Source organism: Ostrinia furnacalis, unplaced genomic scaffold, assembly GCF_004193835.3.
Source record: "Ostrinia furnacalis isolate ACB-3 unplaced genomic scaffold, ASM419383v2 OfSCF1246, whole genome shotgun sequence".
NCBI classification, from domain to species: Eukaryota; Metazoa; Arthropoda; class Insecta; order Lepidoptera; family Crambidae; genus Ostrinia; species Ostrinia furnacalis.
The window spans coordinates 365,473-437,561 of record NW_021131485.1 but is presented as its reverse complement, the minus strand read 5'-3'; the positions used below and the strand labels follow the sequence as shown (position 1 = coordinate 437,561).

At 35.5% G+C, this 72,089-nt stretch overlaps 1 protein-coding gene across 1 annotated transcript; it reads left to right on the top strand.

Annotated features, from left to right (window-relative positions):
• Window positions 1-15,115: 15,115 nt before the first annotated feature.
• LOC114352092 (carbonic anhydrase-related protein 10) lies at window positions 15,116-49,742 on the top strand. Its single transcript, XM_028303552.1, has 11 exons — window positions 15,116-15,319; window positions 19,730-19,954; window positions 32,529-32,579; window positions 38,548-38,684; window positions 39,941-40,132; window positions 41,622-41,717; window positions 42,273-42,339; window positions 43,073-43,227; window positions 48,620-48,751; window positions 48,840-48,888; window positions 49,204-49,742. Exons 2-11 carry the CDS (start codon window positions 19,891-19,893, stop codon window positions 49,224-49,226), a joined length of 966 nt encoding a protein of 321 aa, XP_028159353.1. The 5' UTR covers window positions 15,116-15,319; window positions 19,730-19,890; the 3' UTR covers window positions 49,227-49,742.
• Window positions 49,743-72,089: the final 22,347 nt, after the last annotated feature.

Here is a 72,089-nt window from a genome sequence, read left to right as displayed (position 1 = left end):
TATAATAGGAAGTAAGTACCCACTTTTGAAATCTTGAAAGGTAAAATTACGGTTTTGTGATAAACGCTTTATTTTAATTGAGTAAGAAATATTCTACTAATTTATTGTTATAGCTTTATTTAATATTATACGCTATACGAGTACATACAATGTAGGTACTGCTTTTTATTTTTGGGAATGTAGAGTATGAAGTTGAAAGCGATTCCATTTCAACATTGATTATTGACAGACTAATTTATTTTTTTCATAATTTTTTTTAGGCAATATTACCTAATTATAATTTAAAAAGCTTTACACACGTGGAATCGCTTGGACCTTTGAATTACAGGTCCTATTACCCTTGTCATATTCCTACAGAAAATGTATGGGCATGGACATTTGTTAATATTAATAAGATACTAGAAAATGAGGGCTCGTAATAAAAATGTTGGTAATATTGCACCTGCCGCTACATTTGACATGGGTCGACTTGCATGTATCACCGTGACAGCTCGAGTAAATTTCCGACGCTTGAATAAATAATCACGTCATTTTTGTCGCAAGAATTTGTTATATTCTCCGGTGGCTTGTGGATATTACGCTTTTTACGGACTAGGTTTCTAGTATTAATTCTACTGCTCTACGTCTTTAAGTTTTAAAAGTATCTGGAATACAATTCGTTTTTACAAGCTTTATATTGACTTCACTTGTTAGTAGGTATGTGTGGGACAAATCTTGCAACTGAATTTAAGACCAGTTCTCCTCAACCGATTAAGCTGAAATTTGGTATACTTATGTAAGTACGATGACAATGCAATGTTATGGTACCATTGAGCTGATCTGATGATGGAGTCAGGAGGTGGCTATAAGAACGAACTCCTTAACGAAAAGGCGGAATCGCATCGAATTTGGGTTCGTTGGATTTGTCGTTTTGAGCACTTTAGTGCTAGATAATGTCCAGGGTCCTGATGATGGATGCGGAAGGTGGCCATAGGAACTCCTAAACGAAACGGTGGAAATATTTTAAACTATTATGTTGCATTTTTTACTATAAAATTACCGTCTATTTACTATAAAGAAACGTCGGGAGGGTAAATATTATTTACCGTTAAAATAGATATTGAAACGGTGGAAACTCATCGAGTTTGGGTTCGTTGGATTTGTCTTTTCGAGCAGTTTAGTGCTAGATGATGACCAGGGCCCAGAGATTGAGATACAACTAAAAAGTGTAAAATAAAATTATAATTAAAAAAAAAACTTTTTTAAAAACAAGCTTTATTCTGAAATGCCGTTGTACTAAAACGAAAAAAAAATTGTATGCAAGGGTCAAATAATTTCGAAAGCTTGTATCGCAAACAGATAAAAATTCTTTAAACAGATAAGACTTTCGAAATTATTTGAACCTTGCATACAATTTTTTTTCGTTTTAGTACAACGGCATTTCAGAATAAAGCTTGTTTTTAAAAAAGTTTTTTTTTTAATTATATTTGTTAGTACTATCATCGAAAGCAACGATTATGGGAATGACTAATGGGACTAATGGATGACTAATTTTGGTAAATGGGAAGTTAACCTTGAACTTATTGTCAATTGACATACTCGTACCTACTTTTTATGCGATGATCAAAAAATACACCCCCTTGATATAACGAGTAGTGTAGCAATAGAGAACTATGACATCAGTCTTATTTGCTAAGTAACTTAACGGACTATCAAATCTAACTCTAAAGTTAATTGGATACTTAAGGTTTTTAGGGTTAAATAATGTGGGTTCTGTTCCCCAGTTCATGAAGCACATGATGTCGTGCTCTGAGTGCCCGAGCAACTGCACGCAGGAGGATTTAATGAATGCTGCTGACAACGCCACTCTTGTGGCCGAGTTTTGGGCTGACACTGTGTAGGTTTGTTGTCGACACGATAAGAAGAAGAATAATGTGGGTAATAGATTGCGAATTAGATACTACTAATACTCGTAAATAAGAGTGCAATAGCGTCAAGCTACGACTTTTGTTCGGCCTTGTAGATTTACTTTACTGTACTCGTAGGTTACTTACTAGATACAAAATTTAAAATGCCTTGAAAACCTTTGTTAGTAAACAGAGCGTTAGCGGCAAACAGAGACGTTTTGGTTAAGGCATTCTAATATATTAGGTGCTAGCACGCGACTCGGCAATAAGTTTGCCTCGCCTAGTTCGCCGCTAGATAACAATTATAAATCTTGCTAATACTTCTTACTGTCCGCGCTCGGCTATTGTACTGTACTTGTGATTTTGTAATAAGCACCTAACGAACAAGGACTTAACGCATAATGTAGAGATGCCGTCTAGTTTCATTTTGATGACGCGTGAAAGAGTTATCTTTTGTTTCAGTGTAAGGCTCTCAAAAGGCAGGTTATCCTGGTAAAGAATTCACTATAGAGTTTTTAAAAGTTTAGGTACCTACTCTATCTACATATAAATGACTTAGTTGACTCTGTGAACTTCGTTCATCTGCCTATGTTTATCAGTCAGAAAATAATGTAGAATACTGATAGTGAAAGAATTTTGCAAATTGGTCCAGTACCTAGTTTCGGAGCCTATTCAATACAAACAAAGAAACAATCTACTCTTTATAGCATTAGTGTAGATTAATTGATATTTCCGTTAATCCCTCCATGTAGGTAAGCTAAATTTATTTATTTTCCGAGGATTCCGAGTGAAGCTCGCTTCGACCTTCGGCCTGATCATCACTTACCATCAGGTGAGATTCAGGCTAAGAGCTTCCTCGTTGTGGATAAAAAAAAAAAAAAAAAAAATTTATTTATTTATTAGGTACACCAACAAAGTCACATACATAATATTCATACATTTTAACATGGTTTAACACATGATACGTATATATATGACCTCAATTACAGGTATACACAGCATTTCTTTTTGCAATGTTAGGGTAATTATACACTAGTAAAAATAAAAATCAATTGAATAGAGTTTAGAGTTTAAGCACCAGTTAAATAATGTCTAATTATGCTTATTTTGTGAGTGGGTTCATTAAGGTTTCAGTTGTCGATAGGGATTACAATAGCATTCTTCATGTTATAGCAACGTCGCAGTATACTTTTTTTACAAAGCAATTTTTATTTGTTGCGTGTACTTTGTAATATCATTCTGAAGTCGGGTAGCTGACTGTCTGTTCCGTGTCGAGTGCAGGAAGCGAGGGCCGGCCCTCGGGACCGCGGTGGAATATCAGCTCGAGACGCGGATCCTGCGACCGCGATGTTCCAGGAATTCCACGAATATATTCCAGGATAACCAGCCTTTTGAGTGGTTGATATGTTTTTTTTGAGTTTATTTACTCTAATATAATTTGTCGTTTGGGTATGAATGTTAATTGAGGTTTTTTCAGTTTATTGATTAAATATTAAAATAAATATTTTCAGCGTTTGTTTTGTAAAATACTAATTAGTTCTAAAATTGTAATGAAGCCTATCTTAGACAAAATACTCTTTAGCTCTACTTTGTATTTTTAAAAGATATAATGAGAACTAAATAATACTTACAGTACTTATTTAAGTAACAAAGAAAATGCCTGAAATCAAGCTAGTCAGACACTTGCCGTCTGCTAGCAGCGGAAGCGTGCCCGGGCACCCTTAGGGAACCAGATGTTTATATCAGTTTTCGAGCTCAAGCGCCTCTACCGATGGCTCGTTCCTCAGCAAAAGGAATTTCAAGAAATAACGGCTGCATTTGAATGCTGGATGTTTATTTGAAAACGATTTTGTAGACGAAGGTTGTATGGTAGGTAACTCTTTGAGTGCGGTTTCAGTTTTGTAATGTGGCGCATTCGTCCGATAATACATTGTAACGTTGCAAACACCTTCGGAAAATGTATTTTGTGAAGCGTTAGCGGCAGTTTCAGTCACGTGGAATTTGAGCTTTCACACAAAGAATGATACTGCGTCATTAAAAAGAATACATGTCTTTTCTATTTAAAGTAAGATAAAAGAATAAGTACGAAAAACGTGTTCATTTTAGAATTAATTTTTGTGAAAGTTTTAGTCATGGAACTACAAGTATAAAAAAAGTTTATCTAATGAAGACCGGTTGCTTATTAGCGCTTGTTAGCGCCCAGCGCTTATTAGCAATCGTTCTATCTAAATAACATCCAGTTGCTAGGTCTTCATTAGGGCAACCTGGTCATTGAATGGAATAAATTTATTCTTCATTAAACTATCTAAATTGAAGTTATTCCGTATAAGATGGTCCATTTTCTTACGAGAACCCTTCAAGACCCTTTTGGAAATAATTGTAAAATTATTTCAAGGATCTAATAAACACAAGGATGTGTCATATTTTCCTTTTCTCAACCACAACTATGTATGGATATACATCTCAGGCAAATGGCTAAAAATACAAAGGACGTCTTATGGGAACAACCTGTTACTGCTGATGGCTTCTTGATGCCTTTATGATGTCATGTCCGCGCGCGAATACTTTGTGACATTAGGCACGTGATATTTTTTGTCCCCGCACTATTCAATCTTATTCAGGCAGAAGGGTTGGATAAGGCTCACACAAGGTACCTACTATACCTTTTAAATTCAAAATATTTGATATTATTTTTCACTTTACTTTTTTAAACCAATTTTAATTACCTACTGTATCCAATTTAACTAAAGATTTAACACGATATTATGTCGTAATGGAAATAAATAATATTATGTATCAGATGGCACTGGACTGGCGTCGTTCCAAAAAATACAAAACCACTTTTTGTTTAAATGGATTTACGTCGCGGTAAATCTCAAAGAATACAAACTGTTTTTTGTTCGCGGATTAAGAATAACTAGTGTAGAACTTTGGGTTTCCTTCGAATAGAAAGTTTAACATATTCTAAGATTTCTAAGTACCTAAGCAATGCATTGATTTCAATAGATGTGTATTATGCTTACTTCAATATTTGAAAGAACGATTTTTTTAAATTAAGACCCTTTTTATGTTTTTTTGTTTAGTAAGCATGTCTTATCGCAATTTCTTTACCAAAAACACCTGTCATATCACCGTGAAAAATTGGAGTATTTGCTTATTAATTTTAATGATATGACCAAGATCTGCTGAGCGCGCCTCTCGAGCGAAGGGCTTCTTAAAAGGGCCAAGGGGCGCCCTAACATCGCGTCATCCTCTTCAACTCGCGCGCAAGATAAACGGGATGCTCTTACTTTTTGTCGAGCCAGGTGAAGTCTAAATCTAAATCAAATCGCCTTGGTGAAACATTACAAAAATTTTAGATAGAATCGTGAAGGTTATTAGGAAGGGCACTGTCAAAAATGGGTGCCTGCTTGAACTTATTATTTCAAAATTAGCTCTACGTTGCTGTAAGAGAATATATTTTGTTAAATAGATGATACCTACCCATTTTGCATTTCCAATTTTCTTTGCAACCCATTAACGCCCGCCGTACAATAAATAGTACACAACTTTAAGTTACGATAAATCTGGTTTAGTGGGTATTTTTACTCTGGAAATAATTACAATCGGTAAACAAAGCTCTATGCATTATATCCTGAGATGAAACAGACCATAATTATACAATCTTAAGGGGGTATTTTGCGATTTCGTTTCAGTGATTTTTTCGTGTCTTCTAGTGGGTACTTGATAATTTTTTATGCAAGGTTTAAGTTACACAAAATACCAAATAAGTTGTTTGTGTATTAGCTAACAACATATCCTAATAAAAAATACATAGAAAAGTTCATTTAATGGAAAGTTTTTCATGCTATAACTCCCAAAGTGATGCTGTACTAACTTTAGTACAATGGGCGCTTGACATGTTACGTGAAATAGTACAGTAACGACATTATTATTAGAATGTTTACCTATTTCTTCATAGTTTTTATATGTAATCATTGTTTTCTTTTTCCAATGACATGGCTCTTTATTTATGGGGTTACAGACAACAAAAAGAAACATTTTGTTTTCCCAATTATGACCTGTTTGTCGACCTAAAGAGACTTAGTTACATAGTTTTTGGAACCACACGTGAAAACAGAACCAAATGGTATCCTTTGATTACTTATAAAGATTTTCACAAAAAGCATAGAGACTTATTCGATAAGCCAAACATAATTTTATTAGTATTGATTGAAAGATAATAATGTGGGTACTTTTGGAACAAATTTTGATGCTTTAGAACCATTGGGAAAGGTCATTATTGGGGTCTTTTGATAAAAAAAATAGAGTTAGGCACCACAAGGTGTCCAGCTACAGTATAATAAGAATATCAGTGGGTTAGATTAGATGGCTAGTCTATAGAACTTTACCAAATTGAGGTAAAAGGAAAAAAAGCGGTGGATGGGTCTTGTTCGCTTATGTGGTGGACATGACAATTTCAAATGCATGCAGACTGCACTGCATAGTAAACCTATATAGTCGCTTAGATCAGCTAATATTCCGCAAATATATAGTACGCACATATTTGACCTATAAAAGATAAATAAAAGTAGGTAGTCTTGCTCTAGTTGATAGAGAAAAAATATGAAATAATGGTTATAATCGAAATAAACCAGCAAACAAGCTGACTTGACAGCTTAAAATTACTGTGTGTTTCAATAGAGTCAAAAAAGGCTTATAGCGAGTGCCTGAAAATACTGTGCCAGGATGGAGAAAGCTTTGCTCAATATGACTCATAAGCGCCCATTGTACAAAACTTAGTACACCCCTGAAAATCTAACTTCTAATTTTGTTTTTGGTTTTCTTTCTGTTTAGTATTATTTCTGAAGTATTTTTATAAAGAAAATGAACATTGGCTATGTGAAATTGACCGTAGTTTTCATTTGGGCGTTAATGGGTTAAAACGTCAAAACTGCGCCCAATCCGCGGTGGGTGGTTCGCACACATAGGCCCGTCGCACAGTGGTCCCGATTTAATAAAACATGGACATTGATGCTAGAGGCACGAAAATTTTTTTGATGGTTACTGCTATGATAACTAATAAGGCAAAAAAATATTACAATCCTACGACGTCTATTTCGTAGTAAAAAAAAATATATAGATATTTTTTGTATGGAAGAAATTACGTTTCTGTCAATTTTTCGAAATTCTTTAACGATGTCAAGATGCCGATCACACATGTTATAAAACAAGTGATTCTGAGTATTTTATGCGAAGATACTTGTCACTTATCTCTGCGTACTTTTGAGTTATCGAGGATTGAAAAATCGATTTTTTTATATTAAATATTTCCACGAAAAATTGCCAGAATTACAATATGGTGTATAAGGGACTCTTTTGATGACACATAACAACGACTCGCACTCGCGCGCGCTCGTATGCATTAACTTTTATTAAAATAAAAAAAAATTAAGGGAAATACATAATACAACGTTGTATGTATAGGTCCGCTGGCCGTCAAAAAGTAGCTTATACGAGAGGTTTCCCAATTTACAATATCTCCATCATTGATAACTCACACAAATATCGTCTCTCTCTGAAGGATAACAAGTTTTTTTTGTTTCCAGAAGCTCTTGATAGGATGGAAGCCCATAAATACTCTCTGAAGCGAGAATGAATCTCAAATTGCGATATTGCCATTTTGACAAATTACATGATGTAACTAGCGCTAACGTTTATCTTCAGGTAGACACAGTTTTAAGTTAAAAGATTGTCTACTATTTCACACTGTTCTTCGTTTTGGAACAGTTCTTTGATTATAGGTAGTCGCTAATTTCGTTTTGTTAGACTCTTTCAGTTTAGCACATAAAGCGTAAACTAATTCCTCCTCAGAATGATCTAAAAGTGTTAGAGAGCGCCTCTTCTTCTGCAGAAGAAGAATTTTGCATAAATCTTCAAAAGGTTTTTTATTTATACCAGAAGTCGATGGTTGCACATCTACTTCCGCAGTCTCATCAACTGGAGCGTCTTCCTCAGTATTAACGTTGTCTATGCGTTGTGTTAACTCGGTAAAAAACATTGTTTAAATCTATATTTTTACAATTCGGCCAGACAATTTCAGAGTCTAGCCAATGCGAATTCTGGTGCAAAAATGTCTTTTGGGCTCTGCTGGAAGCAGACCATATCTTCTTTGATATATTTCTTGTAAAATTACGACTTAATGATTTGATAATTACTCAAATCTTCGGAAGACAATTCAATGCCAATACGTTCGTCATTTTAGTCTGAAATGGTCTGGCCGAAATGTAAAAATATAGATTTAAAAAATGTTTTTTTACCGAATTAACACAACGCATAGACAACGTTAACACCGAGGAAGACGCTCCAGTTGATGAGACTGCGGAAGTAGATGTGCAACCATCGATTTCTGGTATAAATAAAAAACCTTTTGAAGATTTATGCAAAATTCTTCTTCTGCAGAAGAAGAGGCGCTCTCTAACACTTTTAGATCATTCTGAGGAGGAATTAGTTTACGCTTAATGTGCTATACCGAAAGAGTCTAACAAAACGAAATTAGCGACTACCTATAATCAAAGAACTGTTCCAAAACGAAAAACAGTGTGAAATAATAGACAATCTTTTAACTTATAATTGTGTCTACCTGAAGATAAACGTTAGCGCTAGTTACATCATGTAATTTGTCAAAATGGCAATATCGCAATTTGAGATTCATTCTCACTTCAGAGAGTATTTATGAGCTTCCATCCTATCAAAAGCTTCTGGAAACAAAAAAAAACTTGTTATCCTTCACAGAGAGATGATATTTGTGTGAGTTATCAATGATGGACATATTGTAAATTGGGCAACCTCTCGTATAAGCTACTTTTTGACGGTCAGCGGACCTATACATACAACGTTGTATTAAGTAGGTATTTCCCTTAATTTTTTATTTTATTTTATTAAAAGCTGATGCATACGAGCGCGCGCGAGTGCGAGTCGTTATTATGTGTCATCAAAGGTGTCCCTTATACACCATATTGTAATTTTGGCAATTTTTCGTGGAAATATTTAAAATAAAAAAATCGATTTTTCAACCCTCGATAACTCAAAAGTACGCAGAGATAAGTGACAAGTATCTTCGCATGAAATACTCAGAATTACTTGTTTTATAACATGTGTGATCGGCATCTTGACATCGTTAAAGAATTTCGAAAAATTGACAGAAACGTAATTTCTTCCATACAAAAAATATCTATATATTTTTTTTTACTACGAAATAGACGTTGTAGGATTGTAATATTTTTTTGCCTTATTAGTTATCATAGCAGTAACCATCAAAAAAAATTTCGTGCTTCTAGCATCAATGTCCATGTTTTATTAAATCGGGACCACCGTGCGTCGTATTGCGCCGTTTCGATTGTTTTTGATCAAAAGTCCGAGATCGAAATGGCCAGCGCATCGGCGATCGCTGTATCGTACGTAGCGGACGCACTTTTACAAGCTAATCCCTTCGATACGTAATATACACGTCAGAGTCGAGTCTGTGGACTTTAACATCAAGAGTTTTATTAAAAGGTTACTTAAAAAAATAAGTCAAAGTCAAAATGTGTTTATTGCATTTCATGAATGTTTACAAGATGTGGTTATCATATAATCCAGTACATCATGTTACCCATTTGGGCTTAGCAATTAAATGATTGATTTAGTAATCAACGTGTAACGGATACAATTATATTTTTAATTTAAGTTTAAGTCACTGAAGTACTCGTTTAGGCTGTAGTAGCATTTATTTATTAGTAGGTCCTTTAGATCTCTGAGGAATATTTTTTTATTTGTATCTTTTCTTAATACTATTGGTAGTTTATTGAATATTCTTATTGCAGTGCAATATGGGATTGTCTCTATACATTGTTGTGCGACATTGAGGTATTTTAATTTTGTATTTATTGATAGTTCTAGGGGGACGCAAGATAGGATTCGAATTTTCAAATAGTTTCAGTATGTTAATAATACTCCTATCAGATGACCTGTACGTATTCAAACAAAGAAAATTGATACAAAAAGTTCTTTACCCGATTTCCCACTCCATTGCCAAAACAGGTGATTCGTATCAAGACAAAACACCGTTGCATTAGAGAACAAAATTCACAAGCGCTGCAATCGAATTTGATACGCGATACTATTTCCCGGCCAAATCGCTTCGAACGGAAAACACAACCGGGCCAATATTGAATTATTTATAAACACTCACTGAATGGTAACCGAGGAGTGTTTTGACACCCGCCATTGAGTGCATACTTATGACTTCTGACTGATGGCTCCCTTTGTGCGCGCGGCTTTTGTTACGCTTTATAAATGAATCCTATCATTTCTCAAGTGCCGTAATACCCGTATTTATAAATCATTCATCGCTTATTGATTTGATTTATTTTTTGTGGAAATCCGTCGCAGGAGGTCTTTTCATGAAAATGTGTCAATATTCGTAGTTCAAGAAAGCATCATGCACAATATACCATAAGAATTGATAGGTACTTAGTATGAATAGTAGAGAAACTTCCTATAGAATTCAAATAGCACACTGTTTACTCCACCAATTAATTATGATTTGATGACAATTATGTTTTTTAGTTTAGTTATTAATTACTCATTATCTAGTAATCAATGTAGATGAACAGCAACTTGTAACATTATTTGTAAATGCTTATAAAAACGCAAGAACATGACTCTCAGACAGAAAGTGTGAATGCGTGATATTACGAGTACTCATATGGGAGTGTTGTACGAAGGTTTCAACGATTTAAATATTTATAACGCTCAAGTAGCTTTATTTCCTTACAAATCTTCTCGTTGTTCTCTTACAACTTGTAATAAATATTATGTGAGTTGAGCTGCACAGTACAGAACGTATGATTTTAATGTGATTGCTTTTGAGATTTCCACTTCATTGATTTGATTTAAATAAAGGAAAGATCTAGTTTCTAAATACTGCATTAGCTGAAATACTTTCAGGTTCTTTGTAAGCCGATAATATAGACAAAGGCACAACAAATATTACCACTACTCATGATACAACAGTGGGTAGCTTATGCAAAAAAAATACATTTCAAAGCAAGAAACATACCAACTTCACAAGTTAGAAAATCCCTCGAAAACAGTAACACTAGTACCGCGACCGGGCTTATCTCTCTTGATACGGAGTGCGGCGAATCGCAATCGAAGCAAACGCAAAATCTACTTTCAAATATTTGCATACCTATGCCGTAAACAATCTAGTGCGCGAACCGAGGCTGTATGATCGGGCGGACCACAAAATTCAATTACGTGGCAGACAAAATAAAAACGTCCCGGCCTGTACGGAACCGTATAGTCGATTTGTTTTAACTTTGTTGCGTCGCGTGCCACCAAATAGTGTTGTAAAGGGTAGATAGAGTACCTATCGATGTTAGCAGGGCTACAGTTCCATATTTCAAATACATAATATGTTTTTTAGTTATTCCTCAGTAATCATGGAAGACTACTTATGTTTGTTTTGTATAATTAAAGCGTCTTAAATATTACTTAGGTACTAAGATAATTATGGAAAGCACATAGATATTATCTATTGTATTAAGTTGATTTGATTTCTGATCGAAACTATTAAAAAACGACTGCTCTACATGAGTTCACATTTAATAAGTTTTTAATCTGGGTCTGCGGGTGTCTATGGGCGACGGTAATCACTTACCATCAGGTGATCCGTCTGCTCGTTTGACTCCTGTCCATTAAAAAAAAAACACTACACAAGTGTAATTGAATGTACGAGTATCTTTCAAATACAATATAATGATTAATAAATTCTTTACTAGAATTGTTTAGCATTATCGGTTAAAAATTTCGTCTATCGGTGTAATCATTGGTATAATCGACACCATTACAACACTCAGACGGACGTTTATGTATCCATACTGTCACCAGCCAGCTTAGATCCGTCAGCAAAGTTACTTTCCATAACAAAACAGGGGAAACCACAGCTCATTAACTCTGGTCATATTTTGGGTCAAAATGGTCCTCTTCAAGCGTCACCTTTATTCAGATTTTGCTAACTTTAATTGAACGCGAGTGTCATTTGAAAACGTCACAAAACAATTTGTGTTTCGCGAAATGATTGACTGAAGGGAAATTGGCAAAGTAATAACATCTTGTCTGTGATTTATGACGTTTTGTTTCCGGTTTTTAAGATGAGATGACAAGCGTCCATATAAAAGCTTGGAGAGAAAAGTCCTTCTGCAATTAAAATATAATATTGCTATGATTGTTGGTTTTTAAATGAAGGTTAGGATAGAGCTAAAATTGCACGTAGTTAAAAGAATATTATCGCGGCGAATGTTAAAGGTTTCATCAAAATCGGCTTAGTACTTTTTGCCTGAAAGATCCGTTCTCACTCACATTTATAATAATTTTTAGTGGGTAAGATAAGGATAAGATGCTACTTACAATGTTTCGTCCGTATTATAAAATAGAGCGATGCATTTCAGTAAGCGTTTAGACTCTTAGTAGAGGTATCGCGAGTTTGATGTGGACAGCCGCTATTCCCGTACTTTGCTACTCGTATTGTGAAACATGTCAAGGAAATAATGGCGCGAGTGGGGCCTCCAAGATACTGTCTGAGATGAACGTTGAAATTGTTCTTGTCTGCGAACGAGTCTGCAGGAATTCAATGCGTTATGAATTCTCGTTTACAGTAACACAATTACATGAGCATTGTAGTCTTAGACACAATGAGTATGTTTGGTAATTATTATTACTCTTTCCCTCAATGAGTTTTGGTAATTACTAAAATTATTAAGAGAGTAGTTCACACTGAATTATAAAACCAATAAATTGTCATGGGTACTTTTTATTGGCCGTTAAAAATCTATTTTTGAAGATCTGGCTCTAGAATAGAAAAATAAGCTGAACTTATGATTTTTTCAATTATTCTCTATTAGATTAGAGTGGTTGAACATTTTTTAATAAAAATTAAAAAAAACTTTGTTTAATTTTAATTTATGAGCGACTCCATTTATTTCGGCAAGTTTCAGACGTTGCTACAGTTACCTGTGGTAGAGCAAAAAAAACGGATTAATTGTACTTTACACTAGAGTGCACTAAAGGCGTTTTCTTCCAGTAGGAGAAATACCCCGTGAAATTAGCTTTGGATCCCGTTCGCAGTGGACACCGTTCAGGTACGAAAGACAAATGGCTCGGGCACGACTTATACAAAGTACTCACATGACCTGAATTTAAAAGAACACCTTTTATTACTGACTGAATCTTTGCGGATGAACTCTGGGAATGCCTGAAGTTATGGATACTTATTGTTTTATCTCAGACTCGGATTAGATGGTTGTCTACTGGTAGCGACCATTTTCGCCCGTATTTACAAACGATGTTTGCTTATGTGAAGCAGCAAATCGAACGCACAGCGTTAAATAGAGCTCTGTGATTGGTTATTGTGCCACCCTGTGCGTTCACGCGCACTGTGAGACCTCATAGTAATGTTTGTGCAGACAGCTTAGATCTAAAAAAAATTTTTTTTTCGTATATAAGAAATGTCAACTACTCGTAGTAGAGGTGTGCTTATCGTAGCAATACTTAGCTGGACTCATGAATGTTTGTATCACGTAGCTATTGTTGAATTACGGGTCTACTTACCTAAAGCAGACTTCCATCGGATACAGGTTTCCAGTACCTAGTTCATGTTCAAACCAATTTTCTAAACTGCAGAGAAACATTCTCTTTGAATTGAACTAATATAATTAAGTAATTGAGAGCAAATAAAACAGCAATTCGAATTTTTAAAATTTGAACTTTTTTGTGTTATTTTAAATCTTCAAATTAATTTTGGATGGCGTCTTGACTTTTCCGAAAAAGCTAAGCCTTCTAAAAATTAAAAAGTATTCATCGTAAGAGGCGCCATCTTGCCCTCCACGTGAATGCTTTACGTCGTCGCCGGCGTTCATAAAAAAGACAATTTCCCTTATTGCCGCAATCTGTTACACATGCTCCGGGGTTATGTCTCGCCCTCATAAACGACAAAGTAAACCATAATTTATTGTACAAATTTAGGGTCAAATACAACCCATAAATAGCGCTAGTGAATTATTTCGACTAACCTTTGGCGCTTTAGTTAATATTTATTTGGTCGTTCTGCAAATTACTTTTCTACTCGGTGTTAAAGTGAGCGATTAAGTTACTCTTTGTATTACCTATAAATTACACGATTTTTGTTGAAATTGACGAAAAATCGATGTCTTATTATGTTACCTAAAAATATTTTTACTAAAGTGATAAAAAATGTGCCTAATCTATTATTTCATTGCAATATGCATTTGATTTGACTTGTTGTCCTGTGACTGAAAATAAATATTTTAATAGGTTTTGTTTTATTAGGAACGATAGGAAGTGGATAAATATTATTGAGTCAACTTCACGTTAACGACCGACTTACATCATGAGAAATGTTGATATCGCTTTGAAAAATTCTAGCTGAAACTTTTGAAAGTCTGAAGCATAGCTGTTGTTTTATTCATGTTCTGACATGTGGCGTTTCTCCGTTGTATACAAGCTTTCTTTCCTAACAAAATAAACAACATTTGCTTCGAGTTAGGTCCTTTGAGAGCCTGCTCCCAGTACTAATGTATTATGAATGAGACTATGCAGTTATGTTTAATACGTGTATGTATTTTAATACAGCTGCCGTTTAAATTTTGTCTGCTTCGGCAAATGTTTGCGAACGGTCCACATCGACTAGTGTACAAGTACATCTACATCAATGCCTGTTTTGGCAAAACACTTTTCCATCCTCGCTGATTCTAAGAACATTTTAAGATCATCCCCTCCACTGAGATCACGTAGGCCGTACCCTTTGTCGCGAAAAACTGTAGCTGTCCCTGTCGCGCACGGAAAAATTCACGCGTTTTCAGGCTGCTCGTCCACATCCTTTTTGACACAAAAATGACCTTGAACCCTCTACTAGTGAGTTCAGAGTCGTGGAGCAATCCGGCTTTCACATAATGCCTTTTATAATAAGCAGAAAGCACCTTGAGGATAGCGTACAGGACATAGAAGTAAGTCCTTCTAGCCAAAATTTGTTGAGAACCTTATTGAAGAGAACATAGAACTGAATTTCGTTTGTATAACTGTGTGTTTAGAACGTTTTGGCATGGAATGATCGCGGAAAACTTGAAAGGTAGGCAGTAGGAGCGTGTAGATCGGCGTTCGGAGGCTTCAGTCGCGCAGCGCTGATGCTGGCGAGAGCACGAGTCCCGAGCTCAGGCTAGCGCGGTCTGGCGCGAACTTTCCGACAACTTTCGTAACTCGATACGTAACAGACAGAACGTTGATTCAGCCTTATAAAAAGTTATTTCTAGTTAATACTGAAACTGTTTTAGTTAGTAACATGTTTGAGTGACAAGATTTTTGAGAAAGCGACTTTTCAACTGCAGTTTCAAGTATGTACCAACAAGTTTTGTTATCTTTCCTAGATGTTTTAAATCAGAAAATTACTGAACTAGATCTAGTTATGTTTTAAAAAATAATTTCTTTCACTGTATAAGTACTTAGAAATCTACATTCTAAAATATTTATGGGTAGGTACACTGAACTTTGTATCCTTGGTCTACTTTGTATTTTTAATAAGTACCTAAATCTTGAAACAAAGTAGATAAAGATAGAGTATACCTTCAGCTTGAGCCATTTATAAACGTAGGAATTTATAAATGGCTACATTTCTAAAGGTTTTTTATTGCAAATAGAAATGAACTAAAGATTTGATAAGTCCAAAAATAAAATTATACCTACTTAGGTACTTTAAACTTTTTTCCCTCTTCCAACTTTATGTAGAACTTAGGTAAATCTGGTTAATTCATATTTTTGAAGAAAAAAATACTCAAATATTGTAAGTAGGTAAGTAATTCGTCTTTAAAAAATAATGTTAATAATTTAAACATTGTGTCTAGTCATGAGAAAAAAGTGTAATAATATTAAAATTGATTAATCAAAGTTATTTATTATCTTCGTTACTCGTTTATATTTTTTTTAAATGTTGAAAATGTAGAGCATTCCTTTTATTTTCTCTTCTACATGTAAATTATTAATATTTTTTCATTGCAATATAATTTGGTACTTACAAAAATATATTTTGGCTGGGCTTAAAATATAACATGTTTAATTTAATTATTTACTACAATTAATTAAAATAAAGTGTTTTATTAAATAAAAGCTTTTTGAGTTGTTATGATTCTATACAAAATAATTGTATTTCAAAGAGTAATTATGTTTAAAATATTTAATTATTATTTGATTATTAAGCACAACAAAATACGAATATAATGACGCATAATACGTTAAAACCGCCAAACCGAAAACGGTTTTGCTCTAGATCTAAGCTGTACTTAGTAGTTAAAAAAAAACAATTCCTTGACCAGGTTATAAGCCAAAGGAGCTTACGGACAATATAAATAAAAAAAATGAAAAGTAATATAGGTAACTACAATTTTAGAATCTTTGAACTGTTATATCAATCCAAACTAATATGTGTACAACTGTACAACCCATCGCCAAATTCCAATAACTATACACTAAAGTTATTAAAAAACTTTTTAGAGTCCAACATTCCAAACCATTCAAATCACTAAAACAAATGGATCGAACGCACATATTTGCTTACAAAGTAAACGCTGGTGAAATCTTCGCCGAAAATAATATTCGGACAAATGAAAATTCCGACCGATGCATTTGGGAGCGAGGCACGGGTGGGTTTTAATTCCCTTGACTGTTGCGAATCGGCGCATGTTTTTTCATTAAAACGCATTCAATACGACGACGACGTAGCTTTGAAAAAGCGGACCTTTTCAAAAAAATATTTCCCTGACATTCCATTCCGCAATGGCGGAGCCGCTCCATTCATCTTTTTGTATAGTTTTAAAAATCGACGCTTTTAATGTCTCTGTAATAGACACCGTGCGGATATTATGGTATACGTTCGTAGTTTATTAATATGCGTATTTAAGTTATAAAAATGCAAGGAATAAAACGAGTGAGCTTCTACGTTCGAGCCCCGGCTTGTATTGTTGTAGTTACTGCAATAGATAATTTCAACTGAGTTTAGTTTTTTATAAAAATAGTAATATTCTTAATGATGATCGCGACAAATAGAAGAAAGATACAACAATAATAATTAACATATTAAACCAAACGTAAAAATTAAATGTAAGCCTTATAATGGTTTAATCTAACCTTGACCATAAACGACTGGATCACAGCCCCGCCCACCTAATGGCTAGCCTCGTTAGAAAAAAAGATTAGATAACTAAGGGTGGATTCGACCAAACAAGAGTAAATATTAATCTCAGCATAAATCGTCAGTTTTGACATATTTTCAATACTGAAAATGCGTCGTGATATACTTTATCGATGCCAAAATGTATGGGCGAAAACGAAAAATGCCGTGATTACCGCTTATCGCGGCGCGCATCCTAGGCCTACAGGAGTTATTCTTGGATAAATGTTTGGTCAAATCGGGTCTTAGTCGTTATTATCATCAAAGATTTGATACTCAAGGTAAAGCTATATCAATTGAAAAGCTAAAGTTTAAAACGAAAGAAGTAAAATTACATTTTGATTTCGCCTTTAAAAAATATTTATAAAAGGAAAATTACCCCTGATTACATTGAACACTCAGCCATAATAACGTTATTTACTTTTATCGCCAACATTTGCACACGAGTTTACGTTTTGCAAGTTATTTTTATGCGACCGTATCATTAATTAACGGGCTTAACAAGCTATAAGTGCTATAACTGGTGCTATAACTGCTTTTGTATAACTGAAAGTTTCTACCGCGCTGTGCAAATGCGTCCCGTAATTCACTTTTGCTGCGTTGCTTCACGCTTTATTTTGTTTTCGGACTAATGAACGTTCGGCATTATATTCATTAAGGTTAAATAAATAACTTTTGTACAGTGTCAATCCCATTATGAACTCTAAGTTCTCAGAATTAACTCGTCACATAGTTCCTGCATTGTTTCCTAGCGAAGTCTAAAATATTGTAAATCCATTCATATGTACAATGTACATTAACTAACTAAAATAAAACGTACTTACGAATAAATAAAAACCTGTCATAAGTATTTAAGGAGACATAAGAGGTGACAAAAATTCTTAAAACAATGTTAGTATAGAAAATTCGATGTCAATTACAGCACATTTTAACGTGGTTCTACGAAAGTCTAATAAGATACAAAGCTATTATGTATAACCATATCAAAATTTACACACTTAAATAATTATCTTCTAAAAATAATTTAATAGAGTACGCCCGGGGTTGAGTATCGATGGATGTAATAAATGTATCTTATTCTCACTTAATTATTCTGTAACATTAGATACAAATAATTCGAGTAAATAACGATACTGAGGTAGCAGGCCTTTAAAATATGAGTGCTCCAATTAAAGTTTCAACACCTTAAAGACCCTGAATTTACAATTACTTTATTAATCATTTATTAGCATATTCAAATACGAATAGAGTGGATGAAGTGTAACTTGGGTGCTACGATATAGAAGTTTATCCGCGTTAATGATAGTTTCCCTGACATTCGTGGTGCCGAAGTGTTCGGTCGCGGTCGCAATGACACCCACTCCTCCATTACCACACCGTGAGCAGGGTTAATGACCGGTTCGCGTGATACCTCACCACTTTACGCTTATTTATACGATGAGGCGAACAAACCAGACCGACATTCGAATGTTACATCGGCCGCGACATATCAAATTTCCATTATCAGTGAACCAGCAGCGCAAACACTGTTAATGCCTCAAAAGTTTCAATTGTTTCAAGCTGGCTATCTTTCAGATCTTATCTTAACGGTTTTATTTTATTTTAACGGCGCTATAACGTGTCTTACGCAATTGTGAGGTAGGGTTAACCAAAACAACCCTAATTAATAAGCAACAGACAGTAGACAAAAGAGAATCAGATTATATTCATGAATACAAATTAACGCGGATTCCAACGTTCTAAACGCAACGCGGCTTATGGCTAATTTGATAATTTGGCAATTTTAATAATACGAGTATGAAAGCTTTATTTAATGAAGCTTTATTCTCTACAGTTAATATAAAATTGTACAAATTAAGAAATAAAAAAGTAACTATATTTAAATAAGTACTTACAAGAAAAAACCATAAGGGGCCTCAACCAAAGAAAAATTCCGAAGAAATTTTTTTACTTCAAATGAAATTGCGAGTTTTACTTTTTTCTAGAATATTCAAATCTACTTCGAACATTTCCAGTGCTTAGTGTAAGGACATCGGTTTGACATCTACAAGGTGCCGTCGATAAAAGACGAAGCCAGATCAAGCTCTCTATTCACAAACATCGGAAAGCCAGTTGCCGATGCATCGAGTGTTAGCTCGAATCCGATTCGAGAGTGACTTTCCACGTATTTGTGAAGCAGACACATGTTTATGCAATCGCATCTTAGAATTCTATCGAGAAATAAGATTGGATTGTAGATCCTTGAATGAAACTCTAAGAATTTAAGTCGGCCTTAATTATGTCAAGAGTTTTAACGAGCGTTTCAATTATTATGATAGAATGTCAAGTTGCCTCTCAACACAGTGCTTGTGAAGTACTTTTTCTTTAGGATTGGCAGAGATTATGAATATTTAATTAATGCAGTACCTATTACATTTTTTCGTCAATGATCAGTTTAGTTTGTGAGATGTTATAAAGTTAATGATTTTTTGGGGAACTGGATACTCGTTTTTTTATTTAATTCAATCTGTTATTGCATCGAACTTTGTGTGTTTATGATAAATAGCATATCTTAATCATTATAATTACTTTCTTTTTTCAGGTAAAATGAGAACGAAGAAGACTAGAAGAGGGCACAAAATAAGTCACCATTCATTATAAGTTATTTTTTACAATGAAAAAGCTAAAGAAAGGGGTATCTGTGAGCGCGAAAGTGTCATAGACGAATATCCAATGTCGGGGCGAGAGAGCGTGTCATAGACAATGCACAGCCTCCTCGGAGCGGCTATAGCGTCGGCACTGTTGCAGATATTATTCTCCTTCGCAGGTATTCAGTGAAATTCAATTTCCCATACATTTCTGATAATTTTAGAACCACAAATCTGATTTTTTTTTAAATTTTGTGGGTAGATTGAAACAAAATTAATCTATTATATAAGAAAAATGTTTGAAAATTTACACCTGTAAATAGATATTCATACTTTTGTTATTGACTAGCTATTGAAGAAAAAAACGGCAATTTCATACTTTACTCCCTATTATGAATCAAATAAATTTGCCCTTTGATTCAGCATTAAACTCACTTGCGTAGTTTTAGTGTGGCCTTGTAAGCAAAACTAATCATTAATTCCTTGTAGGTACGCCTTGAGCGTGAGCGCAAATATACTCGCGATTTTGTAGTAATTTGACAGTTAAGTGATTATTAGGTTATGCCAGAATTTTCGAAGCTTGTTTACTTCCCTGTAATTGCGGGATTGTAGCGATCTGTAAAACGTTAATACGATATTGTAATTTGGATAGCCCTTTATGTTTCGAAGATCGACAGAATAACAATTTTCAGCTTCTCATACGATCAGTGAACTCATAACAGTAATATTTGTATTTAAAATTTAGACAAATAGACCCCATAGTTATTATAAAAACTTTCAAAGAACTAAATATAAAAAAGACAGAGGATATATGGGGCATATCAACAGACATAATAAAACCCATCATTCCTCTTATAGCTCCCCATTTAGCTCATATCTTTAATGAATGTATTAACGAAGGTCAGTTCCCTACCCTGATGAAACATAGTAAATCATACCATTATTTAAAGCAGGAGACAAAAGTGACCCATCCAACTTTAGACCTATATCGATACTACCTGCGCTCAGTAAAATATTTGAAAAAATTATTTTCAATCAACTACTGTTTCATTTTAACTTAAATAAACTGTTTCATGAAAAACAATATGGGTTCACAAAAGGGAAAAGTACGACCGATGCAGGGGTTGCTCTTATCAAACACATTTTCGATGCTTGGCAGGAGAAAAAAGATGCTATTGGTGTATTTTGTGACTTATCGAAGGCGTTTGACTGTGTTGATCATCAAACTCTGTTATTTAAGCTAGAACATTATGGCGTATCAGGCAAGGCCTTAAGCCTATTACACTCTTACCTCTCAGACAGATTACAAAAAGTAAATATTCACGGAACTAACTCTTCGGGCGCCCCCCTAAAAATGGGAGTGCCCCAAGGCTCAATACTGGGACCATTGCTCTTTCTGATTTATATAAATGATCTACCTTTTTATTCAAAGGACCTTTGTGAGATAGTATTATTTGCTGATGACNTTTAGGTTGCATAAGATAGGTAATTCATTCTTGGGGAAATGTATTACCATATTTAACAAAATACCACACAACCTTGTCGAATTGCCAATAAACAAATTTAAGATACATATAAAAAATACCCTTATGTCCAAAGGGTACTACAAGGTTCGAGACTATATTGATGACAAGGATGCGTGGTCAGTTCAGTCTGCACATATTTGATGTACTTAAATTTGACTATTCTTACCGTTAGATAATTCCTGGCAATAAGTGGTGACTGAGTTTGTTCCGGCGTTTCTTCTCAGCACTTGCCATATGTTTGTCTCGAAGCGCTGGTAGGGCCCAAAAGATAAGGAGACATGTAAAGTGCCCCATAAGGGCTACCTTTTTCTTTTTTTATTATTTTCTATTGACGTTCATAAGTGCCACTTGTGGTCTAAACTGAATATATATTTTTGATTTTGATTTTACATTTTTATGAAATTACCTACTACTACTTGCTTAAATAGCAACTTTCAGACATTTCAAATCACACCCGTAGCAAAGCAATTATAATTTGTAACTTTTCCTATATTGACAAACTCATCTTTTTTGCGCCCGAATCAATCAATACCTCCAAACTAAGTAACAAAGTAACAATGTTTGCTCACAACACGGCATTAGGCGCGAGACAGGCGTCCGCGCGCGGCGCCGCTCGCCGGAAGCAGCTGCGTAGCTCGCGTGCTGTTTGCCAATTTATCACTAAGCTGATTATATATAGGGCACTGTGACGTGCTTTACGGCCATGTTTGCTCTCCCATTGTTTCACACTCCTTTATTTACACGCCGTTAATCTAAGACGGCTGCCGATACCATTTTTTGGGGGAAATATTTCAGTTCATAGACACGATTTTCAGTAGTAAGACCTTATAAGACAAACACAAGGCCATGGGTGGACCTAAATGTAGAGTTTAATGTAAAGGCTGTAAATGATTAATTACCTACTTAGCTGTCAACATTAGCTACCTAGTCAACATTATATTATTAGGTTTATTTGTGTTACAAAATACACAAATGCCTTATTTTACATTACTTGAGATTTTAAATTAGTTTCATAGCATTTACATAAATGTTACTGAAGATGACACGTATACCTAATTTTACGCTCAAAAACGTTATTTATTTATTTATTTTATTTATTTATTTTATTGGGCTATCAACATGAGATACAGTATTATACACAATTAAAAAAATTAAGCCAAAGGTCTCTAGCTAACTGCTCCCACACAAACGATAACCACAGCATGCATAATATTATAATGTAAGCAACCCGTGAACTTTACACAATACAATAACATAATATAGTACCTAATTACAACTTTGAATTTAAACAACAAAAAGAAAGCAACAAAAAAATAAAAAATAAAATAATAAGAGGCCTCCTAGATGCATGCCACCAGGGGCACGTCACCCGTCTTAATTGTTTTTAAGANTATATCAAGTTCTGGCAACTTTTTGCTGAGATCATTGTACAAACGAGATACACGAACAATTGGTGAATTGCGACCCATCCTCGTCCTACAAAATCTATTTCTGAACAATCCACAAGGGTAACGTGGTATTCTCAAGGGCACGTTATAGGCAAGCTGACCCAGCAAGACAGGACTATCAATGTGGTTGTTCACCAATTTATGGAGGTAGGTCATATCCATATATACACGTCTCACAGAAAGCGGATCCAAACCAAAATACTTTGCTTTATCTGGGTAGGCCTTAATTGTTCTCGGCATCCTGAAACGATAAGACAGACTGCGGATCAGTTTCTTTTGAATTCTTTCAATCCTATTGATATGCACATTATATCCTGGACACCAAACCGTGCTGCAGTATTCAAGCTTACTCCTAACGTAGCTATTATAGAGCAGGATGACTGTAGAACGCCTTCTAAAACCCTTTGTACTTCTTAGTATGAAGCCGAGAGATTTATTTGCTTCCTTAATTATTTTGTCAATGTGTTCCGTGAATCGCAACTGGCTATCCATTACAACTCCAAGATCCCTAATAGTTTTAACTTCTTCGAGCTTATCACCTGCAATTGGGTACTCAGTGGATAGCTTATTGCGTTTTCTGGTGAATTTGATGTGGTGACATTTTGAGTTAGGTACTTTTACAAACATGTACCTACCTCAAATCAACGTTACTCAACTCTTACACAAGATTGAAAGCACGCACACTCATCTCAGTAAACGTCACCCAAATGAATTTAGACGACTGGGCTCGGAGTGTTTTTATGGAATTACTTACATTGCATAATGTATACAGGGCACAAAGGCGGCCACAAATTGTGTTTTCAGTGGCGCAGGTGGCGGCCGGCCTAAGCTCACCGGCCAGCCAAATCCACCCGCGACTTTAATTTAACTTTGCCCCACCGAATATTGTCCTTAGCAGCACTAAAATTTGAATTACGATTTCACCCCAACCTATGCACTTCATTTAAACAATAACCCCCTCTAGTGCAGCCGGGATAAGTACAAGGAACTTTATTAATACTTCGTCGCTCCTGTTTTATAAAGTTTAACATTGTAGAGACGGTTTTGAATCTTACTAAACACTATTTTAATAAACGTCCTTTACATTTTTGAATGAGATTCAAAATAATTACGCTTTAAGATGTAACTTAGGTGAGCGGACGCTCATATTAAATAGGTTCTTACCTCTACAACTCAAAAATACAAGCAATTCAAGCTTTAGCAGGATTTTGCAGTTGGTTACCGATTAATTTTGTTCATAGCATTTTAACACGCTGGTGCCATGATAAATTATCACGGACTGTCATATCACCTATCATCATTAAAATGCTATGACGTGGTTATTACGATAGCGATATTGTTCGTTTCGTAGTTAAGGTGAATTTAACATTTTCACAGGCGACATTTTTCCAGGACTATGGGTGGACTTTCTTCTAGATCGAATAGCATCTTGAAAGGGTCGTGTCTTATTCAATTTCAAATAATAACTAAAAGAATATCTATAGTACGACAACCGCTTAAAGATACTCGTAGAGCTCAAATGCAATAGCTCGAAATTTGCATAGGTAGGGGTTCGCTTGCGCCCGTACGGAGTACGAGTGGAATACGTAACTTGACTGCGTCGTCTTACAGGCGGCAAAGTGCGCATTTACATTGCAAAAACTTATTTTCTAAACCGTAAAGCTCAAAATCGAACGGGAACGTAATGGTTGACCGTATCATACGAAAACGCTGTTTCATAAGCTACAAGCCATATTTCTTTGTGCAACTGTTATCTGGAATGAAATAAAGGAAGTTACTCAAAACACAAAATTATGATTTAAACAGCAGCGTTATGATTTAAGCGCAGCTGTAAAACTTCTGTAGGTAAGTTACTTTGTGGAGGGTTTTGTATTTGATCTTATCTGTATCTAATACCTATTAAATAATAGGGTAAATTTTTACAAACTTAAAAAAAATCTAAAGAAAAATGCATGTAAGTAATTAGCGCTCTATCTGTTTCGTGATAATAATTATGTATATTACGTAGTAACTCCAATATCCTCTTTTTGTCTTTAAGATTACTTATGCATAAACATTGATTTAAATATAAAATGTTATCTTTAACAAATATAGCCTAAAAGTCAAAAGTTACTTAACCTAACACCTGTTACAATTAAGATTTGTAGACTGTGGAATAACAAAACAATCATAACCACAATCAAAGACAATAACGCCGCAAAAGTTAAATTATTACATTCATTGATGTTACAAACTAAGTATTGTTCTATTTTTAGGAAAAGGACTCCCACATTGGATTCGGGAAAGGTTATATTGCCTGCTCATTTTAATTGCAAAACACTTTGAGTTTCAGTTGCTTGTAAAACATAAAGTTTTACTTGTATTAATTATTCATTGTATCATTGAAATATGCTTTGGTGTTTAAAAGTTTGGCAATAATCTGAAGGTATCATTCATTCAGATATCCATTTAAAGAAAAATAGAATATAAATCTATTCTAAACAACTATTCTCAAGGTTGTCTGGAAGAGATTGCGATAAGACCACCTAAAATATGCCGAATCTTTTGTATAATTCTTTCTGTTTGTTTTCTTGTATTGTGTGGTATTAATCTATTTTATTTATGTAGAATTTTTACTAACACGCGTACGAGTAGGTACGAAAAGTCGAAAGTAATGTAATATTAGTATGCTTCCAATAGTAATTACTTAGCAAAATCCAGTAACCATGTTTTATTTATCTGTTACATGTTTCATTATAATAGGCACCACGTTAATTCAGATTAGTTAATTGATGCTATCAATAGTAATTTGTATTAATTGTGTTGTACAAATTGCGATGCCTTTTTCCGACAATTCGGTTGGGCCTGAAACTGCATACGTTATTTACGATGCGTGTCGCTTTAGGCCACGTCAATACTGATTGTAGTTAACAGTAATTGGTAATGCGCTTATCAAGTGGTCGGATCGCGCAGAAATGCCTTAATTATCGCTAGCGTGAACGCTTGACGTTAGCAGAGATTGAGCTATTATAATATTGTGTGATTTCAAAACACATTCGAAGTTTTTGGTATTTGTTAATCAGCACTTCATTGTGGAATTATTATGATTTTATAGTTTTAGTTCGGAGATTGATCTCAAACTTATCTTTATGTTTAAAGGAACTTGTCAGACAACACAGCTTTAATTTACCTAAAGTCGTAAATATTAAATTTTGAAGCGGTGTAACTAAACCTTTACCCCTATTATTTACTATACCTATACTACTGAGTACTTATTATGTAAGCAGTAATAACCCTGGCTAGTTTACGAGATTCCCTAAGTATAATAGGTATTTAACACTCATGCCATTATGGGATTAAATGTCATTTATTTTACCCGACTTGACTGATTTACTAACATCATAATTTATACCTAAATCATAAAACAATTTCTACAAAGAGTATTCAAATCTTCAACAGAAATAATAAAGTAATTGGGCCGTGAAAATATAGGCAGAAATTGACTGCAATTCTCGATATGTCGCGGCATATCAGAGTTCTGAAAAAGCAGAAGTGCTCACGATTAAAATTATTCGCGCCAGCGAAGCTTTTGTGATGCGGGCACCGAGCCACCGAGCACTGCACACTTGCACACGCCACGCAAAGAACATCCAATGCACCGTGAAATTGCCTATTTTCCACGTGATTTTATTTATTCCATACGATGACATTTCCATTTGTTTCACAACTTATACCTCACTCCAAAGCAGTTCACCGCACTTAGACACGTCTCACAGAATTCAATTGAAACACTTATTCTTCTACTACGACTACTACAGACTTACTAGTACTTAAAACGAAAGGTACAACGTGTCACCACAAGTAGTGCTTCCTGTTTAAATTTCACCAAACACAGCGTATTGAACACTATTCCACCAGCAGCAGAGTCCCGTTTACGATGCACCCCATCAGACAGATATATCATTTGACTCACTCAAAACGGAAACTGATTCATTTCCGATGCATGGTTGAAGCTCTTTGTGGAGTTCGCCGGCAGCGAATTGCTCGCGTTTTCAACATTTTGATTGCGACATCAATACCTTTGAAGTGATAACGCTACACGTTGATTTAATTCTGATTTCTTGATGCGTTAATTGTTCTGTTGTGAGAGACGAGAGAGGAGAGCGGGTGTCTGAGGTGAACCTACGGAACAGACACTGATGTGACGCGAGCACTTTCGGGCCCCACGTACGAACCGCGTCTGCAGAATGCAACAATGCATAAAAATTCAATCTTACGTTTATTTCATATACACGTTTTATGCACCGTCATGTTGCTAGACTCCGGCGGTTCAAGAAAGGCATTTCAGCTTTATCTGCAGATTTCACGTTGGAATGTTTTGGGGTTTGCGGAAATGAGCACACACATTTATTGTTGAACTTGGTGGTTTTGGGTAGGAATTTGATTCTACTAATTTTTAGTTGATTTATTTGTATTTACCTGTAAGTAAAATCATCTTTTGTTTGTTAAGTTTTTACGCTTAAGCAGCTAATATGAATTTTTTGGAATAATAGTTAGGTAGGTTAAGTTCAGTTAGGAGAAGAAAATAATTATGTTACGGCGAAATACGAGTAAGACAATGCATTTAATACGAGTAGCCAATGGATTTTTCATCGTTTTATATCATGGAAGACATCATAAAAACTTTGTAACAGATAGGAATCAGTAGGTATTTGAACATGGACGTAGACCTTGTCACCTGAAATGACAAATTGTATCACAGCGACAACGAAAGTTCTAAAACAATTCAAACCAATAACCTTGTTTTGATAAAGGTATTACCCACACATATACTCGATTGTTGAGTATCGCTATTGTCACGTGTATTTGTGAATCAATAAACTTCGTCAACTTCTAATAGATTTCTTCAAATATATCACACACCTTCGCTTTGGTAGAGAAACCATTCCCTAATATCACCAGTTAAAAGTATTTAGCGAAACTTTATTCATTAACCTGATTGACATAATGATGCTTTGATATTTTTTAATATAAAATATTCCGTAAGAGCTCTAAATATAGTATGCACCTAAATAGTACCTACTCTTTCGATAAAGGCCATTATGTATGTAGTTTGGAAAGGTCCATTTTCCCCTTTTTTGACATTTTGGAACAATTACCCGGAATTGAATACACGGTTTTAATTTTACCCAAGTAAAATGACCTAGGCGCACCTCATTCTGGTGTTTAGTAGACTTAAAGGATAACTGTAGCGCAGGTGGTGCAGTGTAGGTCTGCAAGGGTTCCGTTAGCCATTTAGAGATTTGCTCGTAGCTGATTAATTAGTTCATTTTTGAATTGAGGCTTTATTGGATATTTGCGCAACGTGAAGCAGAGACTACATTAAACGTTTTTTTTAAGACAACAAAGTGAAACATTATGGCAACGTATTATAGAGTTTTTTTTATACACGTAGGAACAGCAGTTTTTTATATACGTAGGTATAAGATGATTTTGACAATTTTAAGAGAGAGAACCTCTTAAGTCCTATAAAGAAAATGGATCAAGATCCAACCATCCAAGCCAAACTCTGCTTGCCTAAAGGTTAGACCAGACCAACGCGTGCAGCCGGCGTGCACGATGACGATGGCGATGGCGACCAGACAGCGTGTATGAATTTGTAGCGATGAGTTCACATCAACGCGTCCTGTCATTGGTCGCGGCGATCTATGCAGCGTCTGCACGCAGCGATCAGCGATCATCGCGACATTTGTCACTGTGACGTTTCTGTTTTTTTAAATCGATGTAATAAATAGTAAGTAGGATCTGTTAAAAAGTTTTTACACAATTAAAAATGAATTATTCATAACATACCACTAGTCTGACCTACTTGAATAATAAAAAGGTTTTAGAATAAAGTATCAATGTCAGAATTTATTTTTTGGAAATAAACAAATTATTCTAGTTTTCTCGAGAACCTGCTTCTTCAACTTCATAAATAAAATTGGGATATTATCTGCAGAACAAAATAATTGATAATGTACATGTCTGCAGCTTTCTCAAAGGCCCTAGAGCAATTCTAAGTACCTATGCCATAAATAAAAACCTAATTAAAGTCATCAAACGTCTCAGTCATTAATTTAGTGCCACTAGAAACACCTATTTGATCANCCCTGAACGAACGTGCACCTTAAGCACTCTACACCGACGGCACATTGGACTGGACACATTGAATTGTGTACATTATGTAAATCTTGATATAGCAATAGCATAACAGTAATAAACCAGATATCAACCGTCCGCGTTGTGTTTCATTTCCCCCACTGAGGCCAAGAAAGCCTTAGTGCAGTCCTCCTTCCTATCAAACCTTTCTTTAAATCTAATTAAAAGGTATTGTTAGGGCTCTAGGGACTACAAACGAAGCCAGAAATATAGCTTGGTTATGAATAACCAATACCTACTACCTATACCGCATGTAATCCTGTCTCATTCTATAAATGCCGCCTGAATAAACTTGAGTGAAAACGTGTTTCCACTGTCTCAATTGCATCAAAAGCTCCAAACAAATCATTTAATTCAGTTTCCATTTTGCCGAATAGGCGTGAATGACAATATGCGTGACAGTGACAACCTGCACGCGCAGTGATCGCCATCGCGGTCGCGGCAGTGTGAAACAACTTTTGCACGCGCAGTGGTCGCCATCGCCATCGCCATCGCTGCACGCGTTGGTTTGTCCGAACTTTAGAGCTATTGTAGACGTACGTTTTTTTGACCGGACAACGGCCCGATTTTTTCACCGGATTTAGCGGTGGCGTATGGTTTATAATGAACGTGTGCACATGTATCGGACATAGGTCCGGCGAGAAAATTGACAGCAAACAAAGGATATCCGTTTTTTGACGGTCCGTCGTCCGGTGAAAAAACGGACGTCTACAAGCGCTGTAATACTCGAATACTCTGCAGTCCAAGCACAGGTTTAATCCTTATGACGTAGGGCATCTATTCCAAAGTCCAGTAACTCATAGATTGAGCAGGTGTGGCGCGCGCCGGTTAAGTTGCCGTAGGGCGCACTGAGCTCTGCTTAGTGCTTACTGCTTACTACTGTCTATGCTTCCGACGTTATCCTACTCACGAACGTGTATTCAGTGATACAGTTCTGTATTTCTGTAGCGTTATTAGAAAATGCTAGAAATGTCAGCCTGCGATGGCGAAGTCATTATGTTTTTATGTTGACTGATATTATTGACATTAAATGTTTCGTTTCACTGAATTAAAAAAAAAAACATAATAATGTACTGATTTACAAACTTTACGATTTACTAAAAAGCCTAGGACAATAGTATATGGCCTGAAATCGGTTTAAGCTGATAACATCCAAAAAATACAGCCTCACGTCATTTCTCCAATCCACAAAAGCCAGTTAGGCTCTTTTCAATTGGGACTTAAAAAATCGGCACTGTTTCACGTGGCTCGATATTTTAAATAAGCGGAAGCGTGCCCCGTCGTTGAAGTTCGTTGAGTAGCATTAAAAGATTAAAAGTCGACAGTTCGTTCAAGCCGTATCGAATGGCACTGTAGCCGAACGCTCTGGTGCAAGGGCTAGTTAACTAACTAGTTGTTTAGCTTTGTTGTCATTTGTATTTGTGAAATTAAATGTGAAATATGAAAGAAAAGGCGTTAAAACTAGCAGCGTAGTGTTGATTTTCCTATAAGCTCTCCCATGACTTTTAAACAAGTAAGGTAGACAATAATGTTTAGGTGAGCCAAATTCGCTTTCAAGTGATTTCATCAAACATCAAGATTGTACTACGGACGATAATGATCTAGCTATTCTCTTGAAGTCAGCTCTCATCTTATCAACTTAGCCCTCACAAACTTGCAGGCCTCAGAACAACAGAATTGCTTGACAAATAATGTCATGTACAGTGCTGGCCCCTGGCCTAGTGTAACGTATATTTGTGATGCAGGCGGCGCGTCCGCGGCGAACTTCGCCTGGCGGATGCAAAAATTTAAATTAAAAACATAAATCAGGCGTGTATCGAGTAAGTTTCGAGATCGGTAGCTGTATTTCGACTGCACTTCGGTTAATGTTGTGTCGCTACAGTTTTCCGCTGTGACTTTCTATTGTTTCAGTTAGGTTTTTGTTGTTGTGGAAATTTTGAGAAACTGGAAGAATTGACTGTCGTTTAGTTCGATCTTGCACATGAATATATGAAAAGCACATCGCAGTTTTTTATTATGTTGCCTTTGATAGTTTTTAACGAGATTTAATTAAGAACAAGACTTCATTTTTACTTTGAGATGAAATTTTTTCTTTGGAGTAATTTGCGAATTTACCGGATCACGTTAACATTTTATTAACTTTATCAATTTCATAACTATCGATGTTGGGCAATTTTCATTTTAAAATATCGTCCGAATCACAGTATACTCGTAAAATAAAACTTATATGTACCGTGTTGTATAATTCAGAATTGTAAAATGGGAGCTGGTAAATTTTGGAATTGTAATTACCTTCGATATTGCATAGATTGAATCGATATCTTGTTAGGAAAAAAATCCTGCACTAACATCCATGATGAATGAGTTTGAAGTAGCTTTCATCTTGGGCTCCAATAATTATGCCCTTAGAACCCCGACTGAGTGCTTTATCTTATAATTATACTGAAATTTCAGTGAAATCATTACATGGCTTATTTTTTAAATTGTTTGTTCAACGAACGCTATATGCAAATTAGTTTGACGAATAACGTATCGTGTTTTGTAACAATTACTCATGAGGCAATTAGTTACAGTATAATTAACAATTTATAGCCACGAATAGTCAGCAATTTAATAAAGTGTTTGGTTGAGTGTTTAAGTCAATTTGTGCGATAAAATTTTTATTGAAATCAGGCATAACAATTTAATAGTCTATGTTACTGTTTTACAATTTTTACTTTTGTTTTTACTTTTTAGGCCTTATTATTCGAAACCTAAATAACGTATCAATAGTATCGGTAATTTGTTACGCATCATTTTATATCTCGCTCTAGTCAATTAATCTTAACGATGAACAAATTTTACTTCGGAAATCATTAGTAGGTATCCTTGAGAAATATGAATTGCTTTCTGAAAGCTATATTTACCGTTTGTCCAGTAAATTTCTTGCTGAAAAGTGACGTTGTCGGAGCTCTTTTCAAGGAACGTTTTGTTTCTAAAGAATAGCGATCTTCCGACTCATTGGCCCATTGATTTCATTTTCATTGAGTTGGCAAATGTAAAAAGATAAAACTGAAGTCAAGAACAATAAATGGCACTTCGATTGATCGTTTGATTCGAGTATTATTTTAAAAGTAAAAATAAGTCTTTGTGCTGGAAAACAATACTGGCACAAAATCTTACTACATAGATGGCGAAAATCTTTCAGACTGAACAATTAGTATCTTTGCTTTAAGGGAATTAAATAGGTACTTACTTCGACTTCGAAATGTTTAAAGCTGTACAAAATACTTATACAAAACGAATACGTAAACTTCATATTTCTCATAATAATTATGTTCGTTTACTTAACACTCATTTCGAAAGTTACTGGCATAACCTGCTTCATTTACTTAACTGTTTGTCTTTATGTGAAACACGATAAGCTTCACTGCAGAAAATGTAGGTATTCCTACAATCTGTATAGCATTGTAAATTTTTACGTAACTTCATTTCCAAATACATTCCCATGTTTCATTATCTTTTACCCAAAATTAATACGTGGCCACGAGTAAAAGTGACGAGTGCTAATGTTCATAATGAGAATTGTGCAGACTTAATTAGATTTGGTTTGATTGCAGCCGTGAGTGGCGTCAGCTGGGAGGAATGGTGGACCTACGACGGGATTTCAGGTGAGCGCTATACAGCCACTGCTCTCTATGCAGCTTATGTATGGCTGCAATAATGCAGTTTGAACGTAATTGCTCAACTCAGCACCAATTTGTGGTTGACCCAGCTGACTGTGTAATACGTGGTCTTAGATGGGCTAAGTGATTGTCAGATCAAGATTACCTGCCCTCATTAGGTCGGTATTGCTACCAAATGTGAAAGCAATCAAGCAATAATTACCTACACCAAATTATTAAACCGAAATTATAAAATCCCAGTGTTAATAACTGTAATGAGAATTTTCATGTTCAAAGGCCCATGTTATTTGCCCGTCATATTGACAGAGACGGTATTTATATATTTTAGTGACATTAATATAACAGGCTGTCCCAAAAAATGGCACGTCGTCGCGGCGTCACAGGCTGAATCTGAAAATAGCTTAGCTATTGACCTTTCAGATAAACTAACATGGGTCTGGTAGAAGGTAGTTTAGGATACAGATTATCCGAGTCTCATTTCATTTGCTACTAATACTGGTTATAAATAAGAACAGGCAAGATTATTCATATTTTAGAGTGTACCTAACTGATAAATAAATCATATAATTAAATCACACATCTCCTATTTAATACAACTTTCAATTGAAACATGTTATGATTTTCTGAAAGTTTGGTAGTAAATCTCAAATACACTGTTGTGCCATTATAGGGACGCCCTGTATAAACGTTTATAAGAATGTGAATAAAAATTCATTGCATCAATGTGGCGGGCCGCAGAACATTCGTTTGTGAGCGTATCAATTTCTCTGGCCGATAACATTTTGCCAGTTTTACGTGACGTGGAATTTATACGGGCGATTTATCATGCATCGTATTACCTTTACTAGCAAATTTGAGTTGCGTTATCGTGTCATCCGGCTTACTTATACATATCTTTTCTTGAATTCTTGAGGTTTTTTTGTGTAATATTTTTATATAAATAGTTACAACGGTTATGTGAACTATTTTCGTGAGAAACGATAAAAATATTACTGAAAAGCAGTAGGTTTTGCAATCAGACGTATTATTAAACTTACTAGATTTTTGAATTGTCTAGATAACCGATTCAGTAAAGGTCAAAGTAAGTCAAAGTAAAGATGAAAGTTATTCAGGTGTATATTTTTTCTAATATCCCTAGTTGGTGCTGACTGAGGTTTCACTTTCACATAATTTACTTCGACTTTGAACTATTTCACCTGTGTTCGATCATACATAATGTTTATTGCCCGATATGTTAGGAAACTTTGAAATGCTGAATGTTCACTAGACTGAAAAAACCGAAACGTAAAAGTTAGAGGTATCAAAAAAGTTTTAAATCTATGAGCACTTTACGAATAATTTGCAAGCGCAGGTAGAAATTTGACTTCATATCACATTATTTTAACAAGCGCGTCGTATATAGTCATACTGCCAGATAAAATAATTAAAATAATTATAATCACAGGTGTGATAATAACCTTTATTTATTTATGAATTTCAAGGCGAGAGTGAATAGGCACTTACAGGGCAGATATTATGTACCATCGTAGACTGCAACCCACTTAACAAATAAATAAATAAATAAACATACCTAACCTTTTAGAGAGTGAGCGATACATAGGTTTAGATACTACTTAAATAAACTAGTGAGTTAACTTTTCTCGGAAGTTTTACTAAAATAAACAAACACAAGAAAACTCACTAAAACTATATAAAATCAAAGAAAAAGAAAACTTACCTTGTCCAATCACGTGTAGCGCAGAGTTCTGGCGAGTGACGTGCGCTTGCGTGCGGTCGCGTTCGCTGAAATATTCACGGGCATTAGTGATCTCATTAGGGCTCACGTTATGCGACAAGTCGAATCGTTGAAGCATTTTTAGGACATACCTAGGGGAGTCCGAGGAGAGTTACGCCCGTACTCACTAACGATGCTTGTTTAAGTGAAGCTTTGTGATTTGTTCATGTGTCACCCGGTGGGTCCACGCGCACTGTAAGACCTCATAGTAACGTTTGTGAATACGGGCGTTAGTAACAGAGGTAGGTTGTAATAAAGAAAAAATTTCTAAACATTACGCTATTTATGGAGCCAGCAACATCGCAAATTCGTTGTTCTTTTGACACTCCACAGTTTGCGTAAAACTGTCAGCTCGCTAACTGTCACAGGCGCAGAGAAATCGGTTTTGTGATAATTCACTTCTGTTACAACTCTCCTCAGCCTCCCCCTACTTATTACAAACGAATCTTTAATTCATAAAATATTTTTTCAATTTTAATAATTACTAATTAGTCTAAAAAAGATGTCATTGCCTTAAAAGTAGAGTAGGTTACATCAAAGTAACATTTTTAATGTAATGAACACGAAAGTTAAGGAAGACGGATGAAAATTTGTTATTCTTGACGTCAACTACTGGATGGATCTTTTTGGATATTTATAATGAGAAATTTTGTATTTATAAGCACTAATTTAAGATCTGATTAGCACAAGAGCTACCATTTGTTTAAATATACGAGGGCTTAACCGCAAGAAAAAGCTAGTGTCTAAGTTGATGTTCATTTCTTTGTTTGATAAAAATAATGTGTAATGGTATTGCGAGTTCGTAGAAGTACAATACAACGCGCAAAACATTTAAATTTCACCTTAAACCTAATCCCGAGCAGCTGTAAGTTTTTAGAAATGTATGCTAATAGTTCCGCTGTTTTCTACAAACTGTAGAGCACCATAATAAATCTACTCAACAAAGAGTTTAAAGGAACTCGTTTAAGCCGCTACTTATTTCTACTTTTGCGTATAAAACAAAAGAAGAGACAATTTCACCTAATTCCCTCCTAAAGTAGTGCCAAAAGCAAAAAAAGCGCTTTGCAATAATGGTAATGGTAAGTTCGCTTAACGCGTGGCCATAAAGTGGGCGTGACCGCAACCGCTGCGCCGGCTTACTCATGCAATTTTCAAGGTCATAAATAATAAAACCATGAAGCACTTTGGCTACTTTCGCGCGGCCCTATATTGAAATACCTCGAACGAACGTTGCGGGCAAACTTGCCCCGTCGCCGGTAACGAAAACGGCCAATACATGATTCAGGTCGTACTTTTACGTGGATTTTAAGAACAAAACGCATTAATTTAGGTAGCAATATCTCTTGTATTCGTACGAGTAGAGTGTGTTGCTTAAACAGGCACTGCCAAAACAAAAAATATTAAAAAGCAAAGTTATATTATTTTACACCGCTTAATTAGTACCTTAACTGTAAAATCGCGTAATTAACAATGTGGAATGTTAACCAAATAAGCTGAAATAAGGTTATTGTCAGAACTATAAACATGTTCATATTCTGTTCCATCTGATATAATGAACATGAGCAGCGTTCACAGCATAATCCTGTGTATTGACAGTCTGCGCAAAACAGTGTAAGTGCAAAATGGCCAATTTTGGGCGGATATTATTTTACAAACACCACATCATTTGATCAATACTATGGAATACGAGTAAATAGAAAACAATGAAAAAGTGAGGATTTCATCAACACCAATGGTACTATATTGATTTTCAAATAACTTTTCACCTAAATAGAGTTATAGTTATAGAGGTCCTTAATAGAGGCTAATAGAAAAAAGCCTTTTTGCACTTACGTCACTTCACGTAGAGCCCACTGTTACACGATGGCCGGCGAAACTTTCATGTTTTAAGTTAGTACAAATTAATACTGCTGTTCGGGATGGCATTTGAAAATGTACGATTTATTATTATTTGTTTTATATAATGTATTCATTGGGTAGAAATGAAAATAATGAAGTATGAAAGGCGACTGATGGATGAACGATGGCCGCTCGTAATTAACGCGCGGTGGTTTTAACTATCAAGTTAATAAGTGTAAGTTCATTAGGCTGGAATGTTGGATTTGTTTTTTGTTTTGTATTGATTTTACGGTGGTGAATTAGGTACCAATATTAATGTTCGAACATAAAGGGATGTTTTGTCTATTTACTGCTTTCTTCTTTGATCAATATGTAGAGATTTCCTAGACAAAGACTTTATGGTTCTGATCTTCTGGGATTTTCTTGTGGTTGCAGCAATTAATTAGCATTTTTTTTAATAAGGTGCATTGCTTAGGCTACGAGACTTACTACTTAGGCCAAAAACAAGAAACACTTAATCCGCACGTAAATCGAGATCATCGATCTAAAAACACGGTTTATTTGTATAACTTTTATCCAACAAGGGACATCTCTACCCCTGTACGAGTCTATGAAAACAATATTATAGATATGTAGGAGGTATACGTACTAAGTACTAATGAATGTGTCCGCCCCAACCAATAACATCTTGAAGCTAAGATGAGAAGACATAAGTACACTTCTCATTCGGATTATTACGTGTCCCAGGGCGGCGCGATAAAGTCATTCTGCGGCCGAATGACAGATCAAATTCAGCGCTGTAAGCCTCGGGCAGACGCTAGTTATGGCTTTAAATTATTCATTACAATCGAAATGTGCTGTGGTATATTACAGCCTAAGACCTAGGTGTTTCGATGGTAGATTAGTTTGCAGTTGGTAAAGATGGATGAACAAGAAGTAACTTCAAAATAAGAATATTATATTAAGCTTTGTCAAAAATTGGGATAATGCCAAGAGACTGCGAATAAGAACAGTTAACACGTTGAGTGCGAAACCAGGTCTATAGACCTTGTGTACGTCTCGCTTACCGTGCGGCTAAGAAAATTATAGTCTTCCTTGTCGTGCGAAAGGCATAACTTCAATTGGGTCCGGTGTAGGAAAGTGATGAATATATATCTATGATGTATTCTTAAAATAGAATCCAATGATGTACCTACCTTAATACCAGGTTTTTAGACCTGGTACCGCACGGAAGTAATAAAATGTCTTCACAATGCGAAACCAGGTCGAAGCACCTTGTACCCTGCGCACCTGGTACCGCACCCCACGCTAGCTTCGTGCAGCCAGTGTTGCCTCGCATTCGTAAGAAACGCACATGTCGACATGGCGTCAAGAGAAACAAACAAAATCAAAACTGCAAATTGATTATAATTTAATTTTCTACACGATTTATTGCTAATTTAAATAGTTTTTCGTGACAAACATTTGAAGTTGTAACTAAATGTTATTAAATAATATGTTTTGTTTAAATATAGCTTATTTAAGTATTTATGCACGTATGTCTTATTTGTAAAATATTTAGACTAAATTATTAAAACATCTTTGTTTGTAACTTTTTTAAATTTTTATTAAAACTTAATTAAAACTATCGATATTTGTATTTCACATCCCTAGAATACTCACCAGACTTTCCTACTTCAGTGCGGCACAGGGTGCATAAGCCTTGTATTTTGAATATAGCTATAATTTATATACTAAACAAGTTATTCACGAACGCCTTCAGGTGTATGTCAATAAATGCATTATTATTAATATTCAAAGAAAAAAAACACAATATCTATTAACATGAAGCCAAAAATAAAATTAATATATCTTAAATATTACAAGGTCTTTAAGCCTTGTGCCGCCACAATGTAAGTTTTAATACCAGGTTTATTGACCTTGTACCGAAGGAATGGAAAGTATTAGAAAGTTACTGCCGCAGCAAAGGTGTTAACTTGATAGCGTAATTTAAACCACCACAGTTCAAAATATCGAATTATATTAGAGGCTACCTTGCTCTTGCTAAATGTCTGCAAACGAAACAGAAAGCCCTTGTCAGCCCAACTATGCAAGACGTCAGCGCATCATGAATAAAAATATTTGCTTGTGTTGATGGCCTAAACTCTCGTTTCGCGACCTAAACTTGTATTAGATGTTGCACCATCTTACTTGAACTTTGACAAACGCCAAAAATCTGTCAAACTCCATACAAAAAGCACCGGTTATCGTTATAGTTACCGTCAAAGTTAGGTGGTGCAACTCAGCCTTAGTGTTTACCTTGATGTACCGCAGTAAATACATGTGTACCTATTTGTGCAGGTCCAGCCTTCTGGGGCCTGATCAACCCGGAATGGTCGCTGTGCAACAAAGGCCGGCGGCAGTCGCCAGTCAACTTGGAGCCCGACAAGCTGCTCTTCGATCCCAACTTGCGATTTTTACACATAGATAAACATAGGGTAAGGTATTTTAATATTTATTTAATATAACAAAAATGCTAAAAGAAGCAAAGCGAATTTAGCGATAACTTAAAAGTATCTTAAAAGTAGATGTCTTTTAATAAGTAGTTATATTTTGATTTGAAGCTCACAATTTGATAACAACAAACTAAAAGTTTAGTAAAGCATCCCTCTACTGATCCATCCAGGGCATGATAGAGATAAGCATGACGATTTAGAAACCGTTATCATCAAATAGTCGGCTACCTTCCATAGGCATTAATTTCTGATAATGACGAAAACAACTGGGCAAAAAAGGCCTATGTCTAAGCCTATAAATGCCCCATTTATAGGCTTGTTTTACTTTGATATAATACCTAAATAGATAGCTGTGAGCTTTCTAAGCCCGAGAAGGAAGACTTTTTTGACATCAAACTTTAAAAGGCTTTTTTTCAGTAGTCTAATGAAAACTAATTTCATTCTAATATCGGCGATTATGTAATGTTTTCAATATTCATTAGTCCACAATCCACATTCCCCGTGCCCCGGTGACCTTCGAGGTCATAGCTCCAATTTGGTAAGGTCGTGCCACGTCTTCCGGAGCATGTCCCTTCACGAAGCTATTGTGTCCATAGCTAATCGCCGTCGTGTATTGAATATACTATCTCTATAGTTATTAGGTAGGTAGGTTTTATTTTTTAGAGACTACTAGTTTCAAATATGACTGTTTGCTTTATTAATTTGTAAATTTATTTTCTACACATACATAATGTTATAAATAGAAAGTGTTAACAAATTCCAATCTGCACTGTAAGCCAAAATTAGTATACTGCACATACAGCTTAGTTAGTATTGAATTAACTAGCACTACAATTGTTTGGTTTATTAATACACGTTTGTATCATTATACAATCTGTTTACGCTATGATTATGTAAGTGTTTCATTTTATTTCAGCGAGAAGTGTTGTTCTTTGTAATTTTAATTATTTTTAATGAAGCCATTGCTTGCTACTGAAGTTCATTAAAGAGACGGGTTGTTTGCAATCCTAAAGGGCTCTTTTCATGACAGTGGACTGAAGTGCTTTTATATAGCGTTTTTGTATAGTAAAAACAAATATCTGTCACTTTTTGTTTGTTACATTATGAAGTTTTAGGGAAATAATCTATTAAATTAAAAAAATCATATATGTAGTCGAATTTAGAACCATCCCCTTTTTTGAAGTCTCCTAAAAAGAAACGTATTGAATTTTGATTCTTATGTCCCTGTTTTTAAACAGATAAATGGATTGATAACGAACACGGGTCACTCTGTGATCTTCACGGTGGAGAATGAAACGCGGCACCACATCAATATCACCGGGGGCCCGCTGTCCTATAAGTACCAGTTCCACGAGATCCACATACATTATGGACTCCACGACCAGTTCGGATCCGAACACGCCATCAATGGATACTCCTTCCCTGCAGAGGTAGGTATTATAACTCTTGTATGATACTATAACTCTTGTATGACTTACACTGACTAGGTACCTATGTACTCGTAGTTACAAAATAATTGCCCATAGATTTTGTACGTAAGATTTATGACAAAAAATTACTGAAAAGCAGAGACTAATCTGAGTCAGTCACGATATTCCACTTCCCAGTCAAAGATAGATTTAGAAGCCCATAAAAATTTGTATAGGCATAATATGTACTTGGAGAAGGAAAGAAACTACGTCATGCATGCATCAGGATGCAGGCCGCCACCAACCGGCCATAGTGGAAATCATTGGGGGAGGCCTATATTCAGTAGTGGACGTCCTATGGTTTAAATGATGATAATGATGAAGAAGGAGCTACGTAGTTCACCTGATTTTTTTTTCAGATTAGAGTAACACAGAATTAGTTGCTATTTGTATCGATATCTCATTTAGTTACACGAGTATTTTAATTAGCACCAAATGACGATCAGTCCATGAATCGCGGTTAAAAACATCGTACACAAATATATTTTAATTGTGTTTTGATGATGACAAAGCTAATAATACTATTTAAAGCATATTTAGTAAACTAGTTTAGACTAATTAGCATTGTTAGCGATACAGTTTCATTGATAATAAATTACAATTTTCGCACCACAAATTTAATAAAGCTCTGCTATGTCATAATTTCGGCAAATTAATTTATCATTCATAAAGTTTTGTTGTACTACCTTTGGGAATCAAATTAGGTAAGCTGTTCTGTGTCCTAATAGTATAAGGCTATAGATTCCAAGTACCTATGTAAACAACCCAGTACGTGTACTGTTAATTGCTTGCAGACGCACTCATGAATAGTAAATACAAATACCAATCACTTTATTGATGAAATATTCAGAATACTGACTTGGTCTAATTGGAAATCTATAGGTATATCTCAGTATGTAACTTAAAATTTACTATTACATCTAGCAATTTGAACAAAGGCAAGTGTGGATCGATGAATGGATATTTGGTAATCCTTCTTGCAAGAACTACTAAACAGATTGTGATGAAACTTTGCAAGATTACAGCTATGGACAGCATTTAGCTAATAGGCTTATCTTTACAAAGTTACAGTACTTTACATTTTACATAAAATATTGAACTCAACAATTCATATTGACAATTCCCACAAAACTGATTTTAGGCAATCTCCTTGCAAAAACACGTAAAACGAAGCAACAATTGTCTGAGCAGCCATCAAAATGTTATCAGTGGCTGTTCGTGAGCGTGTAAAGCGCGTAACAGCTGTTTTCGCACGCACAGCCTCGCCGAGCCCAGACCGAGACGCTCAAATCCCAAATGTAATCCCGACGAACAACTCAAGCGCGCCTCTGTTTATTTATGTGACAAATTCCAAGCGAAAATCACGCGTTTTTCCACGCACTCGTACGTTATCCCGTACAAAGCGTTCACACTTCATTTTCCTACATATGACTCAATTTGTTTGTTACAGATCCAAATATTCGGTTTCAATTCGCAGCTATATTCAAACTTCTCCGAAGCTCTACACAAAGCTCAGGGTATCGTGTCAATATCGCTACTATTACAGGTAAATTGATAAAGTCCCACGAGTGGAATATTAAAAGTTTTGTTACAAACGTATTATTAGTTTCGTTATTAGTTAGTGTTGGTATTTTTATTAGTTTCAGTATGCAAAAGCAACAATTTATTTCAGGTGTATATTGTAATAATTATAGCATCTGTAATCATACCATGAAAGATTTTAAGTTTTTTGTATTACCGTGATTTGCAAGTTCGAAAAATTGGTGGTGCACTTCGTGTAATTGATGTTATAGAACGGCATCAAGCCGCACCTTTCAGTTGCCTTCGCCCGAACTCAGGTTAATTAAGGAAATTGGAATTTTCTGCGCCCCATTGGATTACCCGCTAAAGCTATTAGTTCAAATTAAGAACTAAATGAGCGCCGTAAACTATATCGCCAAGTCATTTTTGTTGACCTAAAACAAAGCATCACCCTCACGATTAATTGTTGGAAAATAGTTTTGTGTTGTTTAACTGTAGTCTAATTAGTTAAGTACTGTAAATTAATGATGCTTGTTTGTAGAAATGAATGGACAAAACGTTAACCTACGTGTTGTTGCAGCTCGGGGATTTATCGAATCCTGAATTGAGGATATTGACGGAGGAGTTAGAGAATATAAAATACGGAGGTAAGAATACGTCTATCTAAGCATTTCGGCATTTTCAGCTTAGATCTGATATGCCAGCATACTGAACATATTACCAAGTTAGTTTAGCACGCGTTTTGGTTCGTAATCTGGAGTTCAAGAATAAAAATAATGTTGTTTATGTAAGCATATTAAAATCAATTCAGCAGTTTTATTAATTTATAATTTTTATTACAATAAATTACATTGTACTGACCTGTACTCGCACCAGCAGCATAACGCTTTTTTAACACTATCACTTCACTAACACTTTAGACGTCCGTTCGCAGCGGAGGTTGGACAACGACTGACCGTCCGATACTTGGATCGTTATAATGAAAACGAGTGAATGAATGATTGAACGTACTTTTTTTTTTCATAAATATTAATTTAATTTTTGTGTAAATAAATTATATATTTTTTAAAAATAATTGTTATTATTATTTTATTTTGGTCGGAAAACATACGGTGAAACATTAACAGACTTATAATAATAGACAAATAATTATATTTTTTATTATCTGATGCAACTTGTAGCTTATTTTGAAATAATTTTATTTCTGTTTAACTAATTATCTGTTCATATAGACGTAAAAGTAATAAGGCCAAATCTTCGATTTGTCTGGTACATTAGAGTGGGCTGGCTCTTTACTCACCTCATGATGATAACATAAAGGGCCATGCAGTGAAGACTACATGACCTGATGATGATGATGATGATGATGTTGATGTCCAGGAGCCGAGATGCCGGTGAATAAGCTGTCAGTCCGCGGCCTGCTGCCGGACACAGACTACTATATGACGTACGACGGCTCCACCACCGCGCCCGCCTGCTTCGAGACCGTCACGTGGGTCATCGTCAACAAGCCCATCTATATCACTAAGCAACAGGTATGACAGCACAGCAAGCTTCGTTTATGCATTTCAGAAAAATGACATTCACAGATGGAAAAGGATTTCCACAACTACCGGGGTTGCACTGCCTACATCCAATGGTGGGAAGTCAAACCGTAACTTCGAACTCCTCCAACTCCTCCTCCTCCTTCGGTTCCAATGATAGTTTAACTTTACCGGGACAAACTTGACCTTCACTAGTTGGGTTTTTATTGACGGTCAAGCTATAGATCCTGGCCATTCAGGAGTTGCAGCGGTGGGAACGAGAGGTGAGAATAGTCCCATGCCTACATCCAGGTGCTGCCCGCGACCTTTATTACAATCGTCGGTCCACCGAGTGGGAGATTTGCTCGCAGCACGGACTTCCTGCTCGCCACTCAAAAACTTTTCTGACCCAATGGCCATCAATTCTGCGAGTTATGTGCCTCGCCCACGCACATCAAGATTACATAGCTGTTTTAACAGCGATGGCTGTGCTATTTTGCAATCTGGCTAAGCACTAAAGTACTGTCGACTGTACAACAGTACTTTTAATTTTTTATTTCAATACAATGCGAAAACTTCTAGGGACTTTAGACTCAGTTCACGTAACGATAAGAATAAAGGAAACTAATTAGGACCGACTTCAAAACGCTCCCTTCAAACTAAACAATGGTTGTCTAAAGTTCTGGAAAAAAATCTGAATTTCATTTTGGCATAGTAGTAACTTACCAACCTTTAATCTGGCATGGCATAGTAACAATCAAAATATCAAGTTTAGATAAACGTTTTATTGTTCCAAAATATTTCCAAAATATGTTACATTGATTTTTGTATTAATTTCTTATACGAGCTCAGGATACGATATTACTGGCTTAAATGAAATTTATACCCCTCAGCACACCTTTCATTTAGATTAGACCTTTAGAATTTTGATCAATTTGCTATAACAACGCCTACAATGTAGCTCTATAATACGGCTACATACTGAAAGTGATACCAACACAACGCTATAATTAACCTTGTTAGCGTGTTCGTACAAAGATTAAATCTTATGTATACAGCAATTTGCAGACGGATTGTTGTACAACTCTCAGTCAAAGTCAAGAATCCGCCAAGTTGGCTGAGTAATCAATATGGGCGGTCGGGTTGCATCCGTCCAAGTATCAAGTTCACCCTATTTGCATAGCGTGTTTGCCTAACTGCTTTGCCGCATCATGAGGATTATCACTTGATATATAAAACAAACGCATTAGAGATCAAACTGGTATGCATTTTTTCATCTGTGCATCAGACTATCCTTTTTCACGGTTCCACTCCCTTCGCGGAACTCGTTAGTGTCGGAAAACCGGGTATGCCGCGGGAAAAATTAAATTACAAAAATTTCCCTGAAAAAATGTTTGTAAAACTTTTGAAAAGTATCAAGACTCTTTCGCCCTTGAACTTGCCGCATCTAGCGCGCGCTATTCTATGAGTCGTGGTCGAGGCCGGCGTAATAACATTTTCATTTGTGCTCACGTAAATAAACAACTCACGTCCCTCGCCTTTAGACAAAGACTCCGCCGTGAATTATGTACGTGTTAAAAGTAAACTGAAAGTGGCGCGTTGTGTGGCTGTTATTATAAATCATTGTTTATGTTTTCCGTTTGTTGGTGGGAAAATTAAGTGCTAGTGGAAACTGCTTGCAATCTCGTGGGGACTTGAGTGAGCGCCATGTGGTCGCCCGAAGCCGAAACGCGATCTAATGTGCCCGCTTGTGTCAGGTCAGGTTAGTTTAGAACTTTACCTGGCGCGGGTAATAACGTGAAATCTTTTCGTGTGTTAGTTATGTCCACAGTTAACTACTTTGGTGGCTTGGCGCACATTCTCCCAACGCAATCTCTATACGAAAAGTGGTACCGTCTAAGTCGTATTATCTTTATTCAGCTCGTATACTTTGTATTATTTTGGTTTAGAATTGCCTCCTTTCCGTAATAGCGCAAGAAATCTCCAATTAAGGCGGAACCGTCAAACGACACAGTATTTTGTAGACATTACCTGTTATTTTGTATTACGACAGCAAACACATTTCGCATTATTATGACCGTAAAAAGAGTAAATCACCGCTTCGCTCGGGAAAATCAAAGTTAAGGCGGGGTCTATAATCAGAATCAAATTGTTTAATACGGCGTAAACAGCGATGGGAATGGGATAGTGATCGCGTGAGGGGAGCCCGTTAATCCGCGCGCGCTCACCATAGCAGTCAACACTAACATATAAAAGGAAAAATTTCAATTTACTTGGAATACCGCCCGTGCCTCTTGTGAGGTTTACAGCGCACTAAAAATGGGAGCACATTCATGAGTTAAACGGCTCTGTGATTGCGCTATTTTAATTTCAAGGGTCTACGTTTTAATTGTGGCACTGTAAAAAAGGGAAATTTTCGCTGGAAGGCGTTACCTCTGTACAAAGGTAACAGTAATTAAAGTGGAGGCTAGAAACCGATCACTTAGGCACTGCAGCCGCAAACCACAATGTGATGTGACTATACCAAACACCTGAAAGTTAATTCATAGTAGCAGCTTGGGCTAGTAAAACATGATGAAAGCCACAATTGATAGTAAAAGTACCTAATTATAGTAATGGTTATAATAAATCAGACCTGAAGACTTTGAGTGCTGTATGTATCAATGGAGATTTAATATAATGTATTGGATTCAATATCTCTCGAAATGGATAATACATACACTCATAATTCGTTCCATTTGTAAAATTAAGGTTTCATTCGTATAAGTATATCGATACCTCTGGGCTCAAAGGTCGTAAAGGACAAAGTACGACTTTTCAGGAGAAGCAAAAAACGATTTTTTTATTTTTTTATTCGACAATAACTTTTTTGTTTTTTGAGCTATTAAAATATGACCTAAGAAGAAAGTGCTTAGAATTCACAGCATTTTCCGAGGAAGTATTGAAAAACTGGACTAAGGCAGTATTTACTGAGATAGATTTCCTTTACGCCCTCAAAATTACAATAAAAAGACCTTTACACCCCTCAAATATTCGTCCTAGGCAAGTTACTCAGGGCGTAAGTCTATTTTTATTTTACAAAACTACAAAATCAAGGTAATAAAGGACAATTTACAGAGTTTTATAGGTTTTCATAGGTCGTAACGGAACACCCAGGTAAGGTATTATGCAAGGGCAAATTGATAATTTAGCTTAAATATTTAATGTTTTATGGTATTTGATATGTAATATACCATTTCTTCACATATTTTTAATGAACTATAGTATTTTAAATGAAATCAAATGATTTTTCGTGGTTTCAAAATTTAATGCACACAATTTATGAAACTATTATTTAAGCAAGCAGAAGTTTTGATATCTTCGAACTAGAAGATACCATTTCCGAAATAAAAGCGATTTTAGAAAATAAATATTATGACGTTTTTTAATAAAACTTCATAATAATGTCTACTTTACACGAAAAGCCGAAACCAATTTAATTTTATTTATTTATTTAATCATTATTATTGTTTCGAAAAACTACAAATGGCGGACTTAATTCTATAGGGCAGTCTGTCAACCAGTTGACCTTATGATACTGCAGATAAGATAGAATTATTAAGGACAAACGAAAACCAAACTATGATTATTCTTAATAGATTAAACATTGTTATTCATAATAGCTTGAAATTATGTCATTGTACTTGGTACAAAAGTAGAAATGTTAGGTAAGTAAGATTACTAGTAGGAAGTTTTTCATTCCAGTAAAGTATATCCACTTACTTTACTCTTACATAATACAGTTTTTAAAAGCCAATTATTTTTAATATAAAAATATAACTTCGAAAAAAAGTGCATTCACGCTTTTTAGTACATTAAGTTTCAACTGACACTATAGTACATATTTTCCCATGTTAAGCGTAAATATTTTTCCTACTAGTTATACTTTATTAGCTGATCCAAATAACTTTAGAAACTAGACTTATTTATTATAATTGTTACAGTCAAAACTCAAACGAACGTTAGTCAAAATTACTAGGAAATCATTAAAAAGAATTGTAAAGCGTAGCATTTGTGTGATTTATGCATACAAAACATACATACAATCGAAAAACATAACCCTCCTTCTGCAATCGTGTAATAATGACACCTTATGGTACTACAGTAAGGTGACTCCTTTTTCTCATCTAGCTTTTTCATTTTTCAAATTTGTATGATGACAATCCTAACTTAATTAGGTAATACGTTATTTTATAGCATGTTTTCATTTTGTTATATCATCTTTTAATTATCTTTTACCTGACAAATACCTAGTTTCGTCAAATATGAGAAATAATAAAAAGCTTCATTACTTTACCCGATGTGGATAGATGTCATCATTTTTTAATGTACAAATCACATAATCGTTACACTCTAAAATAGTTTTATTACATATTTTTGATGATTTTTTAGTTCTTTCGTTTGTTCTAAACGCACATACTTAAATACAATATGAAACGTCTATAAAATTTACCTACTCAGTTGTTTTAATATCCCCTCTTTGTAGATTTTTAAAATATTTGTTTAGATAATCTAAGGGCGTAAAGGACAAATTATTTAGACTTTGGTATGAAAATTTGGGTTGTATAGGACAATAGATTATACTACATGTACATTATACGCCCAAAAATTTGTGTTTACTTGTTCTTTACTACCCTGCTAACTGTACTAAAAAATCAAATGGTATTTACATCCCAATTTTCACGATGAATTCTGTTTAGCTTATCAAATATGATGGGTCGTAAAGGCACTTTTTTTGAGAATTTCGACAAACTAAATATACAGATCGATAGAGAATTAAATTCTGAGTACAACTGTATAAAAAACTCATTTTCGGTATTTTGTCCTTTACGACCTTTGAGCCCAGAGGTATCGATATTTCGTTTCTGCTGGATCAACATTTAAATTGTGAACTTAATAAAAATGCTACGTGTTGTAAGTTTTGCGTACATTTTAAATTAGTCTTAAGGTGATCGCACACTTATTCATGCCGAATTAGAGGAATTGCCGAAAGAATTTGTAACGTACGAAAATCCCTAAAATTTCGAGTAGCTTCTTAAATTCTTGCACGGGTTTGTTTTGCAATATTTTTATATGCAGTTATGAATTATTGTATTTCATAAATATAGAGCCAATTCAGCTTATTTTTCCCCACGTCATGTTATGATTCTGGCTCGGTCGATTCTATAAAGAGGGTGTTTTCACATTGGTATTTTTTTTAAATCTTAATTGAATTCTGATTTAGCATTTGATTTCGCCTAAAAAATGATATTTTCTAAAGAAACTAGAATCTTTCTCGCAATTTTCCACGAGAAAACTGAAATAAATTGCATTCGTTCGGCCCGGCAAGCGTGCGACCACCTTAAGTTTAAACTCTTTGGCGCAGCTCCACGGGCTGCGGCGACTCATGCAGGGCGACGCGCGGCACCCCAAGGCTCCTCTCGGGAACAACTTCAGGCCGCCCCAGCCGCTCCACCACCGCGCCGTGCGGACCAACATCGACTTCGACCTCAGCAAGGTAATACCTACCCTAACAACCAACTATAAAGATCAAAATCGGCCGTCAAACCCACTGAATTCATTACTCACTAATATCTAAATTTCAGTACCCCGGGAAGACTTGCCCGAGCATGCACCGAGACATGCATTACAAAGGTATGTTTCTTTGAACTTATTGCGAACTCGAATTTTATGAGTTACGATATTAACAGTCGTAGCGGGCTTTTGAGTAGACTATAGCGATCATGTTATTAACTTGACATTATTTTAGTTAAGTTGACAGTTAGCGCCAAATGTTTTAGATTCAACTCTTCGTGAAATTAAGTTTCAACTGCTTACCTAATTATAATGTACCTTAATTAGTACATTATTAATTCTAAATACATATTTACTGTCTGTCTACGAATGTCGACTACGAAAGTCTTACTCTAAAATCGTGTAAGTTCATTAATTGTTTTATTTCTCTTTCAGCCAAAAGCTGGACACAATATTGAACTGCGAGCGGCGGCTCGCTGTCGGTAGGCATTCGTGTACACTAATTTTATTAGTTTCAATGTAGACATAGTTTTAAATGAATAACAACCTGTAAGTCAATTGTATATAACTTTTGTACAGTCCTATTTATATCTTGCTTAACGGTACTAAAGTACTTTTAGACGAGTACAAATGCGACCCGTTGCTGCTGTAACTTACCTAAAACTATGAAATTTATGCTTAAAGTAGTTATTGTGATGGTTAAGTTTAATGAAACAGTTATATTTGATATTATAAAGGCCTATGTCTAGGTAGGACATACATATTTTCGGATAGATTGTACCAAAACATCGGTCTCGCTGTCAATAATTTGTAAGTAATGTAGAAAAATATACCTGTAGAAATAGCTAAAATCTACGAGTAAGTAAATATAAATATACAATGTTTCTCGAGTAAGGTATTTTGTATCCTTAAAACATATAATTAAATGTTTCCATATTAATACTACAAATATTATTATGTCATTTAATGTTATAGGTGGGCCTTCATTATTTTTAAGTGTTATCAATTATTTTTACTTTATTCTATAAAAATGTTTATTAAATTATAGCAAATTGAATAAAAATGATCAATTTTTAACTTTATTTGGTATGTCAGACATATCTTAAGACTCATATAAATAAAAAGCGTATTTTGAGTACTGTAAGATTTGTTCTAATAATATCTTAGAAACCAAAATCATATCAAATTATATCATTATTCGGCATAGATTAGGAAAGATATTTGTTTATGACTGTACTTCTTATCGTACACTACTGCTCTAAGGCGTCTATGGCTTTAAATAATGAATATAGTGACTAGGTATGTAATTATTCCTTGCTACCAATGTAAAATTAAGAATATTTCATTAACATGAAATATATGTATGTATATCGCCTGGCTTCTTGTAAGATCTATTAGAATTAAAATAATTATTTGAATAAATTATAAACCTTATTTTTATTTCAATCCTTTGGTCATGTAAACTACGAAGGTATTTTTAAACATTGCAAGGAACAACCTAAAATAAAAGAATAACTCTCGGGATTCGACTCTACAAAATAGTTTGTCTTCTGTTCTTAGTCACAAATTAATATGAGAGCTATAAAAACAGCAAAAATACACCTCAAAATCTGTTTACAAAGCTTATATTGTACAAGGATACTAAAATAAAATCATACACCTAAATGTACTCAACAAATTATTGCTTTGCCCACGTTGCAATTATAAACACTAAGGTACTTGATACAAATAAGGCCTACCTAACTTTAAATGCTTATATTTCAATAAATATTAACGCCAGTCAACAAAAACAAGGTTAATTAACTTCTTCCATCCTTTAATTTTAGCAATATTACAAAAAATAACACAATTTTTAACTAAATCTATTCAAAATAAGCAAATTACGAAACCACTAATTTTGGCTTTATTAAATCACCTACACGGAATAAGGCCTATATGATTCAAATGCCTGTAGACCTTAAAATTGAGGTTGTATTACACAAAATGCGGTCTTATAACATTAAACACGTCGATTTGTTTGCGTTATCAAAATTTTACATACCAAGTAAACATAAATATACTGTATATCTTTAGAAAAACTTAAATTCCACTTATTAAGAATAATACATAAATTATAGATAAAATTAAATATTCATAGTAACAAAGTAATGATTCCTTACTTAAATTATCAAAAAAAATATCAAAAACAAACAATATTATTTTTTTGTATAGGGCTTATTAAAACACCGTGTTCGAATAAGGCCTACACATAAAACCTTTTAAATAAATCAGTTTAGGAACATCATTTAGTCTTGATTTTTTGTAAACAAAATGAGATCTCAATTTTTGTTAGAACCAGGGCATAAAAAGGCTTCTGAATCATCTTTACGAACTCCTACACAATCTTTATGATACCACCAAAAGCAGTCNTTACAAATAATGCATCTATAGCCAGTAGTACAAATTAAGGTAATTATTAGCTAGTAAGAAATATTTAGAAACGATTACTAAGAAAAGCTTAATCTAAAACAGCGTTATTTTACCGAAAATTTAAGATGAAATCGCCAGATTTTTATAAGAGAGCATGAAATCACCCACGACCTTAGAAGAACGCGTGCCAATTGGTGCTGGGATCGTGGATCGGGACGCTCTTGCACTCTACCGGGTTGTAGGGCATATGAGTACGTGTCCTTGAAGTATTATCCCGGTTGGATTTATTTATCTGTGTTTTCTGATGTATAGGCCTTATTAGAACGTAGGCCTTATTTGTATCAAGTACCTTATTTGTTGTGGTTAACAAGCACATCATTAAAACTTTGCTTATGCATGCAGCCCGGTATGACAGCGAGAATAAGTTAAACTCGCTTCACCTCAGTAAAACAGGCTTCAATCTTCATAAAATGGCATACAAAAGGTTTCAATTTAAAGAGATACGTAGCTAATCGCAATACAATAGGGTAATGAAGCTTTGAAATTGCCGAATTCTCATTCTTTTCCGAAGATAAGTCGACATAAAGGTGCGTTGGCGTTTAAATCTTATGCAATGGACTGAAACCGTCTGTTTTAGTGTTTCCACTCTCGTGTTTGAATAAAAAGCTCATTTGAATTCTATGAGAATCGAAATTGCTCTCTTTTTCGCGTAGTAACTTAATTTAATCGAGTTTCATCACAGTGTCCTTACCTTTAGATTGGATACCGCAATAAGATGAAAAATAAATTTCTTTTTTATTCACCTTACGCAATTCTATTGGTTAAAATTATTTCAGACCTAATTATTATGTACAAAGCACCTTATTAGGGTAACCTTTGGTGTTTACCAACGTTTGTTGATCTAATTTTTCTATGAAATTTATTTGAAAACCATTTATATTACTTTAAAAGTGACAATGAACATCAACAATCTTCAAACAATCAACAATCATCAAAAATAAATAGTTCTGAAGAAACCACTGTGTTACTACATACTTATTAGAATTCTAATCTATTATGGTACACAATAACATAATCATTAAGTGAAAAATATAACAAACCTGTATATCAAAAAGAGCTTTAGTAAACAACATGAAAATGAGTGTAAACATTTACCACCCTCGAAAAACACTATAACGTTCCAGGGATGAACTATAGATTAAGACATCGTGAAATAAATCGGTTGATTTCCGAACAGGAAGTAGACTCTACGTTATTGGAAAAGTTTGAGTCGGCCCCGTTAATAGACTTACACAAATTGAGTTCATTACGGAAAATAAAATAAATCCGACGCGGATTCTGAGTTTACCGTTAGTGTTTTAACTATCGTGAAATAAATTTCGAAGTTTATGTTGTACATTAATTCTTAAATAATGAGACAAGTAGGAAAATGTCTGTAGTTCCAGTGAGAATATTATCATAAAATTGTTCGAGTGCAGTGGATTTTTTTTGTGTCGATTACGTTTTTATCTCTACAATATGAAATAATATAATGAAATTAAACAGAAGCCGCTTTAAACAAATAAAACTATGTATTTAGCATGTTATTATCCTCTCTAGACCAATCTAGTAATGCTCGTCTTGTAATTATCCAGAGATATCCAGTAAAATATGTAAAGAGAAAAGCAGAAGCGTGAAATGTAATACCTATTCGTGTCGGGACATCCCCAGAGCATTGGGGAGAGAAGAAAATCTAGTTGAGCGTTAGAAAAGTTGTTTATTCGTTTTTTGCTACGTTCCGCCGTTTAGCGGTACACAGGGAATTCTGCATGGGGCTGGAGCTCTTACAAGAGCGCTATGGTGATTGTTGCTGTTTATTTATCGCCAGTTTGCTTCGGAAGCCGTTTGCAGAGCAGCGACGCGTTTTCTTTTGCAGTCATTCCGTTTAATATTGTATTACACCAACGTGCTGATACAAATCTCGCTACGAGTTTTTCAGTTTTTGTCTTAACAAAACGTATGAATTATGTTCAAAATTAGTTTTTCTACCAAAGAAAGATGAGTGTTTTCATGAGACGTTGCAAAGTGCCATACGCTCCGAATAACACTCAAGTTGAGACAATCCATGGGTAACACACTTCGTTATGAGCTTTCGTTTAATTACCAAACTTTTTCATCCGTTCCCTTCCTAATGAAAATATTATCTATCTAATCAATCCGTTGTGGATGAGGCGGCGTATTTACACATTACACTTGGAGTGAAGTGAACTCGAGTTCGAGGATGATCGCTCCTTGAAACAACTTTCTTTGGCCTCTCTTTGTAAGAGCTACAGTTATTTCTGATTTCATATTATCGTTTCTATGGTATCCAATTACGGAACACAAAAAGTATGTTTATATTTGGTTTGTGATGACTTTAATGGTTTATTAGATTTCTACTAATAGATATAAGATTGAGAACAACTTTTAAGGTTTGGGTTTAATTTAGAACAGGACTGTCTGTGTCAATTATTAGTTTGTGGATTTTAGTTAATTAAACAATGAAGAATATAAAATCAGGTGGCGGTTCTTTCAAATTAGACGTTTTAGCAGGACGTCCGCGTCCGTCTGTTGCGTGCGTTTGCAAGACCGCACACTAACTATTGGTAATTGTCAGTTTTATTCCGACGCAGTTGTCATACAATTTACCGTGTGCGGTCCTGAAACGCACGACAAACGTCCGGCTCAAAACGTCTAATTTGAAAGTGTTCTTATACTTCACCACATTGAATGCTCGGAGAATTCAAATTGCCTTTGAATAAACTTTTTCTTTGAACTCAACTAGCTTTTTGTAACTGTACTGTTTTCATCTACAAGACGTGTGCAATAAATGCGAAAGGCGTGTTTACACAGTCTGCTAAACACTTAACGAGAGCTCGAGTGAGCTTCACTTCGAGTGTGGAACTCTTCGGGGCGACTCTATTTGCTCCCCATTCAAAGGGTGACAGAGATTTGAGGCAACGTTCTTAAGGTACGTCTTTTATGACGTAAGCAAATACGAGACGGGAATCATTCTTATTTTTTAAGTAAATATAGTCAGTGTTTTGTTTTGTAAAAAATATAATTCAGATTTTCTTTTGTTTCTAGGATAACTCGACGATAAAAAGTACGTTAACAATCTGATTTATAAATATAGTATTGTTCGTTTGTTCGTAGAATGCTTGCAAATTAGCCATTATTTCAACCTATCACAGTGGCTATCAGCACGCGAAGTTGGAAACGAACTTGGAGAGATTTTTTGTATGAGATTATTCTAGATTCTCACTAATAAAGGAACGCAATTCCGTTAAACTTTCAACGTAACTTAACACGTTATGTGATTAAGTTTGTTGTTTTCTTAAACAAGAAAATAAAGGGCATATCTTTGCAATACATTTTAATAGATACGGTGAAAAAGTATAGGTATGCATTCCACAAACGCTTTCGAACGTGTCATAAAAACAACATCGCATACATGAATAAACGCATCAAAATTCCGCAGTTTTACAGGGAAACAAGTTCAGCTACGTCATTTTACAGTATATTTTTTTGTATCTAAAATCATCAGCTATCTTAACATAAATGTATTTCTGTTCTTTTTCCTATCAATAAAAATGCTAACACTTGTTACGTTACCTACATAGCTTGTATGGTTTCAGCACTATAATAGCAGTTTCAAAGAAAGAAATACAGGCTGTTACAAATCTGATTTAATAAATTTTATTTTGTATTAAAAAAAATATTTATATGCATAATGTTAACATGGGCTAGACGTGTCGGCCTATAAACCTATTTACCTAACATCCTGTATATTCAAATTAGAAAAGTATTTTTTTCCGAACTTACACATTAGCTCTGTTACACATCAGCCTGTAGATTTAATTCGTTTCCTGAACTGTTCTGTTCGAGCAGTGGCGGTGCAGCTAATTCCGAACGGTTTGAAAGTTTCATGTCGACAGTCGGCGCTCGTCGCAGCCAATCCGACTTTTATGCAAATGTGCGTGCGCCTCTCGCGTTGCACCTCGGGGTAGTTTGCGAACATGCATTTAGCGGTTGAACTCTGGTCTGATACTCAGATATTATGCGTATGCCAATAACGTCCTTAATCATGGTTAAAATTCTAATAAAATGGTTTTTAAGTATGGATATAACAGAATTTATTATAAGGTAGGTATGGTTTTGTAGTACTGTAGTATGTTTTCTTGTTTGATGAGAATCTAAGGTAAAAAAGCTCTATCTGACTCATAATAGAAAATTATTTTCACTTTCTTAATAATGAAAGAAAATAATAATCATCAAGAATATTACTACAGCATGGAGCATAATCAACAAGACCCAGATTTTAATCAAGAATTTATACAGGAGTGCAACTTAACTCATAGCCACATTTTAGTACAATAACTTGACAAACCCTATTGTGGGATTACAGGATGTATCATTATTCAAAACTTAACCATGTCGGAGCGCATGTTGGTCCAAAGTAGTGAAATATACACGCACATATCACATTGTTAGGCGAACAGTGGGCTCCGACGTATATTTACGTATGGGCGGAATAATTTACGAGTGCACTAACTTCGGCCCATGCTGGGGGTCTACCTTGAAAACCGATTTTGATATATCAGCTCTAGCCATCTCTTTCTTACGTTAGGAGCTTAAGGGGAGCGAAAGAGATAGATTCAGGGGGCAGTATCAAATTGTTTGGCTCAGATGCGGGCACATATATCAGCGGGAAAAGGTTACAACTTCAATAAAACTTGAGTGGAACTTATTCAAACGCGTCGGCCGGTGAAAGCTGTTTTTAACTTCCACCCCAGGGGATCGCTCCCGCAAATAAAGCGTAGGCGCATGGAATATTGTCCCTTTCTGGAAACTACAAAAATGTTGCTGAAGTTTCTTGTATTATTACAACTTTGGTAATGATGTGTCATTTAAGAATATTCGTATAGAGTCACATACATAATTTATGATGATGATGTTATGTAACTATTGAGTTATTGAACTCTGTGTATTATTTATCCAGAATATTACTTAGTACATAATTGTTTGCAAGAGCTCGTACGCACACCTGCCACTACTGTACGACCATGAGCTATGAGCTATTTTACCTATTCTAATTTTTTACTAACGCTTTTAAACTTAGGCAACTTCAAGTAAACAACTCTTAAAAAACGACTATAATATGCATAAAGGCACTTAATTCTTCCTCCAACGCCTTGTTTTGTTGTTGCTCCTAAAATCATATTATTTTTAATGATCGCCAACCCTAGACAGATCGAGGCGTCTGAAAAGTTTTTTGGGCAAATATTCTTTCACCTCGGTGATACATTGTTGGCAACGGGAACACAACTTGAACTCTTCGTGGATATTTGAATAAGTTTCCTCGAGTTATAATGTCGCTAACTTTTAGGACACTATTTGAACTGTTGCTTTGCAACGAGATGGGACTTTTCAGTTTGAAAATACAACAACTTGACTCTTGAAAAGGAAATAGTGATTTGAAAATAATTTATCATATTAAACATGTATGAAAACACTGTTTTTATATCATCATCATCATTTCAGTCACAGGACATCCACTGCTGAACGAACATATTAGGCCTCCCCCAATGAGTATATGGTCACCAGTAAATTATTTAAATTTTGTGGTTAATAGACTGTGTTTGGAGTCCCGTTAACTTCTACAAAACTTTTATAAAAAACTGTGGTGCGATGATAATATTTAAGGCTTTTTAATATTTTGTACCGGCTCTCTTTTTCGGAGTAGCCGTCGAAAAAGGTTATAAGCTCTGAAAAAGTGTATATTTTGCCAGCTTTATGATATGTTGATACATAATACTAGAATGATGTGCGTGTTACAAAAATACCTTAAAGTGGCGTTAAATCTACATTATGGCAGCGACAGGCGGCCTCACTAAGATTTATGAAATCAACACCGTAAACAGTCTTGGCGTATATAATGACTCAAAGAGTGTATGCGCAAAGGTGCATTATGCGATGGCTAATAACATTGCATGCGAGGCGCTAAAACCGCTACGGCGTCGCGCTACGCCGCTACGGTACTACGGGGCTACGGGCTACGAAGCTACGAGGCTACGAACTTAATGAAGGGAGACTTTTAGGTTCGTACATATTGGGCTCAGTAGGCGTTTTAAAAGTGGAAACTGCTTTATATCGTTCACCTAAATCTAGTCTGGTGAATACAATTTAAACAGCATCAGAGAATAGGTACTTGAGTATTAATTTGTTAGGTGAATAACCAACAACAAATTAACTATCATAACCACTTCACAAAGTTGAAAGAGTTGTGCCCTGTTATGGTAGAATAACTCACGACGCCGTCAAATCTAATTTGGGTGGGAATGTCTTATGTGCAGAAGAGAAATCTCGTAAGTTTTTCTACACCTACTAGTAGACAAATATCTGTATTGTAACATATTATTGTGTAGTAAGTAACTTTAAAATCCGTGTCTATGACCATAACGGCATGTAAGTGCACCCACTGGCTCTACCTTTATTTTGTGGACGTGGGAACGAAGCCACATGCAGCGTCTCGGCAATATTAGTTTGATGCTACATAATTTTATCCAGTCTCGGTCATAAATATCACACCCCACCCGTTATTGTTGCAAGAAAGTGGTGTACAAGCACGGCACGGCTTCGCAACGGGGTTTTCTGTCTACCTAAAATAAATTATAGCCCCTAAATTCGAGATAAGAAATGCATATCACTTTCATGTTGATAAGGCTGATTTTCTGGCCTTGTTTTTTCTATACTGCTGTTATATTAATGAATCTAATTGCTTGGCGCTGTTGAACAAAGAGGTTTACGGTGTGAGTATGCTAAACAGTAGATATAGAGCAGAACAGACAAGTACCATTAGGCAAGTTCCTAGTTATTCCTCATGGCATACGACGAATATACTAACGTGATTTGATATATCTAGGCTTCACATTAATTCACTGCGATACCATGTCGATAACACTATTAGTAAAATTTGAATAAGAAATGTTGGCTAATATCAGATGAATCATGAATAAAAGAGCAATTTGGAGTGATTAAAAGGTAACAAAGCTCAACAATGGTTTCAGGTGTCCATTCTAATCTGATATTGTAAGCGGCGCGCCGGGGCTTCCCTATTCTAAACGAGCGAGGCTCGCCCTCGTCGACAAATCACTCTTTAGATGCCGCATTTTTAGGCTACCAAAGTATTAGGCAAGAAAATAATAATTAAAAACGTCATGACATAAAAGATAGTATTCTTATCAGCTTATTAAAGTCCCGCGGATTAGTCGTACATACAAAAAATATTTTCCTAAAGCTTGGTTAAGGGATAAAATAAAAAAATTAAACGTTATTGAGAATGTCAAACTACCGTTCCATCAGGCAAACATTTCTTTATTGTGTAGTCTGTTTTTATTTGGAAAATATAGCTTTATGGTCGCCAAAAATGGATATAACATTAACGTTATCAATTTTTGATGAATATTTCCTGATTTTACTTTTTTATATGCATAACAAGGCAGGTATTTACCTACTTAAAGATTACTAAGATGTTTGGCCAAAATCTTTACCCACTTAATAAATTAGGATCAGTGCAGTGCGGAGTCTGTACTACCGACTATGCCAGACCCACTCGATAAATCTAAGCATCGCAGTGCCGTGGGGCTCTCCTGAGAGGCTCACTCGCCCGCTACACGTCGAATGACTCTCACGTAGACAGTGACAGATTTCCTGGAAGTTGACACGGTCGTTTTGATTGTGAGCCCAACCACAGTAAAATATAATAGTAACATGTTCTTAGAAATTCCTCAACTTAGCACACGTAAAATTTTGAGTTGATGAAGGTCATAAGTTATGACTCATAACTTTTGAATCACTTGCATTGGCTAATTTTACTGCTTCCTTTTACTGTGACCTTAGAAGTCAATTGACGTGCTTAGAGTTAAATGATTGTGCGGTTAATTATCTCGAATCATTTTTCGTTCAAAAAGTTATGCAGCGTCTAAAACGTTAATTCCCATTCTACTAGATAAAATGATTGTGTGGTTAATTATCACGAATATGTTTTCGTTCAAAAAGGACTTTAGAACAAAGTATAGTTAATGCCCATTCCACTCGATAAACATCACGATCTGTGGGGCTCTCCTGAGAGGACTCACTCGCCCGCTACACGTCGAATCACTCTCACGTAGACAGTGACGGGCTTGCTGTGACATTGCCGTTTTCAAACATTCTGGGAGTGAGGACTACGTTTCTGGTTTGAATTTCATGTTTTGAATTTATTGTGAAAATAATTTTAAGGATTACTTCAGTTTCGTAATTTGATTTGTGAATTTATTCGTTTTAATGAAAATGATATCGTGTTGCTATTATGTGTTTTACTTACCGACCTATGTAGAGATACAGCGTCCCATAAGTTTAAATGGAGACGTATGTCGTATGGTGCAATCTTAATCAAGTACATAGAATTGCTTGCACCGAATATCGGAGGCGAAGACTGCTCGCTGCCGAATAGGGCTGCAGCGCCACGTGCGGGCGCTCCCACGGCCCGCCGCAGACATGCGACGTTTATTAAGCTCTTCACCTTTTTGTTACCTGCCGGGAGATTTATTACTTTTAATTATTTTTCATTGTCCGCACCCGGTATTCGTCTTACACCATCGCGTTAAAATTATTATGCTCACAGGCTCAGCGGAGTGATTTACCGACGAACGTCACGTAATTTACAACATAGTGAGAGAAAAACTGTTCACCTTTTGTCGGGCTGATCTAATTTTCTCACGAAACGGCGCAGATTCGAGATTGGGAACGTTTTTATCGTCATCGCTCACGATCGGTCCTTTGTTAAAATGCAAAAGGCCCATAAACGAGCCTTCGACGAGGTGTTTCACTGACAAACTTTCATCTGCTTTTTGTTCTTTTTATGCAAATTAACCGGCGCTAAATTAAAACCGGTTTGGGTACGGGGCGCGTTGCGATATTGTTTCATAACATGATTCGTATCCTGCTGATATGTAAGGACTCTAGACACTAAGCCCGCCGACAGTTTGGCGGCTTGGTATTGGCGGCTTTATTTCAAAAGAATCATATCGACAACTTGTACTTTCTATGACAACTTATGTCGACGGGTCAGCGGGTTTGGTGGTGTCTAACTGCAATATATATTTGCATTTGAAAATTATGTATCAGTTAATGTTGGCGTCAATATAAATAAGCTCATATCTTGATAATCATAATTTGAAATACAGCCTTGCATAATGAAGGCGGACAATGGTCACAATATTTACATCTAAAAACATTTGTTGCACGCCGCGGGTCAAGCAGGCCCTTCATTGGCATTCATCGGCGGGAGCGAGGATCATTAAAATGCACCAGACAATAAACGCTGCCCACGGGACCTTTTGTGACCGGCCGAGTTTCAACCCCGTTTCAATCTGTTGTTTACCATTATTTCGCTCATTGTTTATGGTTACTCGCTCAAATGGAATGAATGTTAGAAACAGCTGAATACTTTTTAATTGGAAACGTATTGTAGGTTTTTTGTTTAGGAATGTAGCTAGCTGCTAAAAAGATATTGAGAAAATAGATTTTACCGTAACAAACGTATTTTTTTATTGTTAATTCATATTTCCGTGCTGGTCAATGTTACCTAGCTTAAAATTTAACGGTCGAATTACCTATCTAAGGCTGGGTTGCACCATCTTACTTTGATTGTAACAAACGTCAAAAATCTGTCAAACTCCATACAAAAATCACCGGTTATCATTAAAGTTACGGCTAAAGTTTGGTGGTGCAACTCAGCCTAAGTAAACTTTTTTTTAATGAAGCATCTTAAGAAAGTTCATACTCTTATGCCCGTTTTCACCATTAATCCCTATTTTTTAAGTAACCCTATGGTGTACAACACATAACAGGAATTTTGTTTTCATAGGGTCACTGGTGAAAACGGGTAAGAGAACCAATTTTGGAATATTTATACCCATTCAAACTACGTCGCGACCTTTATTAATATCTTGCGAGAAGAATAAAAGCCGAATCTACAGTAACGCCACCAGGTCCTTAAGACCTTGGCACCGAAGTTGGCGGGTTAATTTATAATGCGCTGCAACGAACGCGGTGCACGCGCGACGACGCCCAGCCCGTGTACCCTATATCTATGACTCTGCGGCCCGCCCAATCATTTCCATACGTGATATAACTTTCCCGTGAATAAAGTTTAATTAATACAAAACTGAGGTGAGGGTATTTGAAACTGACATAATTTTTAAGTATAAAGATATCAGTTTTTGGCCTGATCTTTTAAGTGCATGTTGTTTTGAAGAAGGTCATGGGATTCACGTGGATTAAGTCTCTTTTTAGTTTGATTGCAATGTCCCGTCATTGCAGGCGTATCTGCACCTGAATGTACGGAATGATATGTGAATCAACCAGTCCAATTGAGGCATGTCCAATTGTCCAACATCTATGGCAAGTATATGTATAAACTTAGGGAACAATGAGACCATTCCCACATCTGGTTGCTACTGCTGCCATGCATTGCTTTTGCAGCCAAGATCGACAGTTTGATCGCCAATAAAAACCCAACCAATCTAGGCTTAGATGTTGTGAACTCGATGATTAAAAAACACATTACAGAAAATATGAACCTGTAATGCATTGACAGGCTGAGCTACACGATGCGATGCGTTGTTATATTGGCTTAGAAAACTATTAAACGTTTTCTTACGGAGCGGGTGTATTTTTCTTAGTTGATTCTACGGCCGCAGTCGTATTTTCAGCAGGCATTGCGCTGATGTGGCACCGTAATTTTAAATTTAACGGTATGGGCGTTTTATTTAACCTTTCCTTCACATTCAATTTTGTTTGCGTAAAATTAAAATTATCTCGCAGGAAAATAATTTTCCAAACCAGTGGAATCTACAGTCAATATGCGTAAATACTCGTACAAGCTTCATTTAATGAACGAGGTTCGGCTCCAACTTATTACCACTAAGAACTTTTCTCCAGTAAAAATAAAACAATGGGGAAGCCTACGAACGAATCGTAACGGGATTCTGGTGAAGTTTGAACAATCAAATTAATGAATATGAGTAGGCCGGAACGGAAACTCAGCTGGATCATCCGCATAAGTATCTGGCTTTATGCTCTGTTATTGTTTAGGTTAGTTCATGTCGAGTTATTCTTAAATGATTTAGATATTTTGTTATTATGATCATTCGTGTCGTAAGCTCCTCACATTTTTGTTCAATTACGCTTGTACTAATATTAAAGTTAATTTAAGAGAAACCACTATAAATACTTTCCTAAGTAATTAAAAAGAAATCTTTTGACGAACCCACTTGAGACTAAAAGAAAATCTATAAAATTTTAATCTCTTTTCCTAATAAGCTTAGATTTTATGTTAAGAATGTCACAAATAAGATGATGTATTCTCAAACTACCAGTATGTTCGGTAGTTTAACCGTCACTTTTTCATCTCAATTCTCTTCAGAAAATAATAAATAACAAGGAATATCTTGCAAGAATCTTATACAGACTTCCGATTCGTTGCATTCATGCTTGTTAACTTTTAGTCATGCTGCAACATCAAACTGGAAAACGTGTTGTTAAATAAATAAACTAGAGCTCTTCAAAATGTTGATTTTCTAACGCGACTGCCTCGGGGCATATGAGTTAAGATATTCGCTTGAGCTCAGAGACGGCCCATTCAAAAGGTGCTCTGAACGGAAGGATACGAGCCGTAAAATAGGATTTCATGCATGCCTTGCCCTGTGTGAACAAATGTGCTCGGTTGACAACGCACGACCTTTACCAATAACCATCTGGCTGATGGCATAAAACATTTTTCTTCCCTTTTTCGAATACAAGATTATTTAACCAGCTACTCCTCGGTTGAATTTACACGTATGCTTTACTTACATGTTTAACGGGTTGAATGCAGCGCTTTAGAAACGATGAGGGCTGAAAGTTTTCGCGGTTAAAACTCTTCTATTAAAATAATACTTAAGTCCCAATTAATCTTTTAAAAATCATTAACTTAGTTGATTCATGGGGCTTATTTTTTTGTAATTTCTTATTATTTGACACACGAGACCTATTAAAAAATGCAGCTTTTTTGGGAGGACGTAATGATTTTGTTATCGGTACCTAATCTAAGGAATAGGTAGATTTTACAACTATTACCTTCACACCCCTTTACTTGACTCGAAAGTTTTATATCGGAGAAAAAAATTACGGAACACGCTATGCTGTCAATTCTAAGTATCAGCATGCACTTCAGTTAGCACATTGCACTTTAACTGACATGTTTAGCCGTCCAAATTACAAGGGACAAGCAAAGCAATTTGCATAAACGAATCTCTCGCGTTGTCGTGCAGTAAAAATAATAAAAATAAACATTCGTACCTAAATAATGGTTTTTATCTTGCGCTAGAGCTGGCATCGCAGATTCATGCCTGGGGTGCTATCCTCGGAGCAATCAGCAGCACATACTTGGGTCTGCGGTCCTGAGGGAGCCATGGCGGGGTCGCTTTGTATATTGCATTCCCACATGTAGAGTACTAACCTTTGTGATGTACTTACCATTGCACTTTTTAAGAGATTTACCAAGGAGGATTTCAACGAGTTTCTAATGCCCGTTTTCACCATCAATCCCTAATTTTTAAGTGACACCTATGACAACAAAATTCCTGTTATTTGTTACCGGGGTCACTTAAAAATAGAGGATTGATACCATGATGGTGAAAACGGGCATAAGTGTTCCATTTAAAAGCTACTTAATATAACTTCACCAAGACAATCTATTTTATTTATTTATTTATTTTATAGAAACCAACAGCGATACATTGAAAATGTTAGTTATAAGATTTAGACTGATAGTATAGCCAATGAAATTTTTAACTTATGTTTCGAGTTCTCGTAATGAGACGAGTAAAGGTGACATAAAATACAACAATTAAGACGATAAAAGGGCTGCACAAATAGGTATGGGACTATGGAGTTCTAAAACTAACGAAGAAAGGAAACTTCTAAGACTTTCTAAAAATGTATCAGAACCTGGCATCAAACACACATACGAGTAGATACTATTATTTTTCATAACTTGCGAAAACTACTTAATGCTAATTATTATTTGAGAACTCCAAACACAGTCTTCTATGTAATTTTGGTAAAATTTTCTCATATGAAAAGCTTTATGCATTACCTCCTGTTCTGTATGTATTGAGTGCTAGCGGTTCCAACATCAGGCATCGACATTTCATTTTGGTAACAGACATTGTTTGCAATTCGATTCCAAACAGTGGTAATCTAAGTTACTGGTCGGATTGTGAAGTAACTTAGACAGAACTGTGGAGCTAGGCGTATCCATTTAACTAATGCACTGTCCGACTATTGGTCTTGGTGCAAACTAGGCACTTTGTTCCACTGAGTAACATATTAGCTACCTTACTTGTGCTTTACGCCGTTAGTTTACATTACGGGACTATGCCTTTGGAGCAAAAGAGGAACTTTTAAGTTTGTTGTTGTAAGTTGTTAGCATGTGGACCGAGAGAGCATGTGGTTTGGTTTTCTTATCTGACTTCTATGTGTTTTTGCACTAATGTAGACATTTAAGTAGGTAGGTATAATATAAAAGAAGCGCTTTAAGAAGTGAGCTAAGATTTTTTGTATTTAAAGTGTTAGGTTTTTTACAGGGGCGGCGTAGCATAGGTTGGCCCCCGGGGGGGCCCCCCCCCCCCCCCGTCATAATATAAATTATAGCCTAAGGCACCCCAGAATGGCACCCCCCCTGTCATGGCATCACGACCGTCCTTGCCATGCAGATGCGTCAGTGNCCCCCCTGTCATGGCATCACGACCGTCCTTGCCATGCAGATGCGTCAGTGAGTACTAATCTGCGCGACTTTTGTCACCCCCTGATGCTTGGCACCCGGGGCGGACCGCCCCCACCGCCCCCCCCTTACGCCGCTACTGGTACCGAATGCAAACTAATAACTAATAACTAATAACAAATAAAAAACTTTTTTACTTTAATACCTTACTTTTTAAAGATTCTGAATACCAATCAGAAAAGTAGGTACATTTTAGTATATAATTTTTTACTGTTTCACTCTTTGAAGACCAATAAAAAACTTTTTCAATTCAAGGCTAAATCACGCGGAAACCCTCCGAAAACAGCTCCGCCCAACTTTGTTTAAACAAAAACACAATTTAGATTGAATTAACTGCCATAAAGCAATTTAGGTTCGTAGTTCGAATGCGCCTGGCAACGTTATTAGTTCCAATTAACGGGGTAACCTCAACACATGTATGGGCAATTAAATGGAGTGATACCTCTTCCATTAGTAGCTACCCAGTGTTGTTTACATCAATTAACAGGCGAGTTAATTTTAATGCTCGCACGCGGACGCTTTGTACGCTCAACACAATGCATCCACGTTTGTGATATTAGTTGCGAACTCTGATAGCAATATAACAAGATTCGCAACTTGTTTGACTCTAACTTTTGTTTGGACGACTCTGCGACGTTCTGAGATATGTGGGGTCCTTTTTGTACATATTTTGGCGTACATTTTTTACACGAATCCTCTATACTATAAAAATTTTTTTTTGTATTGTGTATGCTATATAAATAGTCGATTTTATGAATAATTTCAATATCAATTGTTAAGCATTAGATTCACAATTTCGACATGAATAAATTTTGAAACGGTAGGTAAAAACGTAACAGAAAAATAAGGTTCTCAAAATAAAAACTTTCAAGAAAAGCTTATCAATGTAGTATCTAGCTAAAATGAAACAGCGCAGGTATAGGCATTAAGGCAGGAATGCAATGCCACAGGTCGTCGTTTTTACGTCCCCCTTTAATGTTATTTCCCCCTTTATGACACTATAAAGACGATACCGGCCACTACGCGTAATGAAATCTTGTGTTCAATACCCCAGATAGTGTTTTCGGTATTAACACCTGCAGGTCAGGTGACTAAGCGCTATCACGCGAAGCCGTGTTCATTAAGTAATTGATAGGCTTGCCCAAACATCTCATCGATGAAAATAGTCTTAATTTTCTTATAAATGATTCAGTTTACGTCTGGAAAAAGAAAAACGCAATATTGAAGATAAATGAACGAGAAAACTTGAACGGACAGCGTTCTAAAATGTTGCTTGTATTTGTAGATATGCTCAATCAGTAGACATTGTGGAATGTTTCATTTATGAGATATTGCGGTGTACAAAGCTTCTAACAATTTTCTAGTATCAAAATTCAATGGTTCGTCAGAAAACTAACAATATTATGCGCTGCTCTATTATGCTCTGACCCAAATAATTATAGATACCTACCTACGTGTTACATTAAGCTATACCTACATTAAGCAAGCCTGGCGCCCGCATTCGCCGAGCTAATCTAACATTCAGGATCTACCTGCACCTAGTTCCAGGCACTATTATTTACCTATTAGTTACTAAGTGATATTGCCTAACATCGGCACGCCTCTTGACAGGCCTGATATGCACCAGCATTGGAAATTAGGTAATGTGGATGCGTTTAATGGGATATTCCACGGTTTGGTATTCCATTTACCTCTTGCCGTGTTGATGTTGATATTGTGGCGCACGAAAATGAGGTTTAGATACGGATTTTCACACTTCGAAGTGTTAACGAAACGTACTAGTAAAGTTTTTGGTTTATCAACTAGCTTATTATGCCCGTGACTTCATCTGCCGATTTTGCTAAAAATAACCACGTATTAAGCCTTATTTCTTTAATTACCCAATGACATAAGTAATTAAATAAAGTCCGTAGAAAAAAAACGTGAAAAGTAACAAAACCAAAAGTTAAATGTGATTGACCCTTATTAAAAACATTTGAAAGCATTTTTTTTTTAAATATTTATATTTCAATTTTTTTAGGAAAAGTTAGTTTTACGTATTTTGGCAGAATTTAACAGCAATATTTAGAATGAGTCGAGCATGATAATTACCGGCTTATTTCAATAATTTAAACTTGTCAGGCCCCAGTGGCCTAAAGACCGAGATAATGTTACGAATTTATAATCCCCACAGGGATTTTCTTTGTCGGCCTAACGGTCTTATCTTTATGGTAGGTATATCTATCTATGGCTGATTTTAAGAAGTAGCTGTCTGTGGGTGTATTTTAGCCATGGCTAAAATACACCCACAGACAGCTACTTACGAAACATGTTTCGTAAGTTGAAAATTATTATTTTCTAGATTTAAATAGTAGGCCGTTATCTTTGTATAATAAAAAATTGTAATCACGTTTATTTGTTTCTGTTTCTGAATGCAATAAGTAAATCACAGCAATGATTATAAGAAGTTTTCCTAATTTATTTATTTAGGACGTTACTAATTCATCAAAATTAATGTATGTCCATCATGCTAATATAAGAATTGTCCACTGGGGATTTCAAACCGGGCGCCCAACTTGAACACCATACTTAAGTACTCGTATAGGTACTTATGTATTCTTCAGTTTGCCGCTACAAAAGGTTTTCATTTGTTATGTAACAATGAAAACGTGAGGAGATTTGAAGACGCGAGTTCGAAAGTTATTTCAAATACAGAGGTGAAAAGTGGTACGTAAGTCGTGGCTCGTGACCGATCTACAGGCTCTTTGAGAATAACGCTGTGTCCTAAGACAGCGTCGGGCGCGACGTATATGTGTTATATGACGCGATGATTTTGAATCATAACAAATACGGTTGTTATAGTAAAAAATTGCGCATTTTTAAATTAAGACAGTCATCTTAATTCAAAATCGTCCAAAATTCAGATACGATGTTTTTCCTTGCAGGTGTTAATGCCGCTTACTGGAACATAGGCCCCAAACTAGGTATGATATTAGTCACGCTACAGGATTTGCCACACTGAAAGTCAACGCAGCCCGTATCATGTATGAACAACATTTTCGGTCTCTATACATTTTGTATTTATGCGGTCTGATTATGGGATCTGCGGGTGCATGCAAGCAAAGAACGCAAACTGACAATTGCTGCGTAGCTGCGTTCACTTTGACCTGTACCTCTAGTAGGAAAAACTTTCGAGTTCGTTTCGTTGCGTATTCAAAGTGTCATCGAAAAATTTTGTATGAAAAATTAAACAGCGCCCCCTATATTATAGCCGCCTTAGGGGGCGCTGTTTAATTTTTCATACAAAATTTTTCGATGACACTTTGAATACGCAACGAAACGAACTCGAAAGTTTTTCCTACTAGAGGTACTGACCACAGACTGCAGAACGCATCCAGTCCAGTGTGACAAATATCTCTTCGCGTCGCGTCGCGTCGCGCTTGTCGCTGACTTAGGACACCGCGTTAGCTTTAGTTTCGCTGGTACCTCGCAGTCTTTGAGGTTAGATTCTCCGGGGGATAGAAATAATTAATCACTATAAGTCAGTTAATATTCATAACAGTCGGGCGGGTGCCGGATGGTCAGATAAATAGACGCGAAGGCTAATAGAATTGGATTTTTAGCTATATCGTGCTCATAAATTAAGTAACAACTGCTTGCTGTATAAATTATTTGTCTATCATATCTTAGTACCTATAGCTGAATATAAATGAAAGGATAATTTACCTACCTGCTAGTCACCTACGCAAAAGTTTTGACTGTTCACTCTTTGGTCTTACCCTTCCAGTATTAAATTCTAAACTTTTTATGAATATTCTCATAAAGTTCAAATAAGATTACACTTCAGGACTTCAGAGTTAAAGTTAGAATTTTTAGTCAAATAACTTTACCTGCCTGTTCTGATTGTACTGAAAAAATAAGTATTGTTTTTTAAATTATCACTTGCCGGCTATTCGCCCGCGGCTTTCCGTTAATTGCGCGTGACACTTTATTTCCAAAAAACATATAAATTAAACTTTCATAATTATGACTATAGAATAAAATAGCTCTATAACAATAAACACTAACTATTGTTATGAGTAATTATTGTAACTTAAGGTAGTTTGTGTTTTATTTATAGGTATTTTAGTGTACATTCATCGAACTTTGCTTAGCGGTTCGGGCGTGAAGACATAACAGAATACGGATTTTGAATTTATACTATTAGCAGTACTACATAGAGCACCAACAAGTTGTGTCTATGTGTGCAATATAGATAGAGCTGTGAATTCTCGTGCCACAATTTAGTAGCGTCAGCAAAAAGCCGTTTCTTAGACAAACATGCCGAAACAACTCTCGGCTGGCGGAATCTTCCTCTATTATATAATCGATTGCTGATGTTATTGCACAAGTTTCCGACTTTATTGATAGAGTTGCCGAAGTAATTCCGATAAATATTGCTTCGATATTGCTGGACAAGTGAATATTACAAGGCTTAAGTCCCAGACAACTACGAATTAGACGGTCAAATAAACAAAGCTTAACATTATTATTATAACTTTTTTCATTTATTATCATTTTACAAAGGAAGTTCTTAAACATTACAATTTATTGCATTGGTTGCAATGCTAGATGCGGTCAGTCTATGAAATTAGTAAAACAGAGAATATAATAAAAGTTACAATTTTCATAGATACCAAGATTTATGATATAAAAAACGACCTTAGCTTAGTGCCAATTTAAGGGTTAAGTCTAAACTTAACCCTTAAATTGGCACTCATTGAACCCTTGCTTCAAAAATGGTCAAATTTGGGATTTAGGTATTGTTTTGATAGATTAAGAAAAAAATATTTACTTTTTGAAAAAAATTCAATTAGTATAGAAGTTATGACATGTCACTCAAAACGGACATTGCCAATTATTTAGCATTACAACCATGTCACTTAGGGCGGACATTGCCAGTGTAGAAAAACAAACGTAAAACAACTTTTCTTAATAACAATACAGGAATCCCTGATAATCATCCTCTGGCTAATCCAGCGCCTTTTGCAATCCATCTGGACTATTTACTGTTGATTTTACATAAATTTATCAAAAAATACCCTGACATATAAAAACATTAAGTGACTGCCTGATTTATCAACATAAATCCCAAACCGGTGGGTATAAAGACACAAAGTTTGGCATGTAGGTTCCTTATTAGGGTCTAGGGGTATTATCAGAAAGGATTTTTCCAAAATTACCCCCTAAGGGGATGAAATGGGGGTCCAAAGTTTGTAGGGCGAAACAAAATTAGTTACACTATTTAATTCGAAACTTCACAGGATACATTCCTATCGATAAATGAATAAACACGTGTTTCAGGTTATTTCAGAATTCAACCCCTAAAAGGGGGAAATTGGGTAAAAATGTCTAAAAATCAACATGAGTATTTATTACTGATACATGGCATTGTCCGTTTTAAGTGACATAACATTTGTAACCTTGAAATAAATGGAAAAAAATCGATATTTTTTTAAAGTTTTGGCAATAACCGTCAGTTTTATTCGTTAATATTCTAAAATCAATCAATAAAGCACAAGAACAAGTGTAATACCTACAGTATTGCCACATTTATCAAGAGTGAAAACTTGACATTGCTGTTGCATTTATTCGACTGTCTTTATTTTTAAAATTCGCGGCTTTTTATTGAACTACAGCCCCGTGTTTCACACAAAATATCATGCTTTTTATAAAATATCCCTTGAAAGTCGATAAATTGCTTTAATTTAGATTCTGTAAGCAATTATTTGACATGTCCTTTAAAACGGACAAAAACAATTTAAGGGTAATGTCATTTGAATTATCTTTTAAAGTAGATGGTAGTTCGTTAATAAGTCGCGGAACCAAGTACTGCGCCGTTCGCTTACCATACACATTCCGAGCTTGTGTTGTATGTAGGCGCTCACGGGCAATAGCACACCTAAATACCGGGTGTTCTACTTTCTTACGAAGTTTTGTATTAAAATTTTGTTCTTTTTTTTTAAATGTTCCTTCATGTAATTTTTTACCATTTTTCCAACTACTCATAAGCTTTGCTTTACATGTAACTAGTTAAACGGATACACAATAAAAACCTACTTATATTAAGATACTTGTCTCCAAATTATTAAAGCTTACAATTTTATAAAGTGCTTTTAAGAAAACTGAAGGACATTTTAAAAGCTTCATGCTTGTTTAGCTTAGGTAAGCAGCTCGGACATGCTGTAACATACAACGAGTATACACGGCAAACATAATAGTTGACGCTATTTATTGCTATTACCCACTAAGCATACGCGGTATACTGAATATTTTTAGCCAAACATCCTGTAAGCTGAGAGAGAGCTTAGCTAGGCAATATTAATTTTCATAAAATTACAATGTAATAAAAATATTTCTACAGAAATAGAGAGGTCTTTCAATCGTCTTTACTGTGATAAGAGAAGTGTTTCAGGCTAAAAACTAACTCATTTTTAATTACCACTTACTTAGGCTCAAAATGAGACTCCTAGCTAAAGCGGTAACAGATTAATTATGCAGGTTTTAAAAATAAGATATTATGTTTAGTTTTTATTTTTCAGTGAAAGTGTAAATTAAGTACGAGTAGATAGGTAAGTTACGATATTGTCTTATAAAAAAGTAATAGAAAATGTCATTACAAAGAAAAATTTAGTCAGTCTTCTAAGATAGTCTTTGTTGAAAAAGATTAACTCTTTTATTCTCCTTTTGTTCGTTCAGACAAAGCTGTAATAATTCCACCAAAAGGTACGTACTTGTACCGTTTCGATAATAAAATCCCCTATTTAGAAGTCTGACCGGTATTTCCCCCGGGCGGCGCGGCGGCGCGAAATCACTGTCGTATAATCGTCTTGAAGAAAATGGCTTCGGTGCATTTCATCGGTTGCTCCAAAGAATTTCTCTTTTTAATATGAGCATCGATTCCAATTACAAAAGATCAAAGAATCGCCGCTCGGCCCACTTCGTCTTTGTTCAAACGAAAGATGAATTATTCAGAGAGCTGGAAACGTTTCAATTGGCCAGC

Excerpts from the sequence above, each read along its gene's own strand:
- LOC114352092 (XM_028303552.1), top strand. The coding sequence starts at position 19,891 with ATGCACAGCCTCCTCGGAGCGGCTATAGCGTCGGCACTGTTGCAGATA. Across the intron at positions 38,685-39,940 it reads TACACATAGATAAACATAGG|ATAAATGGATTGATAACGAA; the intron begins GTAAGGTATTTT and ends GTTTTTAAACAG. Across the intron at positions 41,718-42,272 it reads CAATATCGCTACTATTACAG|CTCGGGGATTTATCGAATCC; the intron begins GTAAATTGATAA and ends GTGTTGTTGCAG.